This window comes from Scleropages formosus, chromosome 5 (genome assembly GCF_900964775.1).
Source record: "Scleropages formosus chromosome 5, fSclFor1.1, whole genome shotgun sequence".
Lineage (NCBI taxonomy): Eukaryota > Metazoa > Chordata > Actinopteri > Osteoglossiformes > Osteoglossidae > Scleropages > Scleropages formosus.
Window position 1 is genome coordinate 31,296,057 of NC_041810.1, and position 72,089 is coordinate 31,368,145.

At 43.9% G+C, this 72,089-nt stretch overlaps 2 protein-coding genes across 2 annotated transcripts; both read right to left on the reverse strand.

The window, feature by feature from the left end:
- Positions 1-6,928: 6,928 nt before the first annotated feature.
- lpcat2 (lysophosphatidylcholine acyltransferase 2) lies at positions 6,929-23,640 on the reverse strand. Its single transcript, XM_018742188.2, has 14 exons — positions 23,388-23,640; positions 22,909-23,051; positions 21,996-22,213; positions 21,786-21,898; positions 19,467-19,527; positions 16,420-16,478; positions 16,280-16,314; positions 15,299-15,353; positions 13,157-13,239; positions 11,956-12,081; positions 10,724-10,877; positions 8,013-8,111; positions 7,733-7,874; positions 6,929-7,370 (listed from the first exon to the last, which is right to left on the reverse strand). The coding sequence occupies exons 1-14, from the start codon at positions 23,508-23,510 to the stop codon at positions 7,192-7,194; spliced, it is 1,590 nt and encodes a 529-aa protein (XP_018597704.2). The 5' UTR covers positions 23,511-23,640; the 3' UTR covers positions 6,929-7,191.
- Positions 23,641-26,119: 2,479 nt separating this feature from the next.
- On the reverse strand, positions 26,120-49,456 carry mmp2 (matrix metallopeptidase 2). The gene is made up of 13 exons (XM_029252135.1): positions 49,013-49,456; positions 47,829-48,055; positions 46,007-46,155; positions 44,921-45,049; positions 43,999-44,172; positions 39,521-39,694; positions 37,510-37,683; positions 36,349-36,504; positions 36,111-36,237; positions 31,197-31,333; positions 29,279-29,438; positions 28,240-28,349; positions 26,120-26,952 (listed from the first exon to the last, which is right to left on the reverse strand). The coding sequence occupies exons 1-13, from the start codon at positions 49,319-49,321 to the stop codon at positions 26,849-26,851; spliced, it is 2,130 nt and encodes a 709-aa protein (XP_029107968.1). The 5' UTR covers positions 49,322-49,456; the 3' UTR covers positions 26,120-26,848.
- Between the last annotated feature and the right edge of the window lie 22,633 nt (positions 49,457-72,089).

The following is a 72,089-nucleotide window of genomic DNA, read 5'->3' on the forward strand; positions in this document are numbered from 1 at the left end:
GGTCACTCATCCCTATATCAGTGGAACACACTTGATCTGTCACTCACACACTATCAGTGAACCTGAACAGCATGTCTTTAGACTGTGGGCAGAAACCAGAGCACCCAGAGGAAACCCACACAGACACAAGGAGAACATACAGACTCCATACAGACTGAGTGGGGGATTGAACCCACACCCTCTCACACCACCCAGACACTGAGACAGTAGCACTACTCACTGTGCCAATGTGCCACCCATACCATCTCTGCCTTCTCCTTCCAACTCCTAAACATCACCCTCAAGCAGATGCGAGGTTTTTGGTCTACTGGGGTTCTGTGTATCTGACGTTGAACATCCATCCCACCTCTACACAGCTCCTACAGCTGTGTGGTAAGTTGTGAGGAGCAGGGAAATCGTCTAGTTCCATCATTCTCGTCACTTAACAGAGCTGCTCGCGCAGTCGGCCTGACAGCCGGAGCAAAGAAAATGATCACGGACACCAGAACGTAATTCCCCATTAGTTCTTAGAAGAAAGTCTTGCTCAGTGGATGGACCCCAAAACCCACACGAGACCAATTACCCACCATGTGGCTGGATCGCTTTCCTGGGGGAAGGCGATGGCTTTCTGGAACTTCTTCGGGGATGTGCATCCTGCCTATGGAGGACGCCCTATCAGTCTCCTGGCATCGAACCCTGCCACACATCCGCTCCTCCTTCTTTACCCTAGGGGCTGGTGCTCACAGGATCTGAACCCAAAAGCGAAGCCTAACCTCAATAGGTGTGAGACTAATGCAAAGTGAAAACCGTTTCACAGCTGTCTCAAAGTCATTGTGTGGGTTAGGGACTTGGGTTTGCCCTGTGGTTCTCGTTGGCCAGCAGCTGGAAAGAGCATAAGAAGCTTGGAGTTTTACCCGGCATGGAGAACTGCTGAAGTTCAGAGCTAAACAAGTCGTGTTCAGAAAAGCAGACCCGTTTACAGCAGAAGGCAAGATTGTATAGACCAGAACTTTTCTCCACGTGACACCCTTCGACTGTGGACTTCTTCTCGTCCCGTTGTCAGGTGTTACACCTTTGGCTGTCACTGAGCCGTGGGTTGTACCTGCACCTTTTTGGGTCAGTCTCACATGTTCAAACCCAACCGGATGAGAAAACTCTCTCTTACTCCACTGAGAATCCTTAGCCTCAAAATGCTAAGGAAGGATTGAAACCCCCTCCTCTCCCACCATCCACACATTATGAGACAGCAGCACTACTCGCCGCACCACCATCATATCAATATCACCGCTTACCGTGTTTTTCAGCTCGCTGGATTCAGATAAGCTGGAGCACTTGCTCTGCTGGTGCGGCACTCTTTCACACACAATACATCCCCGAGGAGGAGATACGAGCTCTACAGAGACTGGCTGGCTGTTATCTCTCCCTTGTAGCAGAGGACCCTGCAGTTTAACAGCTCATTGTGCATCTTGAGATGTTTGAGACAATAGTGCGGTGTGCTGTGTTTAGACATTTCCAACATCCTGGACTCCTTCTCAGTGGGATTCGGGAGACCATCCAGTTCTCCACTGGGATAAACGTCAGCAGATGGTCTTTTTCTCGTGACAAATCCTTTTAACCGCATGACCACTGGGCAAAATTAAAGAGCAGACATGCTGCACCTTCAAGAAGGTAGTAAATCAGTAAGATCCATAAACCATCCTTTCGAATTTTTCCCTCCATTTATAGCCGTTGTTTCTCCAGTTGAGGGCTGCAGTGGTCTGGAGCCTATCCCCGAAGCGTAGCGTGTGAAGCAGGGTATAGACTGGACAGGAAAACAGTTTATCATACACCAATCACACACCTTTTTTCATATAGCTGATTCTTTTCTCCAAAGTTGACTTACACTTATTCACCCAGCTAGGAAATTTTACCAGAGAAATTCAGGGTAAGTACCTTACTCAAGTGTAGTACAGCTGGAGGTGGACATGAACTAAGAACCTTTGGATCAAAAGCCAGAAGCTTTACCCACTACGCTACCAAACACAGACACTCACCCTCACACCATAGGAAATTCAGAGTCACCAGTTCAGTTGAAACACTTGTCTTTGAACTGTGGGAGGAAACCAGGGCACCCAGAAGAAACGCACACAGGCAGTGGGAGAACATACAAACTCCACATAGACTGAGCTGGATTTGAACCTACACGCAATAACATAACGCAGGCTTTTGGAGGCCTTAAGATTATTCATAACACTGTAACAATAATAATAATAATAATAATAATAATAATAAGCAAGTCTTGACCACAGGTTGCACTGATGATTTGGTTGTGTGATGAGAGGAGCACTAGAGGAACGAGGAGGGAGAGCGTTCCAGTTAAAAACTTCTGGGGTTGAGAGCCACTCCAGGTTCCGGGTCCGATAATTCGTTTCAGGTGACTGCGGACACGAGAGCTAATAATGAGGTGCGACAGCGACCATCAGCCCCGTCCGCCTCGTGGAGAAGGTGTTCGGGGTGTCGGGGGTCCCGGCTCCATCATCTGACACACTGGCTGCTGTCCGCACGGCTGTCACACACCTGCTGCTCACATTTGACTTGAGCACTGCGTTCAAAGGCACTAAAAGCGCCAGGGTTGTCAGTACGCCCTGCGGTACGGGGACGAGCAGCACGCCCCCCGGCAACAGGTGCTTCGAAAGGCTTCACTAATGTATCGCGCTGCATTAAGAACCGCAGATGCTGGACAAAAAAAACCCACAATAGTTTGGGAGAACACTAATAATTATTTCCTGTGGAAGGGGTCCAAAGGTGCTACAATGAGATGGGGCCTGATAGGACCTGATGGTGCAAACAACCTCAATGGCTCTAAGAGGGGGCAGCTGGCAGCGCAGTAGTTAGACCCAAAAGGTCACAGGTTCAAATCCCATCTCCTGGGCAAGGTATTTACCTTAAATTGCTCCAGTAAAATTACCCAGCTGTCTAAATGGGTAAATAGTGCAGGTATCTTAACTGTGTAAGTTACTGAGGGGTGGTGAATACATATAAGATCTTGCTGCATGGGGGTCAAGGGTCTTGGGGGAGGATGTTTCGCTAGGTGTGGCTCCGCACGAGGGAAATGCCGTGGTCTTGGTGATCATCAATTAGCCAGTCTCTGCTGGACATGAATGACCTTTTTATTGGCGCTCGCCGGCAAGGCCTCATGCGTGTTTGATAGCGTCTATCGCACGCGGGCCAGTCGGCTCTTCGCTCGGAGGACACGGCCAAATAAAAGTGAATTAGCGCGGCTCATTGTGCGCAATTGGAGCGGACAGGCTCTCCCGGGGCTGCGCTCAGGCAAACACGGCAATACGAGCCCGGCGGCGGCCTGGCGCGTCGAGGAACAACGGCTCGACTTAATTGATTTCTCCTAACCTTATCAATGCGCATTAAAATGAAATGGGCTTTTCTCGTCTGAAAAGGTTACCGCAAATTGCAGGTAGAAATCACCACCCGCGATCGCAGTCCAGCAGCGGGGATTTAATTCACTCCCAGCGCCCCTTCACTCTTTTCGTTCCCGCGTGTACAGAAACACGGTCAGATGGCATAGCGTTAATACCGGCCTTCTTTCCGTTTGAGTTGCGTAATTCTCGCCAATTCGTGATCACCATATTAATTTCAGGACTTTGACCACAAAAAGGGCAGCATGATGGCACAGCGAGTAGCACTGCTGTCTCACAGCACCTGGGTGGTGTGAGAGGATGTGGGTTTAATCCCCACTCAGTCTGTGTGGAGTTTGCGTGTTCTCCTGTGTCTGTGTGGGTTTCCTCTGGATGCTCTGGTTTCCTCCCACATTCCAGGGACAGGCTGTTCAGGTTTACCCATAGTGTGTGAGTGTGTGTGTGTGTTCCACTGATGTATGGATGAGTGACCCAGTGTAAGTAGTGTCTCTAACAGTGTAAGTCACCACGGTGAATAAGGTGTGTAGGCTGATAGCACTACATAGAGTTCATTGGAAGTCGCTTTGGAGAAAAGTGTCTGCTAAATAAATGTAAATTATCTGTGGAAACACACCCTACCCTTCTATGAAAATGTGGTGCGGCAGAATGAATTGTAGAACTTGAATGGATTTGTTTGTTGGGGGCAGTTGCACGTGGGTTCAAATTCTGCCCCCTCTGTGCGGAGTTTGTTCTCCCTAGTCGTGTGAGTTTCCTCCCAGCCCTAAGACATGCGCTACAGATGTGCTGGTGACTCTAAATGGTCTATAGAGTGTGTATGTGCATACCCTGCCTTGCACCCTGTGATTCCAGCATAGGCTCCCAACCGCCACAATCCTGCACTGGATATGATATTTACGTAACATATAGACAGATATAGATAACAGATGGATAGATGTTTGCTTGGTGTATGTATTGCAGTGAGTCATACTGACATCGATTTATTCAAGGTAAATATTTTTGGTTCTACAGCCAAAGAGACAAAGAATAAGAAAAATCCATATAATAACTGAACTAATTCACTGGGCTGAAAGTGCATTTCAGAAAGAGCAGAAGTTTTTGTTTATTGTTATCTTGATAACAGGAAATCAGGCATGTTTGATCAGTGTCAGAAACACACACACACACAAACACAAAGCCCCGACACCCCCACCGCTGTTATTATATAATACTGAACCAAAGAGTCAATACGCACTGTTTATATATAGATACATCGAAACAGGCCAGTTCGTTTCAGCCCGTTTTTTTTAGGTATCGTTGCGCTTCCTTCAACATTCATGCAAATAATTCAGCCCAAACTGGAGATATTTTAAATTTCTATCACGATTCACTCTCCTTTCGAAAAGCCCTCTGACCTGCAAAATGTCCATAATAATTTAACCTAGATGTCAAAAAAAATTATTACGTGCCGCTTAAGTATTAAAGATGCACCTGCGCTGGTTGATAGGTGTGTTAATGGTTCAGAAGCCCAGAGAAGACTGGAGGACACCTGGAGACTGCATGTGGACCTTGGTACTGGACATTCCGTCCAGGTCCACAGGACATCCACAGGCGGAGCGCTTACTGAGTGGGCGTGTCCCCCGGCTGTGCTCCAAAGCCACTGGCAACGGTACGTGGGGGGTCCACTGAGGTGCCACCTTTGAGGGTACGGTAGTGTGTGTGGTAGGATGGGACGGAACACCCGGCGCTCGGTGCGAGCATGTAGCGTGGAACACTACCGCCATCTGGCGCTCCCTTGGAGAACAAGACACACACACGTCTTATGCGAGTATTCACGTACCCGTGTCCCTCGACTTACAACCAGCTTCATTGTAAGTCGAAAATCCCATTATGTTGTATAAACCATAAGGATGTATGAACAATTAAGATGCACAAACGCTACATTTTATAATAGGACATTCTCAGGTTTTTTCATTTACTTCATATATTATGTTAAAATAACACCAGTGTAGAATAACAATACAAATATATAGAACAGCCCAGGGGGTGTGGTGGCACAGTGGGTTGGACCACAGTCCTGCTCTCCGGTGGGTCTGGGGTTCGAGTCCTGCTTGGGGGTGCCTTGTGATGGACTGGTGTCCCGTCCTGGGTGTGTCCCCCCCCTCTATATAGAACAGTAGTAGGTTTTCATGCTGCTCTATTACACACACACTTTCTGAACCGCCCGTCCCATACGGGGTTGCAGGGAACCGGAGCCTACCCGGCAACACAGGGCGTAGGGCCGGAGGAGGAGGGGACACACCCAGGATGGGACGCCAGTCCATCGCAAGGCACCCCAAGCGGGACTCAAGCCTATTAGTTTTACTTTAATTTATAAATCCGCTGTCTTCTGCTTTTTCTGTTCAGCACTACTAGAAAACTCACTTTGTGTTTGCTGGCCATTTTAAATGGGGAAAAAAAAAAAAAAAAACTACTTGAAAGAAATCACAAACAAAATTTGCCGAAAAACACCCAGACACTGAGCGAGACCCAAAAAATTAGGAAAAATGGATCTGCACGGCGAGCGGGGGCATGGTAGTGTAGTGGGTTGGACCGGGTCCTGCTCTCTGGGGGGGGGGGGTCTGGGGTTCGAGTCCCACTTTGGGTGCTTTGTGATAGACTGATGTCCCATCCTGGGTGTCTCTGCTCCAACCTTATGCCCTAAGTTGCTGGCTTAGGCTCCAGTTCCTTGCAACCCTGCATTGGACAAGTGGTTCAGAAAGTGTGTGTGGGCAGCCAATCAGTGTTATGATATAGCAGACCGTAGGTTATGGGAGGAGGTCATCCTTGGGTGTTACAACCGAACTATGGGACTCTGGAAAAAATACGAAAGGTTAACAGGATGACCGTCTGCGAGAAATAAAATGCTCGTGTCTCTTCTCTACCTTGAGCTCCCTGTTCCTCTGGTGTGTGTGTGTGTGTGTAAGGTGAAGTTCCTGTTTTCTCTCTTTGCCTATGCTCAAGGGCAAACGGATGCAACTGAAATATCACATATTCTCCTTATGTCCTCCCTATATGTATAACCAATTACATTGTTCTGTTGTTTAATATGACCTTTTATAGTCTTGTCCTTACACCTCGACTCCCTTTCTAAACCAATGAGAACTTACGTCTTCGTTCCGCAAAATACTATATCATCTTTATGAACATGCAATAAACCTGAGAATTTGGAACGAAACACTCTGCTTGTTCTTGCGTCCTACTCCTCCTAGCGATCACTGGTTTTTGGTGTCCGGACGGCTCTGAGGTGGCAGAAAGCTGATATAGAAATTAAAATAATTTCTAATCTAACACTGTCAAGTCTGGGGAGTCTTATATTGGATATGTTGTAACTCGAGGACCACCAGTACCCAACATATGCACAGACATGACAACAAGTCAATTAGTTGTGTTATAACTGATGTTACAGGAAAACACAGTCAAAATTTTATTGGAAAAAACATATGTAAAAAAAAAAAGTGAAAGGATTTTTTTTTAAAAAAAACACATTCTGGTATTGTGCCAAGTGCAATTTGGCCACAGTTAAACAGTGTTTTCAGAACCAGTACGGGTGTTCTCGTCCAAGCAGCATCTCTACATTCATGGGTGGTTGGGAAGGACCGCAAATGCTGCAGGTCACAGTGACCAAGTCCACCAGCGCTGCCTAAATATAACAAAAAGGAACACAAGTGGAGTAAATACCCTGAGAAATGCTCTTAATGTAAGCAATACACATATATGTATTTTTGTCTAAAAAAATGAACAGGTGCAACCAGAAGAAGCAGTGGTCATAGAGCTCGAGAAGTCATTCGTCTTTCTTGTCGGAGGAGCTCTCCTGCAGAGCGTTGTGGGGACTGACACGATTCACGGGGGGTCCGGCCACTGGCTCCACCGCCTGGAGGGCCTGGTAGCGCTGTAGTTCCAGGTAGGTGGTAAACAGCTTGGCGTACTGCGGGTGACTCATCGCAAACGCCCAAAACTCCTCTGTGGACAGAGGCACAAAGGACAGTACAGCTAGGCTCTTCCAACAGTGGAAAGCAATACCGTGTGTGTGTGATCTGTCTCACTGGGTGTGAACGAGCTGCAGTGCGTCCACATCCCAAAGATTAGTCCAAAGTGACCGGCAAACAAGAGCAAGTTCAGCAATTGATTCTGCCCATCAACAGATGGATGGCTGGATGGATGGTCAGATGGACGGATGAGATCTTTATTAATCCCCAATGAAACAACAACATGAGGTCTGGCTGGCTGAGCAAATTACATGGGCAGAGCTACTCCAGCTGTATGAAATTGGGTCAAACGGGAAGTTACGTCTGAACAAAGCGTAAGACATAAGCAGAACTCACTGTAGGTGATGTGCCCTGAGCAGTCGGTGTCAATCTCGCTGAAGAGGTGAGACACGTCCAGGTCGGGCAGGCCCAGCGCGGACCGGATCAGCGATGAGAACTCATCCTGGGTGATGCTCCCGTCGTTGTCCAAGTCAAAGAGCTGGTTTGGGAAGCAGCAGAGCGAGAGGAGGAGGAAAAGGACCGTGTCACCTTAGGAAATCACACCCTGTACAACACAATGCTGGAGAAAGGGGTGGCAACAAGAGCGGGGCCCGGTTGCAGAAGGCCCACACTGCACCTTGAAGGCCATCTGAATGGTGTCCTCCGTGTTTGCAGGCTGGCACAGCACGGTCACGCCGATGACATACTCCCTGAAGTCGATGGTGCCATCTCCGTTCTGCAGGGGACAGGAGAGCAGCAGAAGAACAGGTGAATGATGGATGGGTCAGAACTTCATAGATCCCCGAGTAAATTATGGCAGCACACATACCGCATCGCAGTGACAGGTATACTGGAATGGCACAGGAGTAACCAAATAACATCCAACCTATATCCCTGTGTATCCGCCATTACCATGAAAAACACCACGTATAAACACAAACACACAGTGTGTACGTATGTATATATATTTATACACACACACACACACACACACACACTTTCTGAACCACTTGTCCCAGACAGGGTTGCAGGGAACCGTAGCCTACCCGACAACACGGGGCATAAGGCTGGAGGGGGGAGGGGACACACCCAGGACGGGACGCCAGTCCATCGCAAGGCACCCCAAGCGGGACTCGAACCCCAGACCCACCGGAGAGCAGGACTGTGGTCCAACCCACTGCGCCACCACGCCCCCTACAATCAGTATGTATGTATGTATGTACGTACACACACACACACACACACACACACACACACACACACACACACCACTTTATTAGGTACACCTGTTCAACTGCTCGTGAACGCAAATATCTAATCAACCAATCACACGGCAGCATCTCAATGCATTTAGAAATGTAGACATGGTCAAGACGATCTGCTGAAGTTCAAACTGAGCATCAGAATGGGGAAGAAAGGTGATTAAGTGACTTGGAACGTGGCATGGTTGTTGGTGCCAGACGGGCTGGTCTGAGTATTTCAGAAACTGCTGATCTACTGGGATTTCCATGCACAACCATCTCTAGGGTTTACAGAGAATGGTCAGAAAAAGAGAAAATATCCAGTGAGCGGTACTTCTGTGGGCGAAAATGCCTTGTTGATGCCAGAGGTCAGAGGAGAATAGCCAGACTGGTTCGAGCTGATAGAAAGGCAAAAGTAACTCAAATAACCACTCGTTACAACCAAGGTATGCAGAAGAGCATCTCTGAACGGACAATAGGTCGAACCTTGAAGCAGATGGGCTACAGCAGCAGAAGACCACACTGGGTGCCAATCCTGTCACCCAAGAACAGGACCTGAGGCTACAATTCGCACGGGCTCATCAAAATTGGACAATAGAAGACTGGAAAAACGTTGCCTGGTCTGATGAGTCTCGATTTCTGCTGCGACATTCAGATGGTAGGGTCAGAATTTGGCATGAACAACATGAAAGCATTGATCCATCCTGCCTTGTATCAATGGTTCAGGCTGGTGGTGGTGGTGTAATGATGTGGGGGAATTTTCCTGGCATACTTTAGGCCCCTTACTACCAGTTGAGTATTGTTTAAATGCCACAGCCTACCTGAGCATTGTTGCTGACCATGTCCATCCCTTTATGACCACAGCATACCCATCTTCTGATGGCTACTTCCAGCAGGATAAAGTGCCATGTCACAAAGCTCAAATCATCTCAAACTGGTTTCTTGAAAATGACAATGAGTTCACTATACTCAAATGGCTTCCACAGTCACCAGATCTCAATCCAATAGAGCACCTTTGGGTTGTGGTGGAACAGGAGATTCGCATCATGGATGTGCAGCTGACAAATCTGCAGCAACTGCGTGATGCTATTATGTCAATATGGACAATAATCTCTGAGGAATGCTTCCAGCACCTTGTTGAATCTATGCCACGAAGAATTAAGGCAGTTCTGAAGGCAAAAGGGAGTCCAGCCTGGTACTAGCAAGATGTACCTAATAAAATAGCTGGTGAGTGTATATACGCTGTATATATGTGTTTATGTCCTACTTTTTTTCAGTAAAGGCTGAATACATACATAACAATCACTAAAATAAACAAGTATCGTGTGTATATTTTGTTTGCCAAGTGTACGGTATGTAATAGCTATGAAACCTGAATGATCAAAAACTACCTCATGTAATAACTAATGTTAACTGTTGAACTAACTGTGTATTTTAATCAGATGTAGTAATATTGAGGGACAGCTGGTAGTGTAGTGGTTAGAGCTTCTACCCTAGGACCTAAAAGTCACAGGTTTGATTTCCCCCCCCCACCAACAAGGTACCTACCCTAAATTGCTCCAGTAAAATTACCCAGGTGTATAAATGGGTAAATGATTGTAAGCATGTGACCCTAACATTGTAAGTCGCTTTGGAGAAAAGCATCAACTAAATGAATAAATGTAATATTTTAGCATATATAGGCATAATTTTTGGGGTCCAGGAATACATACAAATTTTACCACTGAAAATTAAGATAAATATGTCTGATTTCATGGAACAAATTTCTAAGTGTGCATATAACAATAACATTTATATGTAAAGAATAAATTAAAAACAAACATGAGTAAAAATAAGTATTTTAAATACTGTAATGCAATAAGAAATTTGCATAGACAGTCGAGCACGACGATAATTTGGAGTCAAACCTCTGAAATTGCTACCATGAACTAGGATGGAAAGTTACCAGCGACCATGAGACCGTCTTGTTTAAAGTAGCGAACTTTAAGAGAAGACAACAAGGTTCTTCTCCCACAATGCACCACCAGCGGGGAAACACCGGTGAAGGGGTGGCATGGTGTCAGAGCGGCGACGGGCTTCTCGTTGCCACCGGGGGGCGCACTCTTACCCGGTCAAAGAGGGCAAAGAGCTCCTCCAGGGGCGGGCTGACCGGCAGCTTGAGGAAGCGGGCGAACTGCTCGACGGTGATGCGGCCGCCTTCGCAGGAGTGGGCGATGGCCGCAAAGCCCTCCAGCTCCTTCTTCACACTATCCCATTTCAGACTGCATGAAAAACACGCACAATCAGCACGGTGCCTGTTTCCATCAGAGTTCCTCAAAATGACTCAGATGGCATGCGTGCGCCAGGCTGCCAGTGCGTTAGTGCACCTCGAAATGTTGTTTGCCAAAAAATAAGCAGCGAATAGCATTAAAAAAAGGTCCCCCAACAGGCAGCAGGTGGTGAAGCAGAGTTGTCTTTAGGATCCAGGTTTGAATCCCACCTCCTGCTGTCATACCCTTGATCAAGTTACTTACCCCGAGTTGATACAGTAAAAATTACCTTACAGTATGAATGAGTAAATCAGTGTAACCAGCTTAACGTTGCAAACTGGAGAAAAGCGTTCGATGAATTAACGAACACGTTAAAACTGTGAATAAACGAAAGAAGAAACACAGTATCTGGACATCCATCAACGTGCACGCGCAAAACAGCGGACAGAGACAGTGCACGCAGCGGTTAAGGAACTGCAGGGATCCCTAAAATGACACAGCGTGGTGATAGTAAAATTATCTCCAACTGCCACAACCATAAATGAGATGTCTATGAATGATGTTTCTTCTGTAAGAGACTCATAAAAGGAATTCTTGGTAACTACCCAGCTGTACAAATGAGTAACCGCATATTTCAGGTATACCCGATAGTATAGTGGTTTGAGCGCCGGTCTTCGGCCCTGAAGGTCACAGGTTCAAATCCCACCTCCAGCTGTTATATTAAACAAAATTGCTCAACTGTTACTCCTCTAATGTAAATGTTTATATGTCTATATCAAAAAAAAAAAAAACTGATATTCTGATAAAGTTTTATGCAGCTACTCGTGTCATGAACATTGGTTCATGTGGTGGAAACTAACCGGACTTAAGAACCACACGTCTGCATCTAAGTGTCTCTTTCTGCTAATGAAAAAAAAAACAGTGTGTTCATTACGAGATGTACGTCGCTTTGGCGAAAAGCATCTGCTAAATGAATAAATGTAAATGTAGGCCACACCTGTGTCAATGGTAGCTCTGCAAAGCGAAACCCCGAGAGCATTTTCGCAAGGTGCATGTCCGAGCAGACTGCGTGATGCAGAGAGTACTTTACTTGAGCTTCCTGCTGATCTTGGTGAACTCGACGAGGCCAGCCTCCATGGGCAGCGTGAGCTCCCCTGCCGAGATCATCAGGCGGCAATCCTCATACGTGTGGTCTGTCACTGGGATACACAGCGCCCTGGTAACACACACACACACACACACACACACACACACACACACACACACACACACACACACACACACACACACACACACACAGATCACATGCAAGGAAGAGGAACCTGCACAAAACCACAGGGCCTCTTCTATAATTAGTCAAAACGATGCAATCACCTAAGGGCACCAACATTTAAGGGAGCCAAATTTCAGAAATAAAAAATAAATTGTAATACTGGAAAAGGCTAATTTAATATCTTGATTAATAATGAACTGTTTTACTATTGAAAAACAATAAATGCCCTATATACCTATGTAAACGTTTTATGATGCATCGCCACTGCATGTCTTTGCAGTTTTTTGGTGGCATTTCCTGTGAAAGTCAGAATGTGTAGTAAACTGTATGTTTGTTCCCTTGAATTTCAGTCTCAAAAAATAGGTTTTTTTGTGTGTTCTGAGCATATATAAAATACTCACATATGCTGACACTTTTATGCAAAGCAACTTACAATTATTTACTCATTTATAGAGCTGGGTATTTTTTAACTGGCGCAATTTAGGGTAAGTACCCTCTTTAAGAGAAATACAGCTGGAAGGTGGGAATCAAACCTATGGGTCCAAAGGCAGCAGCTCTAACCACTGTACTACCAGCTGTTCAAATAATAATATTAATAATAATAATAATTATTATTATTATTAATAACACATTCAGAAAAAATTATTATATAATACTAGACACATGCAGATAAATGTATTATTATTACTATCATTATTATTATGAAGAATAATAATAAATTTAGGGGGGCGCAGTGGGTTGGACTGGGTCCTGCTCTCCGGTGGGTCTGGGGTTCTAGTCCCGCTTGGGGTGCCTTGCGATGGACTGGCATCTCGTCCTGGGTGTGTCTCTTCCTCCTCCGGCCTTTCGCCCTGTGTTGCCGGGTTAGGCTCCGGCCCCCCGCGACCCCATATGGGACAAGCGGTTCAGACAATGCGTGTATGAACAATAAATTTATGTGCATGTGTCTAGTAAAAAATATTTGTTGTCATATATCTATATATATTTTAGTGTGAGAGCAGACGGCGATGTGACACACGTGGCCATGGTGTTTCTGACGTTGCTGGCGAACAGACATGGGCTTGCCTTCTCCTCCTCGCTGGGGGTGTGTGGGGGGAGGAACTGTGGGAAAAAAAGGGACAAAAGTGACAGTCGGCGGGGGGGGCTGCGTGAATGGCGAACCTTCCTCCGTGATGCCACCTCAACACGCACAATTTTGCGTTTAAACCATGTAATCTGACGGACCGAGAGATGTCTCAGTAAAAGGACCCATGTTCATATCCCACCTCCATCTGCAGTGCCCATGATTAAGGTACTTACCCTGAATTGATACAGTAAAAATGACCCAAAACGGGTAAATCAGTGTACGGAGCTTAACACTGAGTCAACTGTATTGAACAACTTTCCATCCTTATTCCTAATTACCTTTCACCGATTTAACAGTATGAACCCGTTACTATATTTTGGTCGATTTTTAGGATGCTCTACATTACAGCAGCATACCAAATTAAACACAGCTCTGTCTTCTTATTGAGGTAGGGAAAAATGCTTTTTTTGGAAAAAATTTTTCAATTTTGAATGAAAATGTCTCTCTGTGGGCCCGAATATGTGTTTTCTACCTACACAGTCAAAAATCTGAATAATGTATCTGCATAATGAGTAGCAGGGGCCATCTAAACCTGTTTTCAAAAGTAGAAATTACAAATATAAAGGCATGTTTCTATTTCAGAGCAAAGGTTACTAACTTTTTCTGGCCCTTTTGCAGCACGGACAGTGTACACAGTGCGTAATTCCAGAGTGTCCTGCACTGCATCACTGCACATCAGTCGGTAAATATGTGGACAGTGGGAGAGTTTTTGATATATTGGCTCTGTCCTCCAGCACATTGGATCTGAAGCAAAACATCTGTGAAGTTTAACACTGTTAGCTTTAATTTAATGGTATTTACACGTATACCGGCTGAACCACTTAGGGATAAGAGCCATTTATATAGTCTTCGCATTTCAGGGGACGAAAAGCAACTGCTCGGTTAGGCGTCCAGCGGGATCTCGGACGGCTGTGCATCTCTGCATCGTTCACTCATGCACCGACCCTAAAAAACTAAGAAAACCCAGATTTCATCCCATAAGGGACACTTGCATTTCAACTCTGCAACTGAGCTCTATTGCGCCCATCCCTCCACATGGCAACTGTCAATTCCACTAAAAGCTGTCTGAAAAAAAATCAGAATAAGTGTAAAAAGTCAGACTTTCGCGGATTTGATTATTTGCGAGTTTCCCCATCGGTAATTAAATGGGAAATTTTTTTGGAATTTTGGGGGCTACTGCGGAAAATTGTAGATGACGCACGTAGACTAGAAAACGTAAAGTTTTGCAAGTCGTAAACGGATAAAATATCTGTATTATTAATCTATTCTATCATGTACTACCATAAATAAATACACAAATTTATTAAAAAAAAAAGTTAAATTTTGTAAAAAGTTTCAGCGCGCTAAAGAACTGAGGACGACGCTCTGTTTGGGGATGCCCAACGTATAAAATATACTGTTGCACTACAGTGTATTGTTTTACTTTTGTGTGTGTTATATATGGTCAACAGTATTAAGAGTTACGATTTGGGGGGACTGCTGATCTACTGGGATTTTCATGCACAACCATCTCTAGGGTTTACAGAGAATGGTCAGAAAAAGGGAAAATAACCAGTGAGCGGTAGTTCTGTGGGCAAAAATGTCTTGTTGATGCCAGAGGTCAGGGGAGAATGGCCAGACTGGTTCGAGCTGATAGAAAGGCAAAAGTAACTCAAATAACCACTCGTTACAAGCGAGGTATGCAAAATAGCATCTCTGAATGCACAACACATTGAACCTTGAAGCCGATGGGCTACAGCAGCAGAAGACCACACCGGGTGCCAATCCTGTCACCCAAGAACAGGACCTGAGGCTACAATTCACACAGGCTCATCAAAATTAGACAATACAAGACTGGAAAAACGTTGCCTGGTCTGATGAGTCTCGATTTCTGCTGCGACATTCACGGTTTTTCCACTTTCGTGGGGGTCCTGAGCCCTTGACCCCCACGAACACGGAGGGCCGACCGTAATCCCTAGATATAGATACCCTCAAATTAAAGCCGAGGGTGAGCGCTCGAACCTCGCAGCCGCCCCTTTTCAAAGAAAGTGTTACCTCGATGCGGACGTCGGTATACGGCTGACACAGAGTGAGCAGCAGCAGCATCTTCCTGTCAGCGAGGAGAGCGCAGGGAAGGAGAGCGAAAGAGACGGGTGAGGTGTTGTTTCGCAGAACACGGATACCATCAGAACACGTGCCAAACTGTAAATACTCCTTCCATAAATACTGGAAAGTTTTTTTGGATCACATGATAATACAGTTACAGGGAGACTTGCACTTGAACGAAAACACACACACACACACACACACACACACACACACACACCACGGCACCACTTCACAGTAATGATTGTGGCCCTCGGCCAAAAGAGTTTTGACACCACAAGTCTATATACCTCACAGCTGATGGGTGGATCCTTCCACCTCCTCTCCCCCAACCGCACACCACAAGTAGCAGCACCCCAACCCCCCACCGAGAAGCAGAAGTGGTCCAGAAGCCAGTGTTTCACAAGGCCTGGGAGTGCCGAGGTTCTTATTGTGTAACCACCACTCAGCCTGGCTAACCCCTCCACCCGACCCCTACTGTGCACTTCACATGGGTGGGTTCGAACAATGGGTTCAAATGTAGATTTCAATTGGGCTCAGTCTGTGTGAAATTTCAAGTCCCCCCCCCCCCCCTCCTCCTCCATTGTCTTTGTGGGTTGCTTCCAGGCACTCTGGTCTCCTTTTAGTCCATAAACATCTGCTTCAGGTGAAGCGGTGGCCTGTTGTCTGTGTGTGCGAGACTGCCACTGCTATCCCATCCAGTGCATATGGCCTGCATATGATCCAAACCACCATGACCCTCCACTGGACAAGCAGTCGTTGACAATGAATAGATGCTAAAGATCAATTTTAAATATTACACGTTAGCAAGCTCTGACAAGCCAGGAACGGAACGTGGAGTCCCATGGCACCGTTTCCCACCCTTAGGGCTAAAGGCGTGTCTAGAGCGGTCTAGAGCAGGCGAGGGCTCTCAGCTCTGTACCCACTTACGCCTTTGGCCCCTGCCAAGTCCAGGTCACAGTGTCCTTCAGGAAAAAGAAGAAAGCATATAGAGAAGTCAACGGACACCAACTCAAAGGGATGCATCTAAGAGCTCTGTGGAAACGGGGACGTTGGGGATGGACACTGACCAGGTCGTTGGGGTAGCTGAGCAGCACTGGCTGCACTGGGACTCCTGGAATAAAGGCACCTGCAGAAGGGAGCAGCAGACAATTACTAATAATCATTACCATTACCACTAATACCACTACAAGTACCCATTAGCATCACTTTACCAGTAATCATTAGCATAATCAATACCATTACCCTAACATCAAGAATTACTATTACATTACCAGTAAAATTATCTTAACCACTAATCATTATAAATACCTTACATTACCAGTATACATTAGTTACCACTACATTACCAGTAAATTACCACCATTACATTACTAGTAAATTATTACCACTAATCATTACTATCATTAATACGTTACATTACCAGTAACCATTAACATCATAATACCATTATCAGTAACCATGACCAGTGACCACTAGTGTTACATTAACTATAATCACTGCCATTATCAGTGCTATTCAAAACTCACCTCTCCCCATTCTTGTAAGTGCATGATAAAAGTATAATAATATTACAATAGTGTACATGATGAAATAATATAAAAAGTTTAATTTTTTTAATAATGGAAAATCCTTTATGTAGCTACTCACATGATGTACACTTATTCTTTTGGTGGATTGACAAATGGACTGCATGCAAATCACTCCTTCTGTTGATCTAATATACTGTTCTGTTTTTTTTTTTTTTTTTTCTGAGATTTATGTCACTTTGGGGAAAAGTGTAAATGCTTTACTGGTAACCAACAGTGACTCTAGTGATCAGATTTGACACCACATCTGGAGGTGGTGAACTGGGTACAAAACTGTGGCGAACTGGTGTTCTGAAAGAGACACCAATAACGTGCCACATGTTCATGCGTTTTGCTTTACGGAACCAAGAAGGATGTGGTCCCATTTTCATGAAAGGCACTGGAACTGCACCGGCATACTCCGCCTGCGGTGTGAACTCAGCAGGGTGCCGGCACACTTGTGTCTCTCAACAGAATTAGGGAAAGTTTCCTTTCACACTGTTCTGTGGATCACCTTTTTCTTCAGACATCACCTGAGCATTTACATGTATTTATTTAGCAGATGCTTTTCTCCAAGGTGACTTCCAATGAACTCTATGTAGTGTTATCAGCTCACACACCTTATTCACCGTGATGACTTACACTGCTAGATACACTACTTACACTGGGTCACTCATCCATACATCAGTAGAACACACTCTCTCTGTCACACACTATGGGTGAACCTGAACAGCATGTCTTTGGACCATGGGAGGAAACCAGAGCACCTGGAGGAAACCCATACAGACACAGGGAGAACATGCAAACTACACATAGAGTGAGCAGGGATCGAACCCACGTCCACTTGCACCACCCAGGCGCTGTGAGACAACAGCTCTGCTTGCTGTGCCACCGTAGCGCCCCAGCAAGCTGTAATACAGCTCAAAAAGGTGAAGTAGATTCTGCACTTCTCCTAGCGTGCCATCGCGTTGCAGATGCAGTCTTTTGACCCCAAACACGATCAGCAAGCACCGCGGAGCTGCACGCAAATGCACTCCGAGAGCCACTTTAGATCTCTATCTAGATCACAGCTCCGCACATTCAATGACCTTCCTCCCCCATCCCCCACCCATTTCCTCCACCACTACTCATGCTATTCATTCTTCTCGCCAACACTTTGTACCAATAACTACTCGCCATATGTGCCGAAATGTTGATTTCTTTCTATCATAGAGTGACTGCGCTGGTTGCAACACTATTTCATTCTAGACTGTTGTCAACAGGTAATCCTTCACACTTCTAATCACTGCTCTGTCTATTAATTTTATAGTTCACTATAAGCAGGGGGGGGGGGGGGGGGGGAAAGCTGGCAGTTGAGGAGAGGAAAAAAAAACTCCCACTGCAAAAAAGGGGAGAAAAATTTACTTCTTGGGCTCCAAGTGTCAACGGCTGCTCTCCCCTCATAGGAATTCCAATGTGGTGATATGGAACCTGTGTGGGAATGTCTGGATAAAAAATCCACGATGCCTGTGATGCAGAGCTATACAACCTGTAGTGACTAAGGTCCATATCCAGGCCCATAGTTGCTGATCCTGTTGTCGGGTCCTTGGCTTCCGGCCACAGAACCCAGTATGTGTCTCGTAAACACACGCCTACAAGTACGCTTGGACAAAGCTACATGGAAAGCAATAATAATAATAATAATAATAATGATGATAACACAATTCATGATTTCTATGTTGAAGACTGCAAACTTGTAAGGACGACTCAAGTACTACTACAGTTCCCAAAGGAAAGAAAAAGCACGTTATAGTAAGGGCCACACACACACACACACACACACACACACACACACACACACACACACACACACACACACACACACACACACACACACACACACGTCCTGTTTAAAGCTGTTTAAATATTATTCTACACGGAAAATTAGTCTATTCAAAATTGTACTTAAATCTTTCAAAGACCTACTATATGTTGTGGTCTATATTTGAATTTCTCTTTTTATACGGATGGTCCAAATGATGAATTTCCTTCTGCGAGATTAAGTTATTATTTGACCTGTATGACAAGCCATAGAAACTCTGCATAGTTTTTTGGACAACGGCACTTGATAAATTCTGAGAAAGACAGTAATTTATAATCCTCGCTTCGTATTTGTGGATGTTCTCAGTTGCTGTTGCCTTTGTTGAAGTGTTGCTTTTGCCATCTCAAAGATCATCACATGCTGTGTTGCTATTAGTGTCCGTGACCAGATCATTGGCAGAGACCACTTGAGACATTTTTCGCAGAACTGCATCTCGGAGAGTCATCCTGCTACAGGGAACCGGAGGGGGTCCGCGAACCTGAGAGCGCTGCCTCGCCAAACAGCGACGAACCCCGGCAAAGACTGCTTGAACGCGGATGAACACACCCTTCACGCCTCTTCAGCTAGTCCCGGCTGGTCATTTGCATCAGGGCGGCAGATGCTTATCTGCGCGTTTACAGGCAGCTCTCCAACTTTGGGCTGCAGCAACACCCCCACCGACACCAACTGAGAGCTCGTCGTCACCCACCTTGTTTAAAGGTAATCAGACAGGAGCGATTTGTGCAGGTTCCTTCCGGGAAAATTAGAACCTTCAAAGGAACAAAATTAGAAATATGTATTAATAATCTAACTGAAGGCACAGGTGAATACAGAAGCTCACCAAAGGGTGGCACGGTATCTTTCTTCTCCTCCTCCTCTTCCCTGTGATCAACAACACATGGCAAACTTGTAAAAAGTCCTCCCGGTGACACGCTAAATGCTCGATGGCACTTTTGTGCCCACCCTAGGGTACGACGACACGTGACGGATTGTTTGTGAGGTGGGAGGACGGGATGAAAGAGCAGGAGACGTGACACTGCCGTCAGCGGCGTACGGGAGCCAAATCGAACCCGAACTTCTCAAGCGAGCAAAGGCGACACGTTTGTAGCGTGCGGCAGGTAAGAGGCAAAGGAGAGCGGCAGAGCCGTGACAGCAGGTCTCCTGGGTAACACTCCGCAGTCGGCGCTAACGCGACCTGAAAGAAATGTTTGCACACCCTTTCTGTGAGACACTCAGAAAGATCTTCCGAGGTTCCCAAGCTTGTGCCACCGAGCTGCAGATAGTGCAGATGTGCGATGTTTAATGACTCCCCCTCCTTCAATAAAATTATCAGCCAATGTGTGTATTTAAGTTCATGTGAAGCCAACCAGTAGCCCTACTAGTGGTTAGAGCTACTGGCTTTGGCTCCAAAGGTTGCAGGTTTGAGCCCCACCTCTAGCTGTAGTACCCTTGAGCAAGGTACTTACCCTAAATTTCTCCACTAAAATTACCCAGGTGTATAAATGCGTTAATAATTGTAACCTTAACACTGTAAGTTGCTTTGGAGAAAAGTGTCAGATATATGAATAAATGTATAACATACAGCATGACACTTAAAGGGCATCAGTCAAAAAAAAGTGAATGAGGAAAAACAGTAGTGCACCAAGTACGTGTCATTCCTCACATCAGCCTACACTTATAGTATTCTTGAACTAACAAAGAAAAGAAAAAAAAAAAAAAGTTTAAATCCAGGAAGGGCAGTTTCAACAAAAGGCATGCAAGTGGTGGCAACTTCCTCTTGTGGGATGTCATTTCTAAATAAGAGCAGTACGTAGTTACAGGAAGAATAAACATGGGAAATGCAAAACCTCATCTGCTGAACTAGAGATTGGCGGGAGATTGACCGCACTGTGAACCAGGGTACAAATGATCACTATGACTGTGTGCCTTTGCCACAGGAGTAAGCAGAAAGAGTGCAAGTAGACCTGCTACTATCTACTATGTAACTGGGGCAACGGCCTCAGAATACCGAGCAGATAAAAACAAGTATGTTGTTACTCTTGCTTAAAAACAACAATCCGGCAACAGCTTTTTCAGTTATTCCTTTTCCGTTTCAGTTCCACCAAACCTACTTCTGTGAGTAGGTTGAAGTTTGTAGTTAAATCGACAATGATCATAACACACGCACTGGAACGCGGTGATCACAATGTCAAACAAAGAATATCTACAGCTGAACAAGGCAGCAGGGGGCGTCGTGCTTAGAGCTATTGCCTGGCATTAAAAAGGTGGTAAGTACCTTGATGGTACCCTTCATCAAGGCACTTACCCTGAATAAATACAGTAAAATGACCTAGCCGAATAAATTAGAAAATCATTTTAAGTTGGTTTGGAAGAAAGCATCCAATAACAATATAATTTCAGGAAAGTACTGAAAAGGCTTGACTTATGTAAAACCACAAGACATTTAGGTTCCAGTAAAGCCCAAAAACGGGAAAAAAGTATAATTTTAGGAATACATAAAAATCTTTACATTAATCTAAAATCAATTTTCATACAAATTTTGTCACAATCTAAGATTACAATGATAGAAAACAGAACCTGCTGATGAAAAGCATCCCCGTGTCATGATGCTGCCACCACTACACTTCACTGTAGGGATGGTGTTTCTTGAGGCATGGGCAATGTTAGGCACAAAGAAGCCACTACTGAAAAACAGCCACTTTAAAGCTTGTCTGGTGTTTGCCAAAAAATGTGAGACTGGTACAGCTGCGATGTGAGAAAAGGTTCTGTGGTCAGATGAGACAGAGATATAGTTTTACAGGCTAAGATCACAGTGTTTTGTGTAGGGCATACCTAACACTGCCTCAAGAAATAGAACCCCTACAGTGAAGTGCTGTGGTGAAAGTTTCAGCTTCAGACCAGCAACGCAGCACAGATCACCTTTACTGAACGGCACCCTGAGCAGACCAGCAGCAAAGCCAGATGTGTGGCAGGCAGACAGTCATCATCTCAAAGCCCTACATCCACAAGCAGATTCTGCTCCCCTGACCTGCGGCCAGCGGCCTCCAGAAGTGGCTCGGCGCTCAATCTCCAGAATGGTGTTCCTACGGGAGTCTGGGTCCAGGCGTGACACCAGCACTGGCTGGAAACATCGCAGGAACCCTGAAGCGGAGGAGGACACGGGATGCATGAACACGTGTCCATACAACTCCTTCCTGCAGTGATCTTCAGAAGCAAAGCGCCTCGTGGCTAAACTCACGGCCAAAGATGGGCACGGCCAGGTTCTCCGCACGCGACACAGTGGAGGGCAGCCCGGCCACGATGCACACGATGGCATCGAAGTAGCTGGAGTGCGGCGCCACGGCCAAGATGGGCGCCTCAACGCTGCTTGCATGCCGGCCCCGGACCGTAACCCTGAAGCCCATGAAGAAGAAGACCAAGCGGCCCAATCCAACAACCACAATCTGGCACAGGAACCTGGTGTGACAGAATGCAAATCCAGGGTGTAAGGTCACATCCCAGTGCCGAAGAATTTCCAGCCACGATAAGGATGCAGTCAACGGATGGGGGAGGGGGGCACTGCTGTAACGCCGAAGTACATTTTTACAGTGGCAGCTGATGCCCTCGTTTCTTTCATTCAGCAGGTTTCCAGTTTGAGTCCTTAAAGGCACCGTGCTCTAAGCAGGGTACTCAGGATACCGAGGGCCTACAGTAAAATGCTGTAACAAGAGTTAATGTGCGGAGACTGAATACATACAGTAAGTAAACATTCTGGACTTTTGCTGTTAAAAAATATTTTCTGACAAAACTGCCACCTTAAAATAACATTTTGGAAGTCAAAGCTGTGGAATAAAAGTATGGCAAAGAATAAAACAGCGAACAAATTGTGGTCGAGTAAAATGACAGAGCTGGTCGAGGGTGGGAAAAGTTTTGCAAGGCGCTGTAAATTCCTTTGAGAAAATTACACTGCTTTATGGTTAAAAAAAAAAAAAAAAAAAAAAAAGTATTTCATAGAGTAAAAGTGACCTTCACACCGAATTCACACAGGATCTAGAGTGTAACTTCTGCTCTGAGGGTGGATTTATGGCGCTGGGAATTGTGGGTTGAAGAGGTGGACAGGTAGAGGTGAACAGGAGAAGTCTGACAGGTGGAGGTGGACAAGTCAAGCTTACCGTCTCCATCCAGTCATGGGCTCCACGGTGCCCTTCAGGGGGTGTAGGAAGGTGGCCACCACAGCCAGGGGCCACGCCAGGAGCAGTACCAGCAGGAGGCAGAGGCAGCGCAGCGGGACAAGGAATAGGCCCAGCAGGAAGCACTGCGGAGACAGTGTGCACACACTTTTCTCCAACACGACTTCCAATGAACTCTATGTAGTGTTGTCAGCCCACACACCTAATATAATATAATTCACCAAGGTGAATTACACTGCTAGATACACTACTTACAATGGGTCTCTCATCCATACATCAGTGGAACAGCATGAACAGCATATCTTTGGAGTGTGGGAGGAAACCGGAGCACCCAGGAAACCCACGCAGACGCGGGGAGAAGATGCAAACTCCACACACAGACTGAGCGGGGATCGAACCCACATCCTCTCGCACCACCCAGCCAGGCGATGTGAGACACACACACACATAAAGACACTCACTCTGAGGAGGCGCGGCGTGCTCAGCTGCAGCTCGCGCACGAACGGGTTGATGACCGCCGGGAGGACCAAGGACTGCTGTCGGGGTAGAGCGCTACCGCCGGTCGCCCTCTCTCTGGGCTGCATCGCGACTGTGTGCGGAGGCGAGCACGCAAAGCGCGCTCACGCCTCATCTCCTCCGCATGCTCCTCCTCCTCAGATCTTTGTCGTCACGCTGCGGGGGTCTCTGGCGCTCGCGCCCTCTAACCACACCCCCTCACAAGGGATTAATAAGCCGCTAATCGGCTTTATTTCACCCCAATGCAGATTAAACATGTACTGTCCAGAAGGTGACATTTTTAATTATATAAAGCGTTTAGGTTAATATTACCGGTAACTACGTGCGGTGGCGTTCTAAATGAAAGCGATACAACGGCGCGTGTGTGTGTGCGGATAACCGTATTAACGAACCTCCCTCACACGGGATGTACAGACGGCCATAAAACAGATTCCCCGGAGCGCATGCGTAGTTCGTATGCGACGCTGTCCTGCAATACGGTCTCCGGGCGCTAGGTGGCAGGATTAATTACAAAAAAAGCCAATTCAAAACCCAGTTCAACCGCACAGAATCGTTGAGAAGTGTCGAGAACATAGTTTAATACATTCGTCTCAGTTTTGGGAAATATTATGCATTTACGAGAACGGAGCTGTAAAAAAAATTCACGAACCCTTCTTCCATTAGCTTTTTCTTGAAAATGGCAGATTTCCCAGTGCACTGTTTACCATAAAACTACATTAAACCACCAATACTTTCTTTTTATATAATTTTGCACTAAGGAAAACAAAATAGAAAAGTGTACACAAACAAAAGAAATAATTAAATAAATACATGCATAGATTAAAAAAAAAAGAAAAAAGATTTCATAGTGGTGTTCAGGAAAGGCAACTCACAAAGTGAGGTTTACTTACACTCTGACTTACATTTCTGTCCCAAAACTACCCTGTTTATTTGGATTAAACCATTTTGTAATACATTGTAGCTGGTTTGCCAAATAATCATAAGAAAAACTGGGTGCTTCTCCTTGATTTTTATGTTTCTGTAAAGTACTCAGTTAAATCCCAGCTTTTTTTCCTTCCTTTTCCAGTAAAATTCTGTTATTATTGAGTCAAATGAATCAAACCAGCAAATAGTGGGTTGAACTGCAATCACTGCAAATAAGTCATTAATTGTAGGTAGAATTATCATTTGAATTGTTGCTGTTCTCCCCATCATGGAGAGAGGTACCCTCATCCAGCGCAGTAAATCATTTTTTTTTTTTTTTTTTAACAGTGGGTCAAAGTTAAGTTGAAATAGGTCTGATAGCCTGGAGGAAATGCTACTGCCAAAATAACAGATATTACCAGTGTACAAGACAATTTTTGAGCCACAGTATCCCAGTTTTCTCCACATAATGACCAAAGGTTTATTTAAACAGTAATTTGAGATCTCAGAGAATTTGTTAATTTACTGGCTTTCTTCTTGAATAGAATTCAATGGGTCTTGTAAACATAATAAAGCATAATCTGCATAAAGTCTGATTTTATTCTCTGATTTGAAGGTTTAGATTCCCTTAATTTTTCTGTTTTTCTGTATTGCAGCAGCAAAAGGTTTGATAAAATGAGTGAATAAAGCAAGTGAAAGGGGGCACCCTTGCCTAGTTCCCAGATTTAATGTAGAACTTTTATTATTCCCTTCGTTGTAACTTTGACCTTAGGCAAACCATGCAATACCTTTATCCAATGAATAGAAATTCTCTCCAAGAACAACCTCTGTACTACCATAAAGAGATACTTCCAGTTCACTTCATCAAATGACAATAACTGTTTTCAGACTATTATTTTTGGAGAATTACCAAATTAAACAGTCTGTGAATATTCCTCAAAGCCTGTCTGCCTTTGATAAACCCTCTTTGATCAGATTGTATTATAAACATGGTGACCATTTCAGTTTGAGTGGCGAATCACCTTACTAATAATTTTGACATGTGCATCAGTAAGTGATAAAGGACGATGACAAGAAAGTGTTGGATCTTCAGAAGTACTTTAATACTACTGTAGCTGTATTAATTTCTGCAGGAATCTTTAAGTCGAGTTTAATTTATCTAACCATTCTAATAAACAATGGTGAAAGTACTTGCCAAAAAATGTTTACAGAATTCAGCAGGGAAACCATCAGATCCTGAAGCTTTATTATTAGACAAATTGTTAAGTGCTTTATATAATTCATCAGGTGTTAGTGACAATTCCAGTGCATGAGCCTGTTCATTTGTTAGCTTTTGGAAGGTTTATATATTCAAAATGATCAAAACCAATTTGATTTGGTTCAATGTGTGAAGTGTACAATACGAATCAATGAAAAGTGTTATTTATGTCCTCGGGTGTTTGCATAATATTCCCTGCTGGGTTTCTAATAATCAATACTTGAAGGATGTGGTTCACTTAGATTGAAAGGAATGAGAGTTTACTTAAGGAAATAGGTAATATGTAAAAAATTTAAACAAAATGTTATTTTGAACACTCCACTCCATCCTGTAGCATAAAAAGTAGGACATACATTGATTTTCCTAAACATACTATATGAATGAGCATGTAGCAAAACAAAGTATATGGTATTCACACATTGGGAATATAAAAGAAGAATCTGTAAAATTATTTTTTTCCCTAGAATAGTTTGTAGAAACAGCTATGTAAGTGTGGAAATAAAAACACAGATTCAGTTTTTTATTCAGTTTTTTTTCTGACAAAAGTATACTGACAGTGCACAAAGCAAATGTCAAACCTACGTATAGTAAAATACAAAAAATATCAAACAATAATAATACAAAGATTATCAAACAATAATTCTGTGATATATTCCTGTCATGACTCCATCATGCAACACACTACATACAACCTTCAGGCAGCCCGTGCCTTTGCTCTTTCAATGGCGTTAGTGGAACAAGGGCCACAGGGATGCAATGGAGAGCTGGTTGACCGTTATTTGTTCCACACCTTTCTTCAGGACACATTTACAAAGCAGTAGAAAGTGCTAGAAAAACTGTCCTTATGAACCCTACAGGAGACTGAACAATTTACAGTGTGACCCCATCCTCGGGCAGGGCCTCTACGCTGAGACGGCTCACCTGAGGCCGTGAAACAGGTAAAATTAAAAAAAAGGAGGGAGAGGCTCCTTTAATCCGGGGTTTAGTAATAATGTTTCTCAACATTGCAACCAAACAATTAATATTACACAGAACTTAATTTTTTCGTTCCAATGCCAGGATATGAAAGGCGCACGTGATCCTCACACTGCGCCAAGAGTAGTCTCTTGGATGAAGATGAGAACGTTTATTGCTACTGGGTTGGGACGATCACTGCGGTGACCTCGGGTGCATCGGTAAAACGAGGGACCCTAGGGGGGTGGGGTGGGGGACCGAGGGGCCGCAGCTCACAGCCCGCGTCGGCCCTCAGCAGCCGAGCCAGTCGCTTTTCACGTCCCCGACTTTGACGATCTTAAGAGTGGCATCATCCAGCTTCAGATAGTAGGAGTTTTTGAAGAAGTAGCTGAAGCCTGTAGGGAAACAGGGCAACAGGACCATCGTACCCAACCAAACTACTGCATGTTTCAGGAAGAAATAGAAAATAAAACACGATACAACGTTAACGTGAAACTATTTTAGAATCCATTCCGTGATTCCTGGCTCTACAGATAGTCTTCCACTTGCAACATGTGACTTACGATGGCTGTCCCATTTATCTTATTACATTACTTTAATTATATATAGACATACAATATATATATATATATACACACACACAAACACACACTACCATATACTGTATAATTGTATTATTTAATAGTATCCAATACTAGTACTATTTTAACACAAATCATGTGTGAAACTGGTGAAAAAATATGAAAAAGCCCTTTGATGCAACATTAAGTTCATGCATATTAATTGTTTATATAGCCTCGTGGTTCATATAATGCAGCATGCATGAATTTGCGATTCGCAGTAAAGACAACTTCTGAAAGGGTCATGAGAACAGATCAGAAGCATCAGAAGGTCTTTCTGGCCAGTACACTCAGTAGCCCCCCCACTCCCGGCTCCATATAGGCCTGCATCTCTCTACCATAATCTGTCTTCTTGCATCTGGATCCAGTGTAATGAGCTCCTGCTGTAATGAGGTTCCTCAGAGCTGCTGAATCCCTCGCAGCATTCAAGAAGGGTCTCAAAACACATCTCTTTTGGACCCACTTCTCTCTTGATGTCCTAACTGCTCCGTTAATTTGCACTACTTAAAAAAAAAATGCACTCTGCACCAATTTTACACGCAGCTACTTATGTAAGGTATGATGGTTAAACTGTGGCTTCAACCTAACAGCCTGCTTCAAGCATCTGCAATTGCATCACTGTCTGTAGGGAAATGCAATTTTCTTTATTTGCCTTTCTTTAGATCACTTTGGAGAAAAGCATCAAATGAAATTGTAAATATCGTTTTTGTTTTATGGGGTTTCTGTCCCTTTTTTCTGGTATTTCTAAGTGCTGTTTCGTGATTCATATACCGACCCACGCCAGATCACATGGCCTAACCTTTCCGGACTCCTAATGTGTCATACTGCCATTATGGAAACTTCCGGCAAGTTGGCCTGCATGCCCTCGGGTTATCTCCTTTCTTCTTACTCAAGGCTGCTTAGTTATGGCCTCTGTGAAATAGTGTTGTTGTCTTAGGCGAGGTGCCAGATGTAATGAGAGGCTGGGTTCAGGAATGCGTGTCTGCTCGGTCCCGGGGCAGACAATTGCAGTCCTGCAAACAAAGGCCTTGTGAGTCACCCAGGGTGAAGGTTTGAGCTCACCATTCCCATCCAGGCTGAATGCAGCGTCTAAATTGTCTGGGATGCCGTTCCAAGCGTCTGCAATAAGCTTCGGGAACCCTGGGTCCATCCTCTTCTTGGCTTCATTGTACCTGCGGGGGGTGGAATAAAATCAACGTGGGCCAACAGCAAGTCTAGGCCTGAACCCCACGTACACATGCACGGATAGACGTTACTCATTCTGCTAAATGTAAGAAAGGACACAGCAGACAGAGCAAATGGCCTCATGTCATTCAGACACAGACCCAAGGAATGGTAGCGAATTTGAGAGGAGTTTGCAGCAGACCGGCAGTATTTCACGATCAGCCTCATTAACTGATCATAAATGATATTTGTGGTGATTTAATTTATTTAACCTTAAAGAAAGTACTGGTTTTCAGCATCATTTTGAAAAACAAAATTTTTTATACTGTAGTCCTTCCCATTATAGAGGTAAACACTCATTTCAAAATTTCACATTTTTCACTAAAACAGTATTGCAGTAATGCATCCAAATATAAATGATCTATAATTAGATACATATACTGTAGCTTAATAACTTTTTTTACAGCAAACAAAATTAAAATCTTGTTAAAAACGTAAAATAATTAAGGTTGTTGAAAAATTCAAACCACTGCAAACTAAATTATTTTCAGTAAAACTGCAGTGTCTGGACAGTGAGCATCATAGTGTCATAATTAGAGGCAAAGATCTAAATGGGGTTTAATTATTCCATGATGTGAAGGTTCAAGATGAAGATGAGATGAGCTGATCTTTTGTTTTTCATACATTAAAAATGTCATTATTTTCTCTATGATCCCAATAGCACCACGGGTTCTCATCACTGTAACAGGGTCTTGTTGAAAATGTTAAGGAAACCAAAATAAAATGGCTTAAATGAAAATAAAATCATTTTGAAAGTCATTAAAGTGCCAAAGATGATCTGACTAGAATGTGGTTTGGATTTGGTTTAAAGTTCATGAGACTGACCCACATGGATGTTGGTTCCTTCCAGCGACCCTTTCCAGTGATATCTGCTCACCTCCAGAACTGGTCCCCAGCGAACAGGTACGTCTTTTGACTCTTGCTGAAGGAGAAGGCGGCGTCGATGTGCTGCAGGTCGCCAGGCAGGCCCAGTGAGGAGAGCGTCTTTGGATAGCCCCTCTCCAGCGTGTTCGCCGAGTAAACCCACACCTGGTTACCTGCGAACATAGGAAAAAACTGATGGAACAAGAGCATGGTGGCACAGCGAGTAGCGCTGCTGTCTCACAGGGCCTGGGTAGTGTGAGAGGATGTGGGTTCGATCCCTGCTCAGTCTGTGCAGAGTTTGCATGTTCTCCCTCTGTCTGTGTGGGTTTCTTCCAGGTGCTCTGGTTTCCTCTCACACTCCAAAGACATGCTGTTCAGATTCTCCCATACTGTGTGAGTGAGTGAGTGACAGAGAGAGTGTGTTCCACTGATGTATGGGTGAGTGACCCATTGTAAGTGGTGTATCTAGCAGTGTAAGTCACCGCGGTGAATTAGGTGTGTTGGCTGATAACACTACATAGAGTTCATTAGAAGTTGCTTTGGAGAAAAGCATCTGCTAAATAAATAAATGTAAATGAGAAAGCAAATTCAGCTGAGGTAAAATGCCCTAAAGTAAGCCGATCCTCTAACCCTGCCAGCTACAAGGTGAAGTCAATAAATATCTGCAATAAATTGCTTTTGCAGTTTTTAATACTGACATTTATTCATTTGGTTGACACTTTCCTCTAAAGCATCTTACAATTATTTACCCATTTATGCAGCTGGGTAATTTTCCTGCAGCAATTTAGTATAGGGTACTATACCAGAGGTGGGGATTAAACCTGCAACCTTCAGAGCCAAAGGCAGCAGTGCTAACCGCTACACTACCGGCTATCCCATACATATCAACTGCGGCTAATTTTTTGACCTCACCTTGTACCTCCAGAGTAATAGTGCCCAGTGCACATCCCAGTTTCACTGGAAGCGGTGTTGCCATACTGGTAGAGCTATACCTTTAAAACAAACTGCTTACGCAGACATGTGGATATAATAACTAACCAGGTGTGAAATTACAACTTACACACACAGCTCCCGAGAAAATGTCATTTACTGCACACAGTGTGATCCTGGAGGAACAGATGTTTACCAGAACTGCAGAAACTGGGATAACTGGAATCATTCCCAGCAAGTACTAGAAGTGCCAGTATTGTTACTGCAATCGGTGCACAGGGTTTTGGGGCTTTCTCAGTGAAAAAGGAACCCATGATGAAAAAATCTTGCATAAATATCTTTCCTTTTGCGGAGAGGCTCGTAATCCCGACATTCCGTGACAAGGAATTGAAAATTGTTACATTTATTCATTCAGCTGCAACTTGCATTGCAAAATAATAAAAATAACAATAATTTACAAAGTTATACAGGTTTTTTTTTTTTTTTTTTTTTTTAAGTTGGGGCAATTTAAGTTAAGTGCTTTGCTTGAGAACATTATAAAAGGAGGAGGGACTTGAACCCACAACTTTTAAGTTCAGAGGCTTCAGTTCTACCCAGTAAATCACCTGATGCCTGACAAAACCTTATTAATTTATGGAGGAGGATAAATTCTGAAACCATTAAATTAACTGGTATTAGTACTCTTCACAAAGGTCACTCTTCACAAAATATATTTAATTTTCTTCAAAACTTATGCCCACATAGATTTATTTTTTATGTGTTTGACAGCACAGGGTCAAAATCACACTCAAGTAAAGGTTCTGTAATATTGTTAGTCCCTCTATGTACAAGTTTCACGCCAGGTCAGGGTTCACATGGAGTTGACACCGTGTCTCATGGTCACAGGAAGAACCCGGCCACTTGCAATAACTATGCTTTGCATCAAAGCTGGGCTGGAACACAGGATCGCAGGTGGACAGGGGACCGCTGGGGGGTCACCCTTGCTGGCCTCTCCAGCCTACCTGCAAAGAAGACCGTCTTCTTCTCTAATGGGTTCTCATAGGCGGCATCGATGCGGTCCGGCAGCTCCTTCCAGAAGGTCTTAACCAGCATCGGGCCTCTGGGTTTGGCACGGAAGTTGGAGGTCTGGAATACGTATCTGTGGGGTGAGCAAGTGAGCCGGAGAGTGAAAGAGTGAGAGAAAATGGAGTGAAAACCCAAAATGGCCTGACTCACGGAAACATCTGTTTCTTGTTAGCAGTGCGGCTACATGCTGGAGCTCGCCCGCATTCCGACTAAGGAACAATAGAGACGAACTCGCTCCTTTCCTGTGACCTATTTTACAGAGCCAAAATATTTCCAAGGCAGGAAAAAATAGAAACATAAACCTTCTAACTTTTACTGAAGACATACTTGCAGAACATATGGCATTTAACTCTTGAAGGTGTACTGAAGCAAACGGTGGCGCCACCAAATACTAAGGTGTGGGCATCGAATACTTATGCAAAAAGGCAAAATTATCAAAAAAAATCTAAGATCAAAACAATGTTATCTCAAAGTAATAAACTGTAGGCTTCACACACACACACACACACACACACACACACACACACACACACACACACACACACACACACACACACACACACACACACACCTTCAGAACCGCTTGTCCCATATGGGGTCACGGGGAACCGGAGCCAACCCGGTAACACAGGGCGTAAGGCCAGAGGGGGAGGGGACACACCCAGGATGGGATACCAATCTGTCGCAAGGCACCCCAAGCGGGACTCAAACCCCAGACCCACTGGAGAGCAGGACTGTGGTCCAACCCACTGCGCCACCGCACCCCCCTGTAGGTTTCAGTGTTTTGAAATAAGGTATCGGAGAGATTTCAGTGTACCATTTGTCACTGAAGAAAATGAGCCAATTAGCTAAGGGTATGAACACTTTTGCAAGGCACCATTTAGAACAAGATGAAAGTCCAGGTGGGAAGTACACACACTAGCTGAAACCGCTTGTCCCGAGCAAGGTTGCAGTGAACTGGAGCCTAACCTGGCAACACATGGTGCAAGGCTGGAGGGGGAGGGGACAACCCAGGATGGGATGCCAATCTGTCGCAAGGCACCTCAAGCAAGACTTGAACCCCAGACCCACTAGAGAGTGGGATCCAGCCAAGCCCACTGCATTACCGCACCCACCTAGGTGGGAAGTACCTCAATCAAAAATCCAAAAAACAAAAAAATCAGTTCACAGAGGTGGAGGAAGTGCATGGCCTGTGTAGTCTGTCTTGATTTCACTTTTCCCAAGTCACTCTTCTAACTGGCAAGGGACTCTATGGGTGAACAGCTACACCCGGACCTGAGCCTCTCCTCGTATTCGTACACCGATTCATGTTCCCAGCCATCATTCATCCTGCAAACTGCTTCATTCCCAATCCCTAATCCATGTGGTACAACTCACCGTTCTGGGCCTGGCGGTACATAACTGAACGCCAGACTCATTATGGTATCTGAAACTCAATATGGCAATGAGTGCTCTGCTGCGGAAAGAATCTCATACCGAAATATATTTACCTCACATCTCAAGTTTTCCACTGCTTCAATTGGTTCTTTATTGAAAAAACTAAACCCTTGCAACCCCACCAATTTATTAGTGGTGTAAGGGGTGTAATTTCTATATCTACTGAAATCGGCCCATTTGCACAGAATGCTATGCTTTGTCAGAGCCAGAATCGGCATGTGAAAGCAGGAAGACCTGTCTGCTGTGGGCCTCTCTTTGCAGGATGCTGTCCAACTTTCGACAGACTCAACACTTATGGAGAATGAAACTCTACTGGGCTTCTGAGAACCTCCCGCAGCGGTTGTGCTGAATCTGTATTCTGGGTAAAAACCTTCGGTGCACAGTCCTTCAGTATTATTAACCTCTACTTAGCTGGTACCTGTATCTGATATACACATTTATTCAGCACAATATTCTTATTAGAGCAATTCGGGGCAAGTTCCTTAGTCAATGGTACTACAGAAGGAGTGGGGATTCAAACCAGGAACCCACAGATTGTTCAGACTGACAGTATTCATTGCAATCATGTGCTTATTTAGCAGATACCTTTATCAAATCTCATTTACAATGTCTGGTATGAGATACTGAGGTATTCACACCCATTTATACAGTTCGGTAATTTTTACTGCATCAGGTCAGGGTAAGGACCTTCATGAAGAATACTACAGCAACAGGTGGGATTTGAGCCCAACGATTTTTGTTCATAAAGTGAGAACTGTAATCATGACACTAATCCCCAAAGTGCACCTGTCAAAGTGTCTGTGGTTGTAGATTTAAACTCCCAGGGTCAACCACCGAGCAGTGGGTAAAAAATTGATTTAATGAAAAATAATCAAACTTTGAAGAGAATCAGATTCAAATATCAATCATCATGCGTTAGCTACGATACAGGTCTGAAAATCAGCACTTCTGTTTGTAACGCCCGTTAAGAGCTCCAGGGGCATAAATCGTAATAAGAGGAAGAAAAAAAAAGAAACCATTGTGGTTATAGCTGCTGCACTTAATTCCGAAGGTTGAACTCTTCAACTTCAACCACTTCAACTTCCACTTTAGTCACTGTGGAGAAAAAATGTCAGCTAAATCAATAAATGCAAATTTAATTTGGTAAAGGGAACAGCATCAAAAACGATGACTGCATATGTCATACAAAAACGCAAAAATGGGTCAGAAAAGAATATTTACCACAGCCCAGAGCTCACTGACAGGATAAACAGACACTTAACAGGATGTTTGCTAAAAAACAGCCCTTAAAATTACCAGAGTACCAACAGCTACGATTCATTCTCCACAAGATCTTTGTATCCCGAGCTTCGTGAAGTAATTGATTGTAGTTCTGCCACTCAAAAGACACTTGTATCTAAGATTAGAAATGTAAAATGCATAACCTGGGGTAATAAGCAGTATTTGCACCTCATAAAAAGCAGAAAACATGAAGAAAATGTAGGTGATCAGATGCACTCTATGGGACAGACACAGTTTCCTCCTGATGCACTGGATGATGATGATGATGATGCCCCAGACACTCTACTAAATTCATCAGAATTTTCATGACCCCCAGGATGAAGTCACACTCATCCCTTGGGCTGCCCACTCTGCTGTGCATCATTTAGTCTTAAAGGTACATCTGGCAGCATGGAGAGGATATCAGAAAATTGGGAGCTTGCTTTCTCAAAAATGATAACCAACATCCTACTAAACATACTGCATGTTAGTTTTGTAAGACCATGGTAGATCCCACATCAAAACTATTGCATATTCCAAAAGATACACTTAAGGTGCAATGCACATAATGCACCAAAATTATGGCCCAAAGCCATAACAGAGAGGCAGGTTTTGTGAGAATCGTTAAAAAACTGCTCAAAACACATTTTTAATTCCGATTTTAACATTTAAATATTTTTTATTGTTATGGTAATTATGAGTTATACTTTCTATTTATGCTGATTTTAATGCTATTTTAAATGTCTCATTTTTCATTTTTATTACGGTTAATTTTCTCTTTTTCTAAAACACTTTGAGTTGCAAAATTTTTACGAAACCTGTTATATCAATAAAGCTGTCAGTATTATAATAATAACGATTATTATTACCTACACAGCTAGGTAGAAAACCATTAACACACACTAACACACGATGGTTGCTGAATGCGTTCAGAGTGAAAACAGACATGGAGGAGTTGTATGCAAAACCAGGCGCCTCTCAGCGACTTCCTGGAGACAGCAGTCCGGTCGAAAGCCGACCGCCTTTCCGTCACTGGACCTCGACAGCAGTTTTCTTCAGCATTAAACCACCAACAGTGCGACACACAGTTACGTGTCCTTCTCTGCGAGTGCTTTTATAGGAACATATGACATCATTTTGAAATTTTCCAGAATTGCTGTGGTTTATATTTAAACACTCCAACCAGATATTGCAATGTGGGATGGTTTGGAATAATTGAATTTAAAGTGAAACACTTTTAAAAGGAAAATGATTGCCTGTTTTCACGACTCAATCCCTTCCTGTCCCTTCCTATTTCCGTGACAGACTGGTGCGACACCACATACATGGCTCCACAGCTGAGCAGCTACAACCTGTGAAAAAGATTCTTCACAAATGCCACCTGTATGGTTGAAAAACAAAGAATAAATGTTTATCTAATGCCTTCAGTCAGATCAAAGCCTCTGAAGTTAGTATATGGGGACACAGCATTAAATTTGGGTGGCGCAGGAGTTATCACAGGTGTCTCCCAGCAAGCGAGCGATGCCATTAGAGATGGCTTCAATCCCCACTTATTGTGTGTGTAGTTTGCATGTCATGTTCTCCCCATGTTTGTGTGGGTTTCCTCCAGGTGCTCTGGTTTCCTCCCACAATCCAGACATGTTTTAGCTGAACAGGTCACTCTAAATTGCCCATAGTGTGTGTATGAGTATGTGTGAATCCCCCGTGATGGACTGGCATCCCATGCAAGATTTACCCTGCCTGGCACCCTATGCTTCCTGAATAGAGACCACCTTGACCCTGCTTTAGGACAAACGGGTATTGACAGTGAGCATTATAGTAATTCTATTACATAGCAACAAAAAGTGAGCCTGAACCTCAGCTGTGAACCACATCTCAAATATGAAAAAACTGCAGTGAAAATCTAAAGAATTTGTTCATGGTTCCAGTGAGATGAATCTACTCTGTAGATAGACCTATCACAGAACATTTACTTTAACCTTCGGACTAATAATTAATCCAAGGTAGTTTTTTTTTCCCCCCCATTTAAACTTTTCATCTATTTTTTAAAATTATGGAAAACTTCATTTAGAAATAACCACCTATGGATCTGTGCATTGTTCGTTTCCGTTTATACTAACCTGAAGATACAAGAAACTCAAAGATGTTTTTACCTGTCCTTAAAAAAGAACGTCTCTCCTCTGATTTGGGCTACAGCGTCAAAAATAATGTCCTCATCGCAAAAATCCATGGGTGTGATGGGACCCTGGGTGGGTGGAAGGGGTTTGTCTGTTGAGGCACCTGGAAGAGGGTTTAAAATTAACTCAGATGCTAAAGGTGGGGATTCTCAATAAAAGTACTCTGCATGTGACTAAAAATTCAAATATTGAACACTTGTCTTATCTGCTGTACCATAGAGCTCCTGGATGCCCCTGATGTCATCACTGGACAACCTGAAGTTCTTGGTGTAGGTGTAGATGGGGGCCATCAATGCTGTGGTGTCCTGCGAGTGCTCCAGACCCAGAGCATGACCAAACTCATGGGCTGCTACCAGAAAGAGGCTGTAGCCTGGGAGAAGAAACATAGACAAATTCCCACATAGAAGCACACATACATGTGGTGAGGAACTCTTCACCCAGCACACCTTCAGAGATTACCCCAATGTGTTAACACCAGAGTCTGGATGCAGTTTTTTTTGCCTACATTACGGTGACGACGATTGCTGAGAAACTGTCATGAACTGAGCTAAACTCCAATGGAAATACTATTCATGAAAGTATTTCCATTGGTGGTTAAATTATTGAATAGAGAATTCCAAAATTGAGATTTTAGATTGGCATACAGTAGGTTTTTAAATATATTTTGATTGTTGCTTTATTTGTTATTTATTGTATGTTATGGTATGTATTGTTTTATGTGAGCCCAATGTTGTGCACTGGCCATGCCATGGTTGTCCAAGACAAATTTCCCAGAAATGGGACAATAAAGCATATTCTATTCTATTCTATTCTAAATACAAATGGTCCTCCACTTACAACAGGGCTCCGTTCAAACAACCTTGTTGTAAACTGACAGCATCATCACTCGCAAATCCACTTTTACATTACAGTATTATATAAACCATACAGTTATATAACCAATTAACATGCAAAATTCAACACTGTGTAATAGGGAGCTGTTACACTTTTCACCAACTTCACGCATTATTCACTTTTTTCCGCTTGCTGGCTATTTTAAATAAAGAAGTAACTTGAGAAAAACAAATGAAAAGTTGAGTAAACAAAGTGGAATCGCTACTAGATACCTAAACACTGATTGTGACCTAAAAAAATATCAGATGTGGGTGCACTGAAACTGTGCAGCCAGGTAATGTTATCACACAACACATGGAGCGATTATCATTAGACGTTACAACCAAACGTATATCAAGTATAAGAAGGTTAATGGGATGACCGATGGGTGTCCAGATTGTCATTAGTCGCATAGGTTATCAGTCGAGGACCACCTGAGCTACAACTTGGGAGAGCCTTAAAGCAGGTTGAGTTTATTCCTGCTGCACTGTAGGGTCTCTACCTTGGTCAGGGCAAAATCCCCATTTGCGATCTTCATCATAGCTTTTTGTGGTGGCGCACCACATCTTCCCATCGCTGCGTCCCGAAGAGGTACACGCATCGTAGGTGTTGCCCAAGAAGGTGAAGGGGAAGGTGCAGGGCCCTCCTTCAGAATTCCCTCCCACAGTTGACAAGGCTGAAGGTGACAGCGTATATACAGAAAAAAACGAGAGTGCCGATTTAGTTTTCCCACCGTTATTCTGAGCAGCAAACCACAGAATTCCCAGAGTCCTTCAGAATTTCCCATGCGAAGATGCATTGAAAGTGTGAGGAAAGCGAGCACAGATGAGGATGTGAGCTGTCCTTTTGTGTGAGACTATGGGGCTGGGGACTCTGGACCAAACTCAAGATGTTTTCTGGGATGCGAACCAGGATGAAGGGGGATCTCTTTTTTCTTTGCCTTTTTTCTGTGGTTTGAGCCCCATTCCTCTGCTGTACCCCGTGGTGAGAGAAAATATCTGCACGTTAACAAAACGCCTGGGGTTTGCTCTGTGAATAGCTGGGCTGGCTGGGGAAATTTCGCTGCGACCACAAAGAGCAGAGGAAACGAATACGGTGGATCACACGAGAACCAGTGCTGGATTTCCCATTAGGCACTGCAGGCACAGTGCCTAGGGCCTACAAAATTTTTAGGGTCTATGAGAAAGGGAAAAAATGTAAAAAGCAGAAAAAAAAGGAAAATAAAGGTAAAATAAGGAAGAAAGATAGTGAGAGAAATTTGGCACTAAAATTTTAAAAATATACTTAAAAAACAATTTCAGAATTTCTAGAAATGTCATAGTAAAGTTTCTTTTGTTGGCTTCTCAATTAGTCATGTGGTTCAGCATCAAAACAGTTTAAAAGTGCATTGCGTTCGCTGATAATACAGATGGAATTCAGTAATTTAGGTGGCATTAACCACGTTTTTTTTGCACACTTTAGTGTGAAAGTGCAGAAGGCTACAGACACTGAAATCCAGCCCTGACAAGAACCAATCTCACGTAAACTGCACAGTATCCGTTTGTTCTTTTTTTTTTTTATTAAAGCCGGGTGGAAACAGTGGAGAAAAACAGCTGTTTCATTGTTTACTGCCGTACGTTTAAGTGGGACACAGCTGGTGGAAGAACTTCCTGGTTTCATACAAAATGCCATTTCGCTTGGGTTTATTAGTTTTCCTTTGGTACAAATTTTTTTTTTTTCTGGAGGAAAGTTGAGGATTTAAATAGAGCTAATACCAGGACTATTTCGCCCAAGCACATTCCTTAAGGAAAACCAGGCCCGGCAACATTAAACGCACAGGCAGGTCACCAAGGCGATGCTACCAGCTAGTGCCACATCGTAAGAGCAGGAGCTGCGCACCGCCCTCCCTTCCAGCCTACTGACACGGTGGAAAATAAGCCCAGCTAGCACACAGTAAAACTTTTACAGCCTCTCAGCAGAAAGTCAGACAAAAGCTATCTTTGTGGGGCAGCCCTTCTTCACAAAGGATTCAAACTAATAGTTTATTCCAAAGATGGAAAGGTCCACCGATTTGAGGCAAACCCCATGAAAAAATCATGTGCTTGTTAACTGAGGTGAATTTTTCACCCCACAGAGGAGTAGAGCTTCAGATAAAAGTGACATTGGTAATATAACCAAATTACACATTTTAAACCATGCCATCGCTATCTGTTCAGTTTTTAACCATCTTACAGATGACGACACAAAATGGCCGACAGGAAGCGTGCCCGTATATCGGTGTTGTGACCATAAAAAAAGCAGCACGACCAATAAATGCACAGAACAGTTAAGGATGGAAGCTTAGAAGGATGTGGTTCAGGTATTGAATCATGATTCTGCAAAAACTGACAGGGTGGTGTCGAATGCTAGCCTGCTGTTAGCTTACAGCTGTTGTTCGGCACATCTTTTCATGTGTGTCTTGTGGTGGGGCGTAGAACGCGTGTGGGATTGTAGGGATGACTCTCGGGGTTCCCAAGGGGGGGCTGCACACCCACCGGTCTCGGGGCAGAAGCCATAGCTCTTGTCCCGGTCGTAGTCCTCCGTGGTGGCGCACCATCGGTAACCATCGCTGCGCCCCTCCGTCGTGCACCCGTGGTACTTCTCCCCCTGGAAAGTGAAGGGGAACTTGCAGGGGGCTCCGTCCCCATTACCCCCCAGGGTGAACAACACTGCAACACAGAACGTGGGGTTCAGCGTTACCAGTGACACACAGCACCACAAACTTTTAAAATACATTTATCGTACCACTTAGCATGTCCAAGCTAGCAGTTGTTTTGGATAATTTGAAGAAGTAATCAAATCTGGAAACATCTGCAATTTTAAATACATACACACACATTTTCTGAACCGCTTGTCCCATGCGGGGTCGCGGGGAACCGGAGCCTACCCGGCAACACGGGGCGCGAGGCCGGAGGGGGAGGGGACACACCCAGGACGGGATGCCAGTCCGTTGCAAGGTACCCCAAGCGGGACTCAAACCCCAGAACCACCAGAGAGCAGCACCCGGTCCAACCCACTGCACCACCGCGCCCCCTCAATTTTAAATAATGAATACAATTATATACAATCGTTGTACTATATATGTAGCCGTCTAGCAATATCTTGACTGGCATGTAGTTTAACGTGCCAAAAACTTTAACCTGCAAAACATCTAATTTCCTACCGTGTGCAAGTCTTATCACGCAATTATTTCAGCCAGAATCCATCTCTTCTTTGGTGTTTTTAAAAGCTCCTTTAACACTATTTTCCACTTTTATGCCCAAACATGTCCTTAACTTCCAGTGAAACACAAGGGGTGCCAGTCACTACAAACCCTTATTTACATCAGACAGAGGATGAGGCATCCCAGTGCCAAAATAACAGTTTAAAACTGTGGAGTTTTGCAGTGAAGAAAATATACTGCATTAGCAGGTGAAATACAGTATTTAGCCACACAGTAATACAATAAATTATCAGTATGAACTACTCAATGTTGTCATTTACTATTGTTTAATAACTTTTGCCACATGTGCTAAAAACGACACGTAGTTGAACTATTGACCGAGCTAAAGAGCAAAGAGATACACAGAGATCAGTCAGTTTCGCTGATGCAGAAAATCATCTAACGTGGAAAAACTTGAAAACATGGGATCGCATGACAAGCATTCACTGTCGGGACTGAGTTGAAGCTTTGTTTCCATGACGACAGCGATGAATACAGTATGAATACAGTCTGATGAATATACTGTCAGTACAGTATGGATGGAAGGTGGATAGTGGTGCTCCTGCACCTTCTAATGCCTCCAGTGATCCCAGAGACTGAGTCTTAAAGGGCAGATTGAGGTACAGGGAAATTATAAAGTGTTTCTCCAACTCCAGGGCAGGCATGACTCCAGCCCTTATCTCAGCGATTATCAAACAATCAGATTTTTGTTTATATGCTGCTGATGAGTATGTAGAGCCGGAAAGCACAGCCTTGGTTGCTTCTATTGAAGCCTTGAGGGTTGGTTTGGGAGACCAGAAAAAGTGACGTCTTCTCCCTGGCCCGTGCCTCCAGGATCGGTGCAGCCAAGCGGTTTTTGCGGTGAGGGTGATTCATAGTCTAAATCCAGGTTCGGTGTTATCGTAAAGGCTCTGTACAAATTATAAACATTCCGGGTAACTTCTCTGGATGTTTATGTGTCTAGAGAAGGTTAAGTTTGGTTGTTTGAAAAGAGTGCGGTTCTGGGGATTTTGATCCACCCATCACATCTGCTCAGAATGTGTGGATTTCAGTGAGATTTTTCAAATTTCCTCCATCAGACACAGTCCAAATACACACACACACACACACACACACTCTGTCTGAACTGCTTGTCCCATACAGGATCGCGGGGAGCTGGAGCCTAACCTGGCAACACAGGGCATAAGGCTGGAGGGGGAGCGGACACACCCAGGACAGGACGCCAGTCCATCACAAGGCACCCCAAGCGGGACTTGAACCCCAGACCCACCGGAGAGCAGGACCAGGTCCAACCCACTGCGCCACAGCACCCCCACAGTCCAAATAATGCATACTTTTTGCTGGAGACCTGTGGTGAGAAGCAGCGTACTTCTAAACAAGAGAGTGATGCCGCTTGTACTTGAAAAAGATATAAGAAAATGTCTTCATGACAACTCAGATAGAAGAGCTAAAAAAGTTTTTATGTGGGAAATGCCTCAACATTGTAACACCAGAACTTGTGCAGATAAGCTTCTCAGCAGAGTAATGGAGAAAAGATCCAGATCAGTCATTTCACTTTCTGTTTTGAAAACCTGATCTAATTGTCAGTGCTTATAAAACTAACTCTTAATCCTTAATTTAGTGCTACACAGCAGCGATGCTGCTGCCTTTAAACCTGGAAGTCACAGGTCCAATTCCCACCTCTAGCTGTGGTACCCATGATCAAGGTATTTACCCTGAACCGACACAGGCAAGGAAAAATACGCCGTTGTATAAATGAGTAAATAATTGCAAGCTGCTTTGGAGAAAAGTGTCAGAGGAATGGATAAATGTAACATATTACAACTTAGAAGATGATCCTGACCTTTAGAGCCAGGCAGCTTTTGTAATAAATCACTGCATGCAAACTGCTTACAGCAGTATTAGACCAACGAAGCCACAGAGACAGAGACACGGAGATCACATCACTAATGTGTTTCGACATATTTACATCGCCGTCTCATCACCTCCCCCTTTATCATTCCCTGTGGTGTGTGTGACCTGCTACACACACTCACAGGGTCTTGCAACGTGCACGAGCTGTAAAAGTAAACATGGGCCGGCTTGCTGAAGTTGACGGAAATATGCTGTAATTGGCGTTTGTGAAACATGCTGACTGCGGGATGGAAAGAAGGCTGAGAAGTGCTGTTTGAGGGCCTCGCAGTGGGAGTTTGGATGAGAAAGGGAGACAGCAGCTCCCGAATGCCACACTCGCACCTCCTCTAGTGTCTCATTCCCCGTCAAACCAGATGTGCGGGTATAAACAGATGTGTGGACCGCTGTAGTGTCTGCAATGATCGAAAAGGTACTACAGGTGGTAACCAGCCAGTAACCCGCTGCTGGAACCTAGAGCAGAGATTCTCAGGCGTGCTGCACCAAGGAGAACTTTACCACAGTAAAAGATATGATGCACTACATATTGCTTACAGCCACTTCAAATAAGTTAAAATGAGTTAAAGCTAAGATGTGATTATATGTTTTTGTAAATATATTTTTTACATAATGATGCACACTTTGTGAAGTTATTTATTAATTTAAAAAAAGTTCATACGAAGAGTGCTATTGCTTTTTATGAGGTGGTATCTGGACCAAAGCTCAAGAGCTTCAGTTTCATGTCGAGCTCAATATTTTGTCATTTAGTCACGTGGGGTTGCGGGGAGCCGGAGCCTAATCCGGCAGCACAGGGCACAAGGTTGGAGGGGGAGGGGACACACCCAGGACAGGACGCCAGTCTGCCGCAAGGTACCCCAAGAGGGATTTGAACCCCAGACCCACGGGAGAGCAGGACCCGGTCACACCCACTGCGCCACTGTGCCACCGCACCCCCTGTTTATACAGTACAACCGGGTAATTTTACTGGAGCAATTTATGGTTAGGAACTTTGCTCACGGGTATCACAGCAAGAAGTGGGAACTGAACCTGTGACCTTACGGCACTTTTTGTCCCCAATCGTACAAGATGAGTATCCTCTAAGTCATTGAAATAGCTATTGATAAAAGCATCTTCAAAGCAAAGCAATACTACTACTACTACTACTAATAATAATAATAATAATAATACGTTTTATATAATGGGAGGAATAACACAATTCAAAAAAATCTGTCAAAGTTCTTAGTTATTTCGATTTTTGACTATGATTAAAATGTACCGATTACAAAAATACCACAGGTTCTGAGTGGCAGATTTGTACCTTATTTCTTTTCATTTCTGATACCAATCAGCTACTTGGAGCAGCCGTTTTTGAACCCAAAGGCTGCAGGTTTGATTCCCACCTCCGGCTATCCAGCTTTAATACCCTTGAGCAAGGTACTTACACTGAAATTGTCCCAGTAAAATGACCCAGCTGTTCTTGAAATTAGCAAATTTTAGCACGGGGTTCCAAGCACCAAATATTCCAGCACCTTCTAGGATCTGATGCTTCAATATTTGGTGCTTGGAACCACATGCTAAAATGTGCTAATTTCAAGAATGTGGAATATTTTCCTAAAAATGGACATATAGTACGTACTAAGGCCAAAAGTATGATTAACCTCACAAAACTGAATGGAAAATGCAAAAAAAAAAAGACATAATACAATTTTTGTTCCATTGCGTAATGTTCACTAGGGTCCTCAGCAGCTGATGAGAAGAACAGCTAGTGCTTCTCCTGCCATCGTCCTTCATTAGTAAATACCTCGATCCTGAGTTCTTTATTACTTTTCTCAGCTGAGCTGCGGAGCTGCGCTATCCTGGGTCGGGGGAAGGGATACTCACGCTCGTGGGGGCAGAAGCCGTACTTCCCTTCCTCGTCGAAGTTGTAGGTGGTGGAGCACCAGAGGAATCCGTCATCGCGACCCTGAGTGGTGCAGCTGTTGTACTCCTGGCCCATGAAGAGGAACGGAAACTTGCAGAACTCCCCCTCCGCATTGCCAAACTTGACCTTCACCACTGAAATAAGGACATAAAGTGGAGTTTGTCTTCCAACAAGTGCTGCTTCATGGAAAACCTGCTGTCTTTCAGTGGTTACCATCTATCCATTCTCAATAATAAAGTGTGACAGTTGGTAGTGCAGTGGTTACAACTTACTATCCTTTAGTTCCAAAGGTTGTAGGTTCGATCTCCAGCTGTAGTAACCCTGAGCAAGGTTCTTACCCTAAAATGCTCCAGTAAAATTACCCAGCTGTATAAATGGGTAAATAATTAATACTGTAAGCTACTTTAGAGAAAAGCATCAGCTAAACAAATAACTGTATTATCAATAAATCATGAATCACTGCTTGTCCAGTGAAGGGTCACGGTGATCCAGAGCCTATTCTGGAAGCATAGGCAGGTTACACCCCAGACAGGATGCTAGTGCACTGCAGGGCAATCAAACATTCTCTCTCTCTCACACGCACTAAGGGCAGTTTAGAGTCACTACCTTCCCAGAACACATGTATATGGACTGTGGGAGGAAACCAGAGCACCTGAAAGCTGCAGAAATACAGAGAGGACACGCAAACTCCACACAGACTGTGCGGAATTCAAACCCACAGCACAGGAAGTACATGCTGCATCACCGTATCCCCCTTTGTAACACATATAAAAAAAGCTGGTAAAAAAATAAAACCGGAACCGCAAAACAGCGCCATTAAAATTAATGTTTTTCATTAGCAGAGAACATGGAGGCCACATGTAAGTGGATTTGGTTTCATACCTTGTCCTTCTCCAAGTGTCCACTGCTCATCGTCATCGAAGTGGGAGTCACCGCCTATCCCCTGGCCGGGGGCAAACGCGTGAGCCAGGAGGCCATCTTTCCCATCGAAGGGGTAGCCGTCACCATGCTCTAGGAACGAGACCACCGCTATCAGTTCCACCACCACCAGCTTCCTGGCAGATGTTCAACCATGAAAGCTTGGGCATGTATTGACATTAACGACATCATCACCTTTCACAGTTGAAGAAAGTCATAAATCATAACTGCCATTTACAATCACTATGCAACACACTAAACATGGGCTATGATTCTGAACATAAGTTGATAGAAACATAACACAGGTATGTTACAGGAGTTGCGTTGGGTGGCCTGATATAAATTTTCATTAAAACAGTTGAAGAAAAAAAACATAGAGGGTCACCTAACTTTGTGTTACACCTTTTAATCAACTTCAGTTCTCATCATTGTCACAAGTTCTGCACTTTTTTTGGAATTTATGGTCATTTACCTGAAATGATACCACTCTGTGTGTGTGTGTGTGTGTGTGTGTGTGTGTGTGTGTGTGTGTGTGTGTGTGTGTGTGTGTGTGTGTGTGTGTGTGTGTGTTTGAGAGAGAGAGACAACTGAATCTGACACACACACCACAGATGTACACAAGGTGTGTTCACTGAACTTATTGATCATTAATTTTATGTGTTCAGATGCCTGGTTTGGAGGATCTCATGAAGCCACATGGCAATAAGATTAAAAGAAGAGCTACTTATAATAAAGTAGTAAACAGATCAGATTTGATCAGATTGATCAGATGGGTGTTAACCGTGTGATGTAGCCATGTGACCATGACAAGGGATGCTGTCTGAGCCCTTGATCTATCGAACCAGGTCTGACTACCATGCCACTCTCACTGCATTATAAGGTAAATGGAGGTAAGTGCCCATGGGTGGCGGTGACATCATACCACACACACACACACACATTTTCTGAACCGCTTGTCCCATACGGGGTCGCGGGGAACCGGAGCCTACCCGGCAACACAGGACGTAAGGCCAGAGGGGGAGGGGACACACCCAGGACGGGACATCATACCATTACGTCCAAAATTGATCATTATGTCAGCTTCCCCATCCATGATGCGCGTGAACTTGAGCGGGGTGACATCACTCCAAACTTTGAAGGCCCGGAAAAAGGCGTCATCGATGACCTCTTCGTCCAGATCAGGAGTGTGCCCCAGTATCCTTCAAAGGGGAGCGGGAGAGAAACCCAGCAAATACACAATGTAGCAGACTGGGAACACCGTGGTACGAGATACCGTGGTATACAACACAGGCGGCCCAGCATCCCCATAAAAAATCTTGTTCTCCTGCTAATGTTAACTTTGTGAAGATACCACACCAAACTGGCAGTCTGTGAAGATACTTACACTTGTACAGCAGGGTACATTTTACTGTGTCAATTCAGGGGAAATACCTTGAATCAAAGATATCACAGAAGGAGGTGGGATTCGAACATCTTGGTCAAAGGGTGGTAGTTCTGACCACTACTCCACCTGCTGGCCTCCACCGAATTGACTAATTGCCTAAAAGATCTGGATCTGGCCGGATCTTTTTGTTCAAACAGCGAAGCTGCACAGCAGACATGGAATGAGATCTTCTAGAAGACACTTCTGCCAAACCCCAAGACTCTCAGCAAAGTACCATGGTAAGAAAGTGAAAAAACACTGGTGGTCAGAGGGGGACACCGTGCGAGCTGGCCAGCTGGGAACCGTCCGAGAGGCTGCTCTGGAAATGGTTTCCACAGTGACTCATTCCCTGGAAACGCTGAGTGAGCGAGGGCAGCCTGTGTGTGTGGACTGAGGCTCACCGGCAGCGTGATCTGAAGACTAGATGGTCACAGGAAGCTGTAGCGCACATTACCATCAATAAACACCATTCACATTAGACCGGCTCTGTGTCTCACAAATGTTCGAGTTACGGATTTTTAAGAGATATCCATTTCGTGGATTATTCATTTTTAATAGTACTTTCTTCACTTGACCTGTGCTTCCACAACCAGCCATTAGATGGCAGTAAAACGCACCTAAAAAGTACAAACGAGGGATGCTTTAATACAATGGACTTCTACAGTGTTTCCTTGAGTTAAGAGCAAGAAAAAAAAAAAAAGACAGATGCGGCATACCTTCACGTGGAAAAAATAAGTCAACGATCATCAGTAAACAAGAATATATAGAGAGAATACACTTTAAATTTGTTTCAAAGTAGCTCGAATAAAAATGTAAAAATACAAGTCTTACATTATGCTTTTTATTATTGCTGTATCTGAGACTTTTACAGAACCTACCCAGAGGATAAATTGAGGTATATCTTGACTTTTGAGGTGAGTTTAATTTATAGATAATATAGCAGACTGGAAGTGGTCTGTTGCCAACAAATGTTGCACATGTTGTTTCGGGTAATAACATAATAAAATTAGAGTCCTAAAATGGCAAAAAGCAAGTGCCTTCAGACTAAAGGGTGGTAAGTTTGACTCCCACCTCTGGCTGTAGTACCCTTGAGCAAGGTGCTTACCATAAATTGCTCCAGAATAAATTCCCCAGCTGTATAAATGAGTAAATAATTGTAAACACCTTAAAATTATAATTCACTTTGGAGAAAAGCACTGAATGAATATAAAGTTTTTTTTTTTATTATTCTTTATAGCTTCATTGGCGTGTTTCCAGGAACTAAGCATGTGATTAAATCGAGCGATCTCTCGACTATTAAAATTTTACTGATTTTGATGTGGTGGATGGATTTATGAACAAACTGACTTACGAACAGATTTACGATCCAAATTGTGCTTGTATGGTGAAGACCCAGCATATGTTAAAATGAGCTCTGGAGAACAACTGATTCCACTGCTGTCTCCGTACCTGTATGTTAATGTGTTCTTGCCCCACTTTGGCTTTGAAGGGAAGAAGTTATAATTAGCAACATCTGGGACTCCGCAGCGAGGCTTCTTCATGATCTCCACCGTCCTCTGGTCAATCTCGCCTGTCTCTGGCAGGGAGAAGAACTTCTGCATTTTCTTCAGTGTGTCTTTGAGTACCATGAGGTTGCACCTGTCTTGTGGACATCCGTAGAACTTGTTGAGGTAATGCTTTGGAGAGAAATGAAAATAAAACTTAGTGCCAGCAGGTGGCATGGTGGTTAGAACTGATGCCTTGCACTTGAAGGACCCATGGTCAAATCCCACCTTCTGCTGCACTACACTTTACCAAGGCATTTACCCTGAAATTATAAGGTAAAAATTACTCACCAGCAAGCAGCTGAGAGAAAAGTGTCAGTTAAATGAATAACATAAATATGATACTTTGGTAGCCATTTATGATGTATCAGGAACATTTAAATGTAATAATTGATACAGAGACAGTGTTGTACATTAAACTGCACTGTAAATATAAGCACTAGAAATATTTTAACTGTAAATCCTTTATCATGTCCTAACATACATGGAAATTGCACGATTTTTACTATGACTAATAATATAAATATTAATACAGCAGGAACCTTTTTTTAAATCAAAATGTTATGAAATCTTCAACTCTGCAAACTTATGACCCACAGACAGCCTTGTACCTTAACCATGCAGTAAATAAGTACCAGAGATATTTTAACTTAAAATCCTTTATCGTGCCCCAACGTACATAGATATTAAGCTATTTCTACTACGAGTACTAATAAAAATAATGACAATTATCATAATACAAATAATAACAACAATACAGAAGGAGCCTTTTTAAATTAAAATGCTATGAAATCCCTAAATGTGCAAACTTATTACCCAAGGACAGCATCATACATGATTAAATGCCCTGCAATACAAGTACTGTTCATACTGTAAATGGACAAACTGGGTTATTTGTTTTATTATAAAGGTTTTTATAATAATAATAATAATAATAATAATAATAATAATAATAATAATAATAAGAAGAAGAAGAAGAAGAATACTAATAACAATAATAATACTACTTTTCTTTACGTCAAAACGTTCAGTTTCGCAGTCTCACTGGTGAAGTCCCCAGGACGCGCTGAGTTACGAGGACCGACGTACCAGCGCCACCTCCTTGTCCGACTTGGGCACCGTGTCGTCTCCGGGGAACCGGATGATGGGCGACGGGGCGGCTGCGCTCAGCCCGCATCCGAGTAGCTGTAGCGCCAGCAGCCGCAGCACGAGGTGCGCGGAGGAGCCGCGGCTGGAGCTCATGTCGGTCGGAGCGGGACAAGCTGAGAGCGGCGGCGACGGCGGCGGCGATGGGTCGGGGGGGGCGGTCTCGGCTCGGTAGGGCTCGGTTCGGCTCGGCTCTGTGCGCGCTGCCGTGTGTCTGCGCTGGCTGCTCGCGCGCTGCGCTCCCTCGCTCATCTGCGCATCCTGCCGCCGGGACTCGCGCACTTCTGCTGCCGCGGCGTTACTCGCGCTGCGCTGCTCCGCCTGCCTGCCTGCGCGGCAAAACGCGGCGCGTGGGGCGGGCGTGTTCGCTCGACGCGGGACCGGGGGGGTGGGAGGGTTAATCCCTCTCGCCGCGATCCGGTTACGGACGTGCAGTCACGTGTGCTCGGGAGCGGCGGAATTAGAGAGAACGGGCTGATTTACACACTTGCACGCCGAGCCTGTTAACTAGACCGAGGCCACGCCCACTGAGTGTGTCGACATGGCCACGCCCACTGCGTGTGTTCACATAAACGGTCAGCGGCTGTCGCGTGGTGAGAACATAAACAATTTACATAACAGCGGGTGTTAAACTGAGCGGGGGGCTGTCAAATAGACAAACATCGGAGCAGAGTGTGTGTGTGTGTGTGTGTGTGTGTGTGTGTGTGTGTGTGTGTGTGTGTGTGTGAGACCTGGTCACACGTGGTGGGCTCCACGGTGGTCACTTAAAGCAGGGAATATGACTCAGGTTGTCGTTCAAGAGCAGTTACTCACTGTGTCAGCTCTTATATATATCTATTAAGAAACTCTAATCTGCGCTGAAAAACCACACAAAACCACACAAAAGACAAAGTGTCTAAAATATCTATTCAGTTATGCCGTTTCGTTTGCCGCGTGTTCACTTCGTTCGTCCGCATTATTTAATTATTTAATTTTTATTTAAGACTCTCGGCACAAATTTAGCACATATTTGTCACAGATTCTTCTTTCTCTCTACACCAAATATGTGTCTACAGTAGACTTAATAAAAAGCATTTTTGTACATAATCATAATCCAGCCGTTCGATTTCCAGAACCGCTTGTCCTGAGCAGGGTCACGGTGAACCGGAGCCTATCACGGAAGCACCGGGCGCAAGGCTGGAGGGTGGGCATAGCCTGTATAGAAAACCCGTCCATAGCGGGGTAGCGACTCGCACGCACGAAGTGTAATTAACAGTCGCAAATTAACCTGAGCTGCATGTGTTCCGACTGTGGGAGGAAACCGGAGCACCCAGAACAACCCTCGCGCCACCCGGGCGCTGTGAGACAGCAGGACTCGCTACTGTTCCGCCCAATAATAATAATAATAATAAGAAGAAGAATAATTGCTGTGTACATCTTACAGATATTAAATAGGAATATTATTACATGTTGGTACACAAATAATCTGTTCCTGAGGGAAGGACAAAATAAAATTGCAAAACTACTGTATTCGACTATAACTGCACGTGACCGAGCACCAGGGAGTGAATGAATAATGATAATCGGAATTGCAGCATCAGGGCAGTGGGTAGGTAGCCATGGCAACTCGAACCCCGGACTGCCGTGGCGCCGGTGAGCATCAGTAAAGGTGCAGACTCAGGTTTGACACCCGTGCGGCTCATAGAAGAGCTCATGTGCGGGGAAAGACTGACATCTGGTGGCCTTTTTGTGAAATTACATCGGATCCAATAAAGACGCAGCTTGGAAGCTGTGCTGGTCGCTGCTTTATTCCAAATCAATGAAGGGAAAATGGACAACACATATATTTATTAATTTTCTATTAATAATTAATTTTATGAAAAATCAGATACAGAATAAATGTTGCAGGAATCAAGCGCATGTCTATTTCAGATCAGAGCTTCTTTTTGCATTTGAAAAGTCCCCTCATCAGTATGATCGATATATAAGAACCAGTGTACATCAGGAAAGTAACAGACAAATTAAATAGTCTAGGGGTAGATACCTGGAATATCTAGAGTACAGTATAAAATTCTTATTTTTTTTTTTCTTTTTGGTTTAAAGCAACAACAGAAAATTGACTTTTTCCTGTAATAATCAATATAAAACCAATGCAGTCAGGCTGTACTAAGCTGTAAGTACTCATCACTTAATCTTGACCTAAAAATGTTCTCATTAAAGTTCCCACACCACTACACATTATAATATTGACAATACCGGTGTCGTATTTATACATACAAGAAGAGGCAAGCATATAAAACAGCATGTTTTTAAACTGGACATAGGTCACTCGGGTTACTAAAATTTCAAATCGGTTGAATCACACACTGTATACTGTATTTGTTATTTGCATCCCAAAGAAATTGCTCATGAATGAATAAATGAAAATGATTTACACCCCTGATTCTACTGACCAACTTGATTTAACCAGTGCAACTTGGGCTTCACTTATTTTTACACCTGCACTACTTGTGTGTTTCTACTACACATGTAATTTCTTCTAAAGCAGCCTTGGGAATTTGACCACACACACACATTGTCTGAACCACTTGTCCCATGTGGGGTCGTGGGGAGCCAGAGCCTAACCCGGCAACACAGGGCATAAGGCTGGAAGGGGAGGGGACGCCAGTCCATCACAACGCACCCCAAGCGGGACTCGAACCCCAGACCCACCGGAGAGCAGGACCCGGTCCAACCCACTGCGCCAGCACGCCACCACACCCCCCTGGAATTTGACCATTACACACATATTATGTCACATAAGACACACTGCTTCTCATTACATAACCATGTCATGGTAAAACTAAGGGACACAAGTGATTCCTATACTTTGAAGCAGCACTGTATATGGTGTGTATATATATATGCAGAGTTTATTTGCTGTGTAGATTGGTTACCATGGGGTGTGGTGATGCAGTGGGGTTAACAGGTGTCTTGCTGGGTGGGAGGTCTGGGGTTCAAGTCCTGCTTAGGGCAAGTAGCAGCTCTCTGCTCGTTTTCCCCGACATACGGAGGACAGACCTCGCAACCCATCTCTCTTCCTTCTTCGACTTGCTGTGAAAACCACATGAGTGGTTGCTATGGATGAGGTTTGACTCAGCGGCCCGCGTGTATTATTTAAAAATGGCATTTTAAAATTGTTAAAAAAGAAACCTCAGTAAGTTGGGACTTTTGGACAAATGGAAGAAGATGGGATCATTAATTTTATTATTATTTTATTTGAAACAGGTCTCCTACATAAAAGGTGTTCTTGCCTTTTTGCTTCCAGATTTAATGGTATGAATGCGTGTATAAGTGCGTGAGCACAGTGGTGAACAGAGAGATGCTCCAGATGCCCTCAAGCGGGGCAGCAACGCAGTGCACCTCTGCATGGGGCAAAGAGAGGAGGCCTGCACCGCGGATTACTTTTAACTCCTTTTGACGTCTCTTTCCCTCCCGCCATGGATTACCGCCGACAGCATATTGATGAGCAGTTGTTATAAGAAAAAAGCCAGAGTACTTATTCGAAAAGATCTGACAGGCCGGTAGCTCTCAAGCAGGATTTCGTCGAGTGTTTCGAAGACCAGTTTCCCACACGGAGACGCACAAGTAAGTTTTTTTTTTTTTTTTTTTTTTTTAAATCAAGCTATTTGCAGCTTGGAAATAAACATAATATCCATTTCCCTGCCATATGTAGGCCTTGTCACTGCGCCGTCCTGCTCTATTTCATGCTCCGATACCTGCTGCCACTTCCCCGAAGAGACGCGGGGCATCATGTGGCACCGTGCCGGAGAGCCGCTTGCCGCCCCGTCACCCCGTCGGCCCATCGCGCCATCGCACCGGCACCCGCTCTCATTTCGGAGAGGAGGCGCTCAGCTGCTGTAAACCCGATTCCCTCTAAGTGAACGTCGCTGCGCATATGAATATAAACAGACGCAGGAAGATTGAATTGGTAAACTTTGATTTGCATGTAAATTGTTTCTTTTATTTAGTCTTTGTCGACTGCCAGGATTCCTTTAGACGGACAGGGAACTGGAGAGAGAATGTGGCTCTGTGTGTGTGTGTGTGTGTGTGAGATTGTGGTGAGCTTCACTTTATTATAATGCTATTTCAGCGCAAAAGGCTCATTTCTGCTGTCTTTAATATAATGAAAACCACACACTTACATTTATTCATTGAGCAGATGCTTTTCTCCAAAGTGAATTACAATGTTAATTTACAGCAGGCAGCTGGTAGTGGTTCAAGCTGCTCTCTTTGGACTCAGAGGTTACAGGTTAGACCCTTGTTTCCAGGTAATTTTTACTGGAGCAGTTTCATTAAATTAAATGAATTAATTAATTTATTTATAATATTATTTTAATTTAAAATTATTTTTTTATTATAGGGGAGTGCGGTGGCTTGGCAGGCTTGGCCGGGTCCTGCTCTCTGGTAGGTCTGGGGTTCGAGTCCTGCTTGGGGTGTCTTGCAATGGACTGGCGTCCCATCCTTGGTGTGTCCCCTCCCCCTCCAGCCTTGTGCCCTGTGTTGCCAGGTTAGGCTCTGGCTTCCCGTGACCCTGTATGGGACGAGCGGTTCAGACAGTGTGTATATGTGTGTGTGTGTGTAAATGAATGAGTTAATTTATTTAAAATATTTTTTTTTTAAAAATTATTTTATTATTATGGGGGAGTGTGGTAGCGTGGCGCAGCGGGTTTGGCCGGTGCCCACTGTGTGACCTGGGGTTCAAGTCCTGTTCGGGGGGGGCCTTGTGATGGACTGGCGTCCCGTCCTGGGTGTGTCCCCTCCCCCTCCATCCTTGCGCCGTGGGTTGCCAGGTTACGCTCCGGTTTGCTGCGACCCTGCTCGGGACAGCCGGTTTCAGCCAGTGTATGTTATTATTATTATATTTACTTTAATTGCTGCAGTAAAATGACCTTCCCTTGTAAATGAGTAAATAATTGTAAGGTGCTTTGGAGAAAAGCATCACCTACCTGAGAAAATGTATATACAGTAGGGTAATTTCACTCAAGCAATTTAGGGTAAGTTCAGGGTAAGTACGGTTCAGGGTAAGTACCTTGATTAAGGGTACTACAGATGGAAGCAGGATTTGAACCTGGGTAAACCTGCAGTGGCTTTAACCACTACGCCCCCTGCTGCCCCAGGCTAAATGAAGACGATACATCGGAAGGTGCGATTCAGAGAAGAGGACCCTGTTTATTCGGGGTTCAGAGGAACAAGCAGTGCGACGTGTGACGGGCCTAAGTAGGTTGGTGGCTCCGACTTGGACGCCGTCACACATTCTGGGCTCACTGGGGTCTGCGTTGCTCGCTCCCGTATTCCGTATTCTCTCAGTGCCGCTGCTGTGGAGGGAAGGAAACGAAGGCAGCCTGGACCTGATGGGGACACTTCTTATCTCAGTCCAAAAGTGGCCCTGTCCAGTGCTCCTGTTGCTACCCCTTCTGCCAGCCTCAGCCCCCCCCCCCCCCACATTCCGCAGCATCTGGCCTGGCGCTGTGCGGCTGTGTGGCGGCGACATCAGTGAGAAATCACCTTTCTTCCGCTGCAATTAATCCCACGTGCTGCTCCTGCACCAGAATGGGGACAGACAGCCCGGTTACAAACAGTTTCCAGACATAGAGTGTGCGCGACAGCAGGGAGCGTAGTAGTTAGTGTAGCACCCACAATTAAGGTACACATTCTGAACTGATACAATAAAAAATACCTCACTGTATAAATGCCTACTCAGCGTAAGTGGCGAACATTGTAATTTACTTTGGACAAAAACATCCGTTATATGAATAAATATAAATAAATGTACGTGAAAATTAAATTAATATGGAGTCATCCTCCAGGATTCATCTGTGGAATAAAGCAAAAAGTGTTAGAGGTCCGTTTTTAAAAGTGGCTTTAGGTGTGATTACGGCCTGGGTAAAAGTGTACTAGTCGTGTCAGGACGCGGTCCGTTGTCCACCCTGGGATGTTTTTCGCTCCGAATGTCTCAAACCGAGGGCATGACATCCATTCATGTGGTTATGCTGTTCCTTCCTATCTTGTGAACACCCAAAACGATTTTCCTGTTTTCTTCTGTTAGAGCTCTGAAGTTGCATGTTCAGCTACTTGTGCAGAACAGGACCAATCTGAGTCAAATTCAGTGACCGCGTCCTGCTGGCCAGTTTGCTACTGGACCTGATGACAGCAGTGCAGTCCTCCGGTGGCACAGTGACTACTGCGGCTGGGTTCCATTCCCTCCTCAGTCTGCGTGGAGTTTGCATGCTCTCCCTGTGTCTGGGTGGGTTTCCTTTGGGTGCTCTGGTTTCCTCCCACAGTCCAAAGACATGCTGTTCCGGTTCACCCATAGTGTGTGAGTAACAGAGAAAGTGTCTTCCACTGATGTATGGATGACTGACCCAGTGTAAGCAGTGTATCTAGCAGTGTAAGTCACCACGGTGAATAAGGTGTGTGGGCTGATGACACTACATAGAGTTCATTGGAAGTCGCTTTGGAGAAAAGCGTCTGATAAATATATGTAATGCAGCATTACTTGATGGTGGTGTCTGTACACATCAAGATCGTGCTTCTGCACTCATATATAAGCCTGAGACATTTACACATTTTTGTAATGTTATTTGAACTTCCTCATTATGTGCAATAATGCTCCTTGGCTGAACTACATTATCAATTCAGCTTTTAATTTGCATGGAGTTTCGCTGAGTTGTTCTTCCACACGTCCAGTCAAATTACAAGAATTTGATTTGGCAAGAAGTGCCATTTAACACTCTTCTTAGGGTTTATGGGGCATTTCTTTGCATATACGAGGACAAACTCTGGGATGCAGGAGCCATCATGAGGTCTTCTCAGCTATAGTTTGATCAATGATCATCAATAACATTATCATGAATATCATAACAGAGGAAACTAGCAAATATGGACTGATGGAATTGACTAGTTTCCTCTGCAATGATTTCAGTGATCATGTCCCCGTTTGAACTCTCCAGCACATGTCTACTTGTTCACTGAGTGTCAACACATTCACATTGTTTTCATTGATTCCCTTTGTCTTTACTCTTCTCTTTTGCTATTCGCATTAAACTTTGAACTAATACAGGAACACTGTGTATTATTTCCGTGTGTGTTTTGTTTGCGAGCACTTGTTAAGGGTCCAGTACGTACGGTAATAGCTTAAAAAAAAGATTAATGGACACACGTACTCAGCCGTACGGTATTACAGAGTAATTAATGAAGGGAAAATACCTTGTTATGTTGTGTTAGGGTAACTAATGCTAAACATTGATGTAATTGTCCATTTTAATGGGATTTGGTGATATTTTAGCATAAATGGGTGTCAATTTCGGAGCTGGGAACACAAAAAAATCGTTCACACTGAAATTAAAACGGTCTGATTTACGAGATTTCGACGTGCAACAAATTACCATTTTAATATGGGGGGAGTATGTAAATGTGAATGTGTGGAACAAGATGTTAAAGCAATTTTAAAAATGAAAAAAAAAGACAGAATTATTTCTCATGTATACATGAAATACTGGGAATTATTTTCCATAACGCATTTTTGGATGATTTTTTATTCGGCAGCTTTGGCACAGGTGCCTCCGGCGTGCAGCGGGAATTTCAGTTTTTCGGTGGAGGTCAGTGCAGAAGGGGAAGATCAAGTGAAGCACCTGGAGACAGACGGAGCTGGAGGAAATCAAAGCTCCATTAACAGCTCATAAATGGAACCTGCGTTATGCACGTCTTTGTCACTGATCGCCTTGACAAGTACGCAGACAGACCGTCGAAGCCTCGCCGAACGAATGAAGGCCTCTCAATGCGGCCCAGTAAATTATTATTTTTAAATTTAATATTCTTAAGTAGTTTGTTTACTACCGAACACAGCAGGTTTTATATTACCAGAAATAAATATATCAATCAGTTCAGGAGCACACATCCATTATCTTGAACATATTTTATGCGTTTTGGGGAGCCGAGCCTAAGAGAGTCGCACGAGGACGATTAGAGTTCTGCGTGATCCGCTAACCGTATTGGAGTGGAAGCCAAAAAACAATTTGCTTCACGAGCACAAAGTTTTGACTGACATTTTTATTTGTTCTGGAGCCAGGAGGAGATATTACTCAATTATTTCTTATTTATCACCTTACTCTGCCTTGCCTTTAACCGCTCCTTGTAAACACAGATGAAATAATGCGTTCCATTATGCGCTGTGAATAGACGCGTGTCTCCGAAGGCCCTCCTCTCTCTCAATAATAGGTCAACAGCTGTATTTGAAAAATTAATCACATTCTTGGCAATCGCAAAGGTTAGTCATGGCACTTCTCGAGGTGCAATTGGGAAGTGCGATCAGCGGGAACTCTCGGAGGAAATGAAAAGAGACGCGGATGATGAGAACAGCATGTCAATGAGTTGCGAGGATTGATGCCGGGGGCCGGGACCGCGGTAACGTGGCGGAAATGACCCGCTCCAGCATCCTGCTGGCATCGGAAAAGCGTCGAGAGACCATCGAACGGACGGTGAGATTCGCACATGATGCTCAAAGTGTCCGATAAAAGTTCTGGAGACTCTTCGGGATGTGTCAGGGCATGTTAACGGCAGAGATAATACTTGTCCCAAAAACCTGGGAAATTAATTAACTGATAAGCAAGAAAACAAGAAAAGATGTTTTATGGGCACTTCCAGCGCTTTCTTTTCTTACCCTTTGTCAACTCCAGCCACATATACAGCCTTCATCTGCTTCTGGTCCCATATTCAATTTGTAAAACCTTAATAATAGAGAAGTACCTCAAATCATTCGCTGGGGTAGCTTCCGTAAAAGTCTCGGATACAGCTGTAACAAATTTAAATATACCGTAAGACTTTTAGCGTGCGATTTTAATTTGTAGTTACATAAAAGTTCAAATTAAAGCTAAAACGAAATTTCTGAGTGAAAATAAAAATACGTTGTCGGCACGAACTCATATTAGACATTGATTGTTGAATGATTCGGGGGATGTGGTGGCGCAGTGGGTCGTACCGGGTCCTACTCTCGGGGGGGGGTCTGGGGTTCGAATCCTGCTCGGGGTGCCCTGTGACCGACTGGTGTCCTGCCCTGGGTGTGTCCCCTCCCCCTCCAGCCTTACACCCTGTGTTGCTGGGTTAGGCTCTGGTTCCCCATAACCCTGTATGGGACAAGTGGCTCAGACTGTGCGTGTTGAATGACTTATTTCAGAGTGTAATGTTCTTCATCTTGTTATTGATCACGAGTTGAATGAATCAGGTCCCACATTCCTACTCCATTTGGTTCTGTAACACATCTATAATACTTGGTATAACCTAGTTTTTAAAGGCTCTACAAAACATGCTTCCTGGAAAAATATGGGAACTCTTTTTCTATGGATCTCTCTTTAACGTCTCAATTCCTGTATCTGTATACCTGTGCGCTGCATGTCAGATGCCGGCAACGCAGGCGTGCGATTCAATAAATCTGTGACGTGTCTGTGAGCAACACTTGATCTACTTTTGCAATGCAAGAGAGATTTCAATTTCGGTTACACTGCCGGCACAAACACACACCACACTGCTGCGTGACCTGTGCAGCAGCGTATAGTATCCAGGGAATGTTGTGTGCACCGCTACGGCCCTCCCACAGGGTGCTTCTGGGGATTCTGGAATCATTTTTATCTAGGTTACCTTTTTTGTGTATTTCTATGTGACATAAAAGGATGGAAACAATCAGACAGTCTGTTTCTGCAGTGTGGGGATATGTTGAGCCTGGCTCCGCCCACACTATTAATATGCAAACAGAGCACGCAGCTTAAGTTTAATTTATATGGTTCTCTCTAGAATTATTATTATTCCTCGGATCTTGCCGGTAACATTTGGCCTACGAAGAAATTAACTTTGTCTGATTCCTAAGTACAGTAATACATCAAGCTATAATCTTCACAATAGATGAATCATATCTCATATTACGCTAGGCGAATATATTAATATTTCTTATTTTTCTAATTTTTCCTGTCTGACCATCTGTGTGCGTTAAATCTGACTAAAATTAATCCTAAGATCCTACTGGTGTGCAAGGCAGGTGTCTTCTGTTACACAAGTGTGACTAAACAGGAGCTTGTACCAAGATATAATCTTGCACTTTATTTCCTATATCTTTGTGCTATATGGTTCCTCCAGGGGGAATAATGTGATGCTAGATTGTGTGATTTTAGCAATTCATGTCGAGGGCACCCAGAAATCGTGAGGGTTTCGCCTTGTGCGAATGTCACTGGTGTATGAAATTGCTTTACGTGTCCTCAGATCCCAACGCTAAATGATTTAAGAAGTGACCGCTATCCCAAGTGCGGTCGTTGACCCACATTCTGGCTTTGGTAACAAGGCTCCTGTGATTATTTTTCCCGGAATCGCCCTCTCATGGATGGATCACGCTCAGCCAGCGTTGATGAGGGTTGGAACAGGGCCGATTTACCTTCTGGGTTGGTAGTATTTCTCCATTTCTGTGATGCCAGAGCACCATGTCACACCGGTGTGCTCCCGCATCCCTGACATCCTGTGTCCTTGTTCCTGTCCGTGTCTGTCCCTTGCTCACCAGGGTGGTTTCAGACGTGAGAATGGGCCTGTCGACTGGTAGCCATCTGCAGGAGCGCAAACCACGCCTCCTACTGCCGGATCCCTTGTTTCTACCTCGTACACTTTCTGTTAGCAGGTGGTGCAGTAGTTAGTGTTACCGCCTTGCCCTCAGAGGGCCCTCGATCGAATCCCACCCCCCTGCTTTGGTACTCTTGATCAGGGTACTTATCCTGAGCTGATAAGTAAGATTAAAAATTACCCAGATGAATAGAGAACTACCTTAGATTATTTGATTGGTAGGTTCTGTAAAATACAAATAAATATTACATACTTGCTATAACAAATAAAAATATCGTTCATTCCAGGTCAGTCAGTGGAGTAGCTAAACGCTGTAAGTCAGATGAATAAATGTACGCTTAATATCACGTATGCTGCCACTTGATGTTTGCACCTGGAAGGAATTACAGGTAGTCCCCAATTTACGATAGTTCGACTTATGATTTTTTCGACTTCATGATGGTGAGCTGGCGGTAGACATTCAATGGAAACCGTACTTTGAGTTTCGGTAGAAACCGTACTTCGAATTTTGATTTTTGATTTTTTTTTCCCAGGCAAGCAATATGCAGTGTGATACTCTCTCATAATGCTGGGTAGCGGCAGCGATCCGTATCTCCCAGTCTGTCACGCAGAGGTGTGTATTACGTATATTAAGTGCATTTTCGACTTATGATATTTTCGACTTATGATATTTTCGACTTATGATGGGTTTCGTGGAATGTAACCCCATTGTAAATTGGGGACCGCTTGTATTAGGTGTATTAAATGCATTTTCGACTTACGACGGGTTTGGATGGAACGTAACCCCATCGAAAATCGGGGACCGGCTGTATATACTTTGCAGAGATTCGGGTTACAATCAGGTGTTCCAACTTCAACCTCTACTTCCTCCATATGCGTAAAGATCCTCCGAAGTTGGGAAATTTGAAACACGTGCAGTTTTGTAAAGAACCTGTATGTGACTTGTTAAATAATGTGGCAAACACCATTTCCTTTTGTGTGCGATAATGAATTCCAGTTTTAATTTGGACCCCGTCGGAGTTTTCGTTCACGCGGATCGCCTGTCCCATGCAGGTTGCACAATGCCACGGCCGAAATTATAAAACCCGCAATTAAATCACATTTCTTGGCTTCAGCCCCCTGCCCCCCCCCAACTCCATTAATAGGTGCGAAGGCGACATTGTGGCCCGCGAATGTTATTAATTTCCCCTCAATAATGCCAGATTTAATTTACGCAGTTCATTTTCTATTTTGTATTGGGTGGTTGAGGTTTCTGTGGAGAGTGCTGGTCGCGGTGGCAATTTGAGCAGCCACAATGGAGCCTTTGTCCTGGTGTGGCGTGTTGATTGGAGTGCCGGGAGGGCTCCGCCACAATGGATCCCTTTAGCTTTTCAGAGGTGTCGTCTCGGGCCGCCGCGGGTCAGCCGCTCGTTCGCCACTGTATGCAAAGTAATTCATTTCCGGCATTATCCAAATAATGACATATTTCAGGGATTATAAATAGGGATGTTTCCGCAGACGGTTCTTTAAGTGTTATTTAGAAAGCGATTTGGCCCCCGATGCCCTTTAATCCCGGAGGCTCTGCTCTCCAGCACCTGCACGAATCCGCCTGCTAATGGAAAAGAGCTGTTTGTACCGTCTAATCACCACGGTGATTTACACTGGCAAAATGATCACATTCCTCAGCATTCAGCACAAAGTTAACACCATACCATAAATTATATATATATATATATTTAATTGACTGACAGAACAGCAAATAAAAATAAATTCCTTCACAGCAGCATATATTTATTTGGAATAAGTTACAGTTAAAGGAATTTTAATGTTCGATACTTTGGTGTTCGGTGTCAAACATTTCTGTCACGCACATAGCGTATTTACAGACGGAAGTTCAGGTATAAATTTCCTTGCCAAGAATGTAAGAGCCCATCAGAAGCTGTGATGTAAGAAGAAAACGAATAAAAATACGTTCATTTATAGTTACAGCAGCACATATTTGTTTCAAAGAACTGACAGCGTGGGGGCTTTTAGAATTTGACGCTTTGGTGTTCCATGTCAACAGTTGGAAATGCTTTATAGCATCACTGATGGTCATCGGTAGATTTTCGGCTTTTTTCCGAACTGTTTGTCTTTGAAAAAGTATTTACTAAATATTTTAAACAAATTAAAAATATTTAGTAAACCTAGTTGTCAAATGCAGAATGCTACGCAATGGAATTGGCTGTTTTAAAATTCATAAATAGTAATAAATAACAAACACATACACACACGGAAACCACTTTCCCCAAGCAGGGGATGAGGTGAGCCGGAGCCCAACCCGGCAACACAGGGCACAAGGCTGGAGGTGGAGGGGACACACCCAGGACAGAATGCCAGTCCCCCGAAAGGCATCCCGAGTGGGACTCGAACCCCAGACCCAAACCCGCTGCACCACCGCCACCCCCCTTAGTGATAAATAAGCTGGACCAAATTAAGTTTAATTTCCTCAGCGATGACACATTGTCATGAATGTACGCCGACCTCATGGAGGTGAGCTTTGAGATATGAAGCAGAAATATGAGGTGGTTTTAATAAGCGCACCCCTCGGATAAAGCTAATCATTTCAAGATGCCGCTCGACTGAAAAGCAAACAGCGGTTAAAACGCGTTTCGGAAGTTGCTCCCAGATGCTCGTCGCGTTGTCGATGGAAGAGCTGTGCATGGCGTCCTGTCCGAGCTCAGAGAGCCTTTGACGTCGCGCTCGTATTTCCGGGGGGCCCCATGCGGTCATAAGGCACTCACAGAAGTAGCTTAGTGGAAAACTCACCTGGGGTCCAGCTGTTGGGGCCAATGGGCCCCCTGCATTCAATATCCCACTGTTGATTTCCTATTGTCAGTCCTGGGGTCCCCCATCCTCCCATATTCACATACGTACACACACATATACATATGTATAGCAGTGCAGAGCAATGTTTCTTGCAGAAAAGGTACAAGCAGCTGTCTCCTCCTGGTAACTTCAAAAGTGGAACTCTTACTTGTTTTCAGGAGCCTTCAGCCCCAGCGGTCCAGCGGCCCGTCCATCATTACGCCTCTTCTCGGCATCATGTGTTGACAGGCTCCGCGGGCCTCCTGACTTCCTGCGAATGGTGCAGGAAATTTCCGTAGAGGAAATTACGGAGGTAACCAACAACGGCAGTCCTGGGCACCCTGGGTTCATAGTTACCCAAAACCACATGTGAGGTGCGGAGTCTACCATATTTCTACTTATCAGATGTGATACTTGCCTTTTCCTTCTTGAATTTCATACTTTATTTCTTACGAGTTTATCCTTACACCAACCGCCGGAATGCAGACATCAGCAGTTTTGGGGCACATTGCTGTAATATTTTTTTTTTTTGCTAATTGTTATTTAATGGGGGGTGCGGTGGCGCAGTGGGATGAACCGCAGTCCTGCTCTCCGGTGGGTCTGGGGTTCGAGTCCCGCTTGGGGTGCCTTGCGGCGGACTGGCGTCCCGTCCTGGGTGTGTCCCCTTCCCCCTCCGGCCTTACGCCCTGTGTTGCCGGGTAGGCTCCGGTTCACCGTGACCCCGTATGGGACAAGCGGTTCTGAAAAAAAAAAATGTTATTTAATGACTAACTTATCCAAACTGATCGATATCGATACAAGAGCTTTTTTTCTTAATATGTAACATGTTGCTCGTTGTCTTCACTGTGGTATGTTTGCAGATTGCAGAGCACATTAACCGAGTACTTTGTAAGTGTGCTAGGTTATAAAACAACATGGCCACACAACTGAGCAATAAAGCATCTTGGAGACATTATGGGTTTTATTTTCATTATTTTTCAATTTTCTTTTCTTTTTTGATTTGAAACTGCAGCAACACTAGGTCACAGCGACACGGAAACAAACAGAAACGCAGACCTATTATGAAAACATCGATATACATAAAGCAAGAAGAAAAAACTGCAATATTTAAAAAGCATGGTCAAATGCCATGGTCCAAGAAGTCAAGTATTCAGAAAGGTGTCCAAAGTTTGAATAAGTTACCATGCTGGTGACATGCAGCTTTTTGTTAGGGAAACAAAATAGATCACTTGGGTCATCCGTATAGTATTTTACTGTATGTCCATATATGTCAGGTATGGACCACAGCAATAAAGTACCACACACACACACACACACACACACACACACACACACATTTGCTGAAACCACTTATTCCAAGCGGGGGGGCACAGTGAGCTGGAGCCTAACCCAGCAACACAGGGCGCAAGGCTGGAGGGGGAGGGGATACACCCAGGACAGGACGTCAGTCCATCACAAGGCACCCCAACCAGGACTTGAACCCCAGACCCACTGAAGAGCAGGCCCCAGTCAATTCGCTGCACCACCATGCTCCCTCTTAAAACATTATTAGTGAATTATTATTTTAATAATGTTTAATTATTCATTAAGCAAATCTAAGCCAGATCCTCATAACTACAGAATGCATCATTGAGCAGACTGCTTTTCAATTAAATTTAAGAATATTTAAACTAATTTAAACCCTCATGTTTGTTAGTTCTGCATGTTGAGGTCAGTTCTTGGGTCCCGTCTGGTGACACTTAGGAGTCGGGCAGAACTGTAGGGAAATTTGGGTCGAGCAGCTGCAGTTAATGCTTTGTGGACTGAGTAACTGGCTCTTCACCACCGGGCACCCATGTCGGCCACGACCCGGGAGCTCTGTAATCCCTGGAGTCTGGCGAAACCCCCTGGGGAATATCACACTTGTTCATAATCTGTCACCGAATTCCTCTCCGTTCCCCACATGAGGGGTTCTTGCGCTGCATGTTCCTGGGGAAATTATGAGCCCGAAAAGGGATTCTTTGAAAAGTGAACTCCTTCTTCTTTTAACAAAGCATAAGCATGCAACATACTGGCGTGGATTTATGGAGCAGCGAGTGTTTGACAGGGTTGTAAAAAGATGGTGTTTGCAGTTAAGGGAGGGGTCCAGAGCTCACAAGAGGTCATGCCAGTCAAGACTGGAGCTGGAGCCCTTCTGTACAGCTTTTCCTCGCCATTAGGAAGTCACAGGGACAGGGAGTGAAAGATATTTAAATACTTACATTTTTTTAAGAATTACTTTTTCCGAAAATGATACTTTTCCAAAATCTATTTGATCTCTTAAAAATGTCTTGGACAAGTTAAATGGTGCTTCATTTTTTTGGTTAGTCTGTTTAACAACGGAATTTTTCCTCCTGATTCCTCCCAAATTGATAATTAATAATAATCCTGTATGAAAACTGGGTTAAAATTGAGCATCTGTTCTGCCCCAAAAGCCTCTTTGTTTAAACATTCAACAATTGACTTCCACAATATCTGAGTCTTTTTTTTCTACATCTTTTTCTTATCACACTATGCATTATACGGTGCCCTGCTAAAATGCATGTCACTGCTCAATGACATATTGTTCACATAGCTGGTCCTTGATTCATACCAGCGTTCCATTCCAAGGACCTTTTCATACCTCAGCTTCATCATAAGTCACAAATCCTATTTTACTTTACTATACAATCAATCAATCAATCAATCAATCAATCAATCAATCAAAGGTTTATTTGTCAAATGCACAACAATACAGTGTACAGCAATGGTTGCTGGCAATGAAATGTCTTTAATAAGGATATATAAACAATTAACATGAAGGAATGCAGCGCTGGATTAAAGGGCTCTTGATTTTTACTGATTTCATACATTTTTCATGTTAAAATATTACTATAAAACAATAAAAATAATGTAAATACGATATATATTTAGATGGTGTGCTATTATTTCATGTTCATTTCTAAATCTATTGCCTTACACTTTTTCTTTTCCTGGTCACTCACTTTTTGCTTGCTGGTCATTTTAAGTAAAAAGTAATTTGAAGGGAATCACAGATGGAAAGTTTTGTAAACAAAGAGCAGCCACTGCTAGACGCACAAACGGTGGCTGAGATCCAAACAATAAAAAAAGTTATATATTATACAGTATAGTAGATAGAATGGCTATCATTTGAAGTTCCAACCAAATGCTAGGACTGAAAAATATAATAAGGTTAACAGGATGGCTGTTAAGAGGGGTGCGGTGATGTGGCTGGTTTGGCCAGGTCCTGCTCTCTGGCGGGTCTGGGGTTCAAGTCCTGCTTGAGGTGCCTTGTGAGAGACTGGCATCCAATCCTGGGTGTGTCCCTTCCCACTCCAGCCTCACGCCCTGTGTTGTGGGGTTGGGCTCCGGCTCATTGCGACCCCACTCAAGACAAGCGGTTTAAGTTAGCGTGTGTGGGATGACTGTCATAGGTCCGAGTAACAAGTCTCATATGTTGTAAGTCATGGACCACCAGTATGTTTGTTTTTCCTGGTATTCATGACATTCAACATGTCATTGAAAATCCTACCACCCTAAAATCTTTCTATTCTAGGTTGAGCCATCTGAACTTTCCACCAGGTCATGGGGATGGCACTCTGGAAGGACACTCCCATCCAAGACTAGATGCTGTGTGCTGTGTGCCTATCTCAAACCAAGAGGCATGCGAGCCACAGAGAAAATACTGAAAATGTGTTGAGCTGGATGGGTTGGTGGTTGAACAGCATCAGGCCTCTGTGCTTTTGTTCTCTGAGTTGTCATTTCCTAAGGTTGACTTACAGAGGTACAGCAGCTTGATCACGTCTCCCGTTTCGTGTCCTGTTAGCTATCAGTATAAATGCAGACCACCGTCCATGCACTGAGTGTGTAATTACTCTATTTTTGAGATAGATTCAGTGTATGGTGTCATATCCATCATTCCTGTCACCTTTAACATGGAGATCGGGCCAGTAAATGGAAACCCTTTTGCTCATATGAACTTCTATACAGTCATCAATTCTCAGCCAGATGCTCATTGTTTCATGTGACAAGGCTGGTCTGCAATGAATGATGGACTAATGGTCCTCAAGCAGAAGGGTTACCTTGTTAGCAGAGGGCTGCTTCGGCGATGTTTCAGACCCGGCTCTCATCCACAAGCGCATGTTGCCTTTCAGTCTGCTTGCATATTCATATTTGACCTAGAAGGCAAGTCTTCCCTTTATCCCCTTCTTCATGAGATTGCGGTAAACGCTGAAACAATGTCTACAGCAAGTGCATGAAATGTGTCGTGGACAATATCTGTGTTGGATCTGGCTAAGTTATGCTCAACAAACAAGTGTTAACTAAGAGGAGTGATGCAGCATAGCGAGCTTACAGCATGTATACACTTGGACCTGATGTAAAAACAGTCGTTTGGCCCTCAGCTTTTGCCCACGGAAGAGCTCTTATCCTTGTCTTAGCCTTGTTCGACTGCAATAAACATAGATTGTCCTCCTAGAAGAGACATGGCGAAAAGATTTAGTCGATGCTCAGTACATAATCATTTTCTGTATGTGTTATTTCTGAGGACACTGGATTAACGATGTCACCCTTGTTTAAAACCTGGGGAAAGGCTCTTAGTCCAAATGGGGTCAAAATCAACGTTTTTCACTTGAGCAGACATGTTTAGGCAAAACTGAGGAGACTTGAACATGAAGGAAAATAAATTAAAAAAGATTCTCTTTGGCTTCTTAAGTTAGATTTGTGCTGAGCTGGTTTTACAAAGAATAAAATGAGACAACATTTAGCTCTGTAAACAGTAATACAAATATTGTTTCATATTTCATTCCTTCATTATTATTTCTTACTGTTTTTCTTAATTCTTTAACAGGTAGCCTAATGGTTAGACCCATTGCCTTGTAATCTGGAGGTTCCTGGTTCAAATCCAGCTCCTGTTATAGTCTCCTTGAGCAAACTACTTACCTTGAATACCTCACTGTACAAATGAATCAAACATTTCTTATGTAAAATTACATATTGCTGTGGACAAAGGTATCGGTAAAATGAAGAACATGTTCTACATTCAGTACTGATAATATTAGAAAATAATTTTAAGTGCGTCAGTTACTTTAAATACAATTTCAATCTTTTTTTCATTGCAGTCATCGCAGCTAAAGGTGCTGCAACAAACTATTGACTATGATGGTGTCATTACTTTGTTACACCTATGACCTATGGCACACTTTTCATTGTCTTCCACACCGGAAATGACAAAGACAATGACGGGGTAACTTTTCCCCTCTCAGGTTCTTTTGATGTACTAGCAGTGACAAAAAGATGCGATCAAATCCAATGAGCTGCTGTATTTTACACAGAAGTGCAAAAAAAAAGTATTGTCAGAAGGAGAAATGAGCCAAATAATTTCTTTTAATTTAACTATTACTCCATAATTCTTTGCGTGCCAGTACTGTTTGTGGTTGGAAGTGGTTGAGAATGATTGCAGATAGACACGAATTGTCACACCATTAGCCGTTTCACTCTGAGGATGCTGTTCTCTCGTTTTGAGCACAGACAAACCGTAAGCTGTGAACATTACTGCTGGAAACGGGTATGCCTTTTGTTGTGTCAGTCATGACATCAAGGTTTGGTCCCAGCATGCCAAGAAGCTTACAGTTGTGTGTCAGAGGGATGATAGGGGATCGCTCTCTTCTAGTGCCATGTCAGTGATTTGATTGTGGGCTCTAATGTTTCATTGCTTTCAGATTTAGATTCTTCTCTTAATGTGTCCACATTTTTGTCAGAAGAAGAGAAGCTTCCAGGAATTACTTGGAAAATTCTCCTCATGAGGACGCGAGAATGGAGGCACCAGCTGAAATACTAAGATATGCGCTGTGTTTCATGCATGACTGCTTCTGATGCCTTTACAGGAATTGATTCCATTCAGCGCTTATCAAACCCGGGTTACTCTGGCCTTCTCGTTCCCCTGGCCCAGCCCAAACACAGCTTGCAAGTCACACTCTGCTTAATTCCATAAATACCGCACTTCTCTGTAATTCTATCCATCCTCTTCGCAACCCTGACATGACTGACTTTAACAGTCACGACCCTGCCCGTCTTGGCTTCCGTGGGTAATGCGCCGGCCTGTGCTTTCATTTCCCCTGCATTTCCATTAATCCTCAAATGGAGCTCCATCATTCCATAAAGAAAATCCCCCATGTACTTTGTGTTTATACATTAGCATTGTTTGATTGCTCCCATTAACTCCACCTGACTAAGCGGCTGACTCGCTTGGGTGTGTCCTGTGTTGCTGTGCCATATGGAGGCCTAGATAAGGCATGCATGGGTATCGGTTCACCCGCTTGGGTCTCCTGCCATGGTTGCTATTTGCTGGGGAACGTAGACGCCACTGCTGGTTTCTCGATGGGCCACCTTCAATAACAGCTCAAATTCTCTCTCCTGGAAAGGTTTTACTGGAATCTGTGTAGTTCGGATTATATATAATAAGAGTGACACAATGGAGCTGATTTCTGCACAGTGCTAAGTGGTTATGAATCGCTTCTTTTGACAATAAAGAAAAAATTAATCAAGATAATTGTATGATTGGAAGCACTTGTTAAACCCGAAAATTTTGTCATAACTGTAGCGCTGACATGCCTAGGAAGGATGGGACACCCGTCACAATATGATTATATTGCTCTCAAGGTTTTCTTCCTGAAATCGCGTTAGTCATTTTATTTCCTTTCTTCTATTGTGTTTTCTCTGGCATTAAATGTCTTTAAATGAGAATCTAAGTACTTATTGTACTAGGAATGGTCATGAAATAATTGAAGAATAACAATAACATGAATGCTGCAACATACACATTTCTTTGAAGGATGAATGTGTATGTTATGTATCTAATGAACAGTTGACTCAGTAATGAAAAGAGGGATTCTTTAGTGTTATGGAATATCATAGTTATACACTATAAGTTTCATGTTGCGCATGAAGATATGTGTGTGTGAACCTGTTAATTCTGGTGTAAGAAGTGCTAGACTGGTTATATGTGTGAGTGGATGGTTGATGTTTTTTCTAATGGGGCCTTCAAATCTGCTTGAAAGCTCACACCTGCTATTGAACCCCCGTTTGGGAGCCATTGTACAAAGAGAGAGGTGTAGAATTTGTGGAAATCAGTGCACTGAGACATGGAGGTTAGGGAGCAGGGAGTGGAGAGAGGTTTGGTCTAATATTTTAACCACTTCCTGTTCAAGAGTTAGACGTATTAGACTGGTGTATTTTCCACTGGAACTCAGAGTCATTTAAGGGCTCGTACCTCCATCAAATGAGGTTGGGTTCTTGAACCCCCAAAATTCTGTGCATTCTAAGCAGCTGAAATTGAAGAGATGTTCAGATGTTTTGCAAATAGTTAATAGTTAAGAGTTACTGAATTTCCTCCTAGGGATCAGTAAAGTGTTTATCTATCTGCCTAAAGTTAATGCATGCTCAAAAGTGCAGGAGGCTGAGCTATTGGGCTACTGTGAGCAATAAAAAGTGATTGGGAGTGTGGAATAGTGTACACTGGGAAGCTGTTGACAGTGCATTAAGGTATGAATATCTTTTCAATGGGCAAAACTAACTACCTACACTTTGTACAGCTGAGAGCTGCATATTATACTGGGCTCACTGGAGTCTCACATTGACACCGGCTAGAAGGTTTGAAATTTAATGATTGCCTTTGTTAAAAAACACATGATTGTCTCCCATGGATGTACACTGATCAACCACAAAATTAAAACCACCTGCCTAATACTGTGTAGGTCCCCCTCATACCACTAAAACAGCTCTGACCCGTCGAGGCCTGGACTCCACAAGACCTCTGAAGGTGTCCTGTGGTATCTGGCACCAAGACGTTAGCAGCAGATCCTTTACAGTAAGCCCTGTAAGTTGCGAGGTGAGGCCTACATGCATCGGACTTGTTTTTCCAGCACATCCCACAGATGCTCGATTGGATTGAGATCTGGGGAATTTGGAGCCAAAGTCAACACCTTGAACTCTTTGTCATGTTCCTCAAACCGTTCCTGAGCACGTTTTGCAGTGTGGCAGAGCCAGAGCCACTGCCATCAGGGAATACCGTTGCCATGAAGGGGTGTATATGGTCTGCAACAATCTTTAGGTAGGTGGTACGTGTCAAAGTAACATCCATATGAATGCCAGGACCCAAGGTTTCCCAGCAGAACAGTGCCCAGAGCCTTCACCTGTCACTGGTTTTAATGTTGTGGCTGATCGGTGTATCTCACAGTAACCAGTCGGACTCAGTGGTGACCTTTGCTACTTTCACTGATGAAAATAAAATGTAGAATATCAGATCTAGAGTACTGAAGGGAAACTTGTAGCCAAGATGAGTACACCTTGAATATATTGTAATATAATCATACTTTCAAAAATGGTGTAATTCAGCAGTGGTGAGACAGACGCAGCCCGCGTGCAAGGCACCACGTGGCAGTCATTTGCATGCCTTTGTGCAACGAATCTCTGAGGGGCTTTCCTTCAGACGAAACTCTCAATACTGTACCATCTTCATTCTGAGCAGAGCAAACAAACAATGAGAAAAATGCACCCTGGGTACAACACTTGTTTATTTTCTCAACCCCTTCCTGCGAAATGACCTACACAAGACGTTCAGTAACTACAAAGGACACCTACTCGTAGAGCTTGGCAAAAAACGGATTTCCTTATTGGAAGAAGAAGAAAGAACGAAAGAATAGCGCCAGAACTTAAGGAAGGATCTTTTCTTTGGTCTTAATTAGAAAGACAATCCATCACGGGTGAGGGTCTCTATTCAATTTGGTGCTTCTGGACATGACAAATGAATGTGAGACTAAATGAGGTGTCATTGGAGAGCAGGAGATGGATGTTCTCCTCACCAGATGAGTGTAATAAGTACAGTTAATGCTGGCAATCAGCCAAGCCTTGGGCTTCCATTGCCGCAAGCTGGCCCCCGTTCTCCAGTCTTCGGTCACGATGGTGGGATATCTGTTCCTCGGTGCCAAGCTAAGAAGCAGTGTTTGTTTCTTAGCTTGGCACCGAGGAACAGATACCCCACCATCCTAACCGAGGACAGTGCCTTTTTGTATCTTGACAGAGGCTCTCTTGATAAATCTTTCAATCGTTTTTAAAAGTCTTCACAAGGGCTTTGATACAGAGCCGTTTGGGTAAGTATGTAAGCTGTGCTGACAGCTTAAGGGGGACAACGCCATCCAGTCAAATTTGACTCGTAGTGGCGGCTCGTGTGTTTTTCATGGTAAGGGAGGGTAGGAAGTGTTTTACCGTCGCTCGGTTCGACATGCCTTCAGCTTGCAGACACGAGGAGACCATCCAAAACTTTGCACACCCTGACCTGGAATCGAGACACCAATCCAGTCGAAAAGTCATCGATTTTTCTTGAGCACGTCGAATATTGCCAGTGGAAGCTTCAGCAAATTAAAGCTCATGCATTGTGGAGCAGGCGTCTCCACTGGGATGACTGGTTTAATAGACATTTGGAGTATTAAATAGCAGAAAGAAGCCAATGAGACCATTTAAAGGTTTTCAGATTTAAATTGAGTTACAGACCATTACAGTT

Excerpts from the sequence above, each read along its gene's own strand:
- mmp2 (XM_029252135.1), bottom strand. The coding sequence starts at position 49,321 with ATGAGCGAGGGAGCGCAGCGCGCGAGCAGCCAGCGCAGACACACGGCA. Across the intron at positions 48,056-49,012 it reads CGGACAAGGAGGTGGCGCTG|CATTACCTCAACAAGTTCTA; the intron begins GTACGTCGGTCC and ends TTCTCTCCAAAG. Across the intron at positions 36,238-36,348 it reads GGGCATCCAGGAGCTCTATG|GTGCCTCAACAGACAAACCC; the intron begins GTACAGCAGATA and ends ACCCTCTTCCAG.
- lpcat2 (XM_018742188.2), bottom strand. The coding sequence starts at position 23,510 with ATGCAGCCCAGAGAGAGGGCGACCGGCGGTAGCGCTCTACCCCGACAG. Across the intron at positions 15,354-16,279 it reads ACTTGGCAGGGGCCAAAGGC|GAAGATGCTGCTGCTGCTCA; the intron begins GTAAGTGGGTAC and ends CCTCGCTGACAG. Across the intron at positions 7,875-8,012 it reads CCATTCAGATGGCCTTCAAG|CTCTTTGACTTGGACAACGA; the intron begins GTGCAGTGTGGG and ends TTCCCAAACCAG.